Source organism: Copadichromis virginalis, linkage group LG2, assembly GCF_057382275.1.
Source record: "Copadichromis virginalis isolate Kocher_CV1m ecotype Utaka linkage group LG2, C_Virginalis_male_GT1.1, whole genome shotgun sequence".
Lineage (NCBI taxonomy): Eukaryota > Metazoa > Chordata > Actinopteri > Cichliformes > Cichlidae > Copadichromis > Copadichromis virginalis.
The window spans coordinates 16,778,093-16,850,181 of record NC_140619.1 but is presented as its reverse complement, the minus strand read 5'-3'; the positions used below and the strand labels follow the sequence as shown (position 1 = coordinate 16,850,181).

General features: G+C 43.3%; 1 protein-coding gene and 1 pseudogene across 1 annotated transcript; both read left to right on the top strand.

Moving 5' to 3' along the window:
• The first annotated feature begins 58,128 nt into the window (after positions 1–58,128).
• Positions 58,129–59,636, top strand: LOC146717129 (histone-lysine N-methyltransferase Set8-like; annotated as a pseudogene).
• Positions 59,637–60,237: 601 nt separating this feature from the next.
• LOC146717128 (uncharacterized) lies at positions 60,238–68,627 on the top strand. The gene is made up of 8 exons (XM_085472022.1): positions 60,238–60,387; positions 61,210–61,315; positions 61,891–61,961; positions 62,042–64,070; positions 64,156–64,371; positions 64,443–64,490; positions 66,641–66,739; positions 68,032–68,627. Exons 1-8 carry the CDS (start codon positions 60,325–60,327, stop codon positions 68,265–68,267), a joined length of 2,868 nt encoding a protein of 955 aa, XP_085328148.1. The 5' UTR covers positions 60,238–60,324; the 3' UTR covers positions 68,268–68,627.
• Positions 68,628–72,089: the final 3,462 nt, after the last annotated feature.

The following is a 72,089-nucleotide window of genomic DNA, read 5'->3' as shown; positions in this document are numbered from 1 at the left end:
AACACCAGCCATCCCCACCCGAGGAACAGATACGGGTGCAGGGACGAGCTGGGCTCTGGCTGCCTTTACCCTGGGGGCCGGTGTAGGTGCAGGAGCTAGCTGGACCTCTGCTGCTCCCACCCGAGGGACTGAGACGGGTGCAGGAGTCGGCAGGGTCATGGCTGACCTCACCCAGGGAACCGGAACAGGCACAGGCGATGGCTGGATGTCCATCAACCCCACCCGAGGAGCAGGTACTGTCATGGTCTCCGTGCCTGCCCGGTCGGCCCCACAAGGCTACAATTTCTGTTTCTGTTTTCTCCCTCTCTGCCTGGGCGGAGCTCACTGTGGGCTCCCACCCTTGGCCCACACACACACACCTGACAACACTCACCCATCATCACCGGGAGCACTATTTGAGGCTGGAACACAGATCCTCTCGTCGCTGGATGATTGTACCCCTAACGTTAGTGTTCTCACAGCTCTTGTGCTTCATGTTCGTGATTTGTGATTAGTTGGTGACCTGCCTTCTCGTCTGCCTCAGATTTCCCCCCCGGACCTGCGACCTCCCTGCTGCGGGAACGTGTGTGAGTGTGAGCGAAGAAGACGTGAGCGAGTTACCCTGTGATTCCCCCCGGAGTTTTGGATCCCTTCACTGTACATTTATTGCACTGGCACTGTAAATAAACTACACCTTGGAGATACCTTACCGCTCTGTGTTTGAATCTCTGTACCAGATCGTGACAGGTACGGGTGCCGGGATGAATGGAGCCTCTGCCAGGCTGGGGACAGAAGCAGGGACCACCTGGACCTCAGCCACCCTCTCCCGAGGAACTGATACGGGTGCAAGGGAAAGCTGGGCCCGCGCTGCCCTGGGTACAGGAAGTGGAGGTGGAGAGCGAAGCACAGGAACAGTAACAGACACTGGGAAAACCAAGTTAGTGGAGCCAAACACAGTTTTAGCAAACAGAGACTTATGGCTGGCCACGTTTAGCAACTCCGCTGTTCTTAAGCTGTCCATGCTAGAAGTAGCAGTCTTTAAAACAGTCACAGTACAGAAGGATCCCGGCTTAGCAAAGTCAGGGTCCAAAATTCTTGGCTCAGGAGGAGCGGTTGTAGAAATAGAAGCATTCCTATAGGCTGTTTCCAAATACGCTGGTTGGAGAGCAGCATAGTCCAGGAGTGAAGAAACACCATCCACAGTCTTATACTCAGCAGGTATAGGAGTAGGGGAGTTAACACAGGTGGTGTCTGAGGCAACTGGGTGCGAAACTAACCCAGGAATAGTCAACCTGGGCTCCCTTAGCAGTTTACACATGACGGACGATAACTTGTTGCCCTTAACCTTAACAACTGTGATTGAATGCACAGTCTTAGTGTTTTCACAACCTGAGTTAACAGACATCGCATCAGCTATAGTAAACTCGAGAGGAGCGACATTCTTTATCCCTGGAGAAACAGAGTCAGAGCTAACAGACAAGGCAGGAAAAGCTAAATGTGACAGAGGGTCGACAGTAACCTGAGGAATAGAAAGTGCAGCCTTTGAAGGTTGGAAGACACACAGGTCAGTTTCCAGGTGGTCCCCTCTGGTTTCAGCAGGAACAGGAACCACAGGACTGTTTGTTTTAATATTCGGTTCACAAGTATGCCACTCAAAATTAGTCTTTTGCTTCTCTAAGGTGAGATTATCAGTCTGTGTGTTAATTACTGCTGACCTGGGAGGAGCAGTCACTCTCAAACATGGGCGTGAGGGTAGGTAATGCAGGCTCTGGATTAACCGACCCAGAATCACCAGACACAGAGTTAATGGCTTCTGGGGTGACGCCCATGGAGCTTACAGTGCCAGAATCTTTTAATTCAGCGTGAACAGCAGTCTCTAGGGGGGCAATGAACTCAGTCTCGTGCTTAAACAAACAAACAAAGGCTGAAAAAGGAAGTTCCGGTTCAGAGGAAGGTCGCGCGCTGGACGGATCAATCGGTGGCCGCGTTACAGGATGCACTCGATGGGCATGTTCAGAAACAGCTCCGATGATGATGTCAACGTGTTTACGGAAGCGGTTGTGGGATTCATCGGGAAACTAGCGGATGATACCGTGGAGACAAAGACTATCACAACGTTTCCCAACCAGAAGCCGTGGGTGGATAAAACCATCCGCGACGCTCTGAGATCCCGCACCGCTGCCTACAACACGGGACTCATGACGGGGGACATGGACCGCGTCATATAACGTGCGGAGGGCGGTGAAAGAGGCGAAGCAGCGCTACGGGAGGAAACTAGAGTCACAACTCCAACAGAGTGACTCTAGGAGCCTGTGGCGGGGACTAAGGACAATAACGGACTATAAAGCACCAACAACCGGTATGACGAACGCGGCCGTGACTCTGGCAGACGAGCTGAACACTTTCTATGCTCGCTTCGAGGCTGCAGCTAAGGACTCCAACAATGCTAGTGTTAGCGGCACTAACGGCTGCAGACAGGAAGATACTGCCAGCACCGGAAACGTGCTCGTCATCTCCGAGCATGAAGTAAGGAGAGCCTTCAAGAGAGTGAACACCAGGACAGCAGCAGGACCAGACGGCATCCCAGGTCGTATCCTAAGAGACTGCGCATACCAGCTAGCTCCTGTGTTCACTGAGATATTCAACATCTCTCTATCTCAGTCGGTGATCCCCACATGCTTCAAAGAGTCCATCATTGTTCCTGTCCCGAAGAAACCCCACCCTGCTTCTCTCAATGACTATCGCCCTGTAGCCCTCACCTCAGTAGTGATGAAGTGTTTTGAACGCCTGGTCAGAGACTTCATCATTTCTTCACTACCAGACACACTGGACCCACTACAGTTCGCTTACCGTCCAAATCGTTCCACAGACGATGCCATCTCTCATCTCCTCCACACATCACTCACTCACTTGGACACTAGAAGGGGGAATTATGTTAAAATGCTCTTCATAGACTACAGCTCTGCATTTAACACCATAATTCCCTCCACACTCACCACCAAGCTGGAGCATCTGGGACTCAGCTCATCTATGCGTCTGTGGATCTCCAACTTCCTAACTGGCAGACCACAGGCAGTAAGGATGGGCGGACATGTCTCAGCCTCCACCACTCTCAGCACTGGAGCCCCCCAGGGGTGTGTTCTGAGCCCCCTGCTGTACTCTTTGTACACATATGACTGTGTGGCCACTACCAGCTCCACCACCATCATCAAGTTTGCTGACGACACCGTCGTGGTGGGCCTGATCTCTGATAACAACGAGACGGCCTACCTGAAGGAGATTAGGAATCTGGAGAACTGGTGCCAGAGGAACAACCTCCTTCTAAACGTCAGTAAGACAAAGGAGCTGATAGTGGACTTCAGCACTAAGCAGGAGAGGAACTACCAGACCCCTGTCATCAACGAGTGCCCAGTGGAGAGAGTGGACAGCTTCAAATACCTCGGAGTTCACATCACGCAGGACCTGTCATGGTCCTGTCACATCAACACCGTGGTGAAAAGGCCCGTCAGCGTCTCTACCACCTCAGACGCTTGAGAGACTTCCAACTGCCCTCCAAGGTGCTCAGGAACTTTTACTCCTGCACCATAGAGAGCATCCTGACGGGAAACATCTTAACCTGGTTCGGGAACAACACCATGCAGGACAGACGAGCTCTACAGAGGGTTGTGCGGTCAGCTGAGCGCACCATCCGCTCCGAGCTCCCTGACCTGCACTCAATCTACAGCAGGCGGTGCTGGACCAAGGCCAGGAAGATCGTGAAGGACCTCAGCCATCCCAACAACAGACTGTTCTCTCTGTTGAGGTCAGGAAAGCGATTCCGCTCCCTGAAGACCAACACAGAGAGACTGAGGAGGAGCTTCTTCCCGCAGGCGATACGGTCTCTCAATCACACCACCACACAGTACTGACCCACATATATAGTTCTTACACACACTGGACATTCTGGACATTGTTTTCACTTCATTACTTAAATCACGCTGCTGTTATTGTGTATATGCTGCTGTTATTGTGTATATATTTATTTATATTTCTTCATACATTCTTATATAGTTCTATATGGGGCAGGGATAGCTCAGTAGGTAAAGTGGTCGCCCCATGATCGGAAGGTCGGTGGTTCGAATCCACTTAACGGCTACCCTGAGGTACCCCTGAGCAAGGTACCGTCCCTACACACTGCTCCCCGGGCGCCTGCTTAGTGGGCTGCCCACTGCTTCACTGAGTGAATGGGTCAAATGCAGAGAAAAACAAGTAATTTCCCCATGGGGATCAATAAAGTATCTATTATTATTATTATTATATTGTGTATTTTGTTGTACAGTTATTTTATTTTCAACTTTAAATTATATATTTTATCTTATTCTCCCAGTTAAATTTACCCTTCATTCTAATTTGTGTTGTACAGTTATTTCATTTTTAACCTTAATTTATATTTTATTCCTTCCTAGTTAAATTTACCCTTTTTAATTTTTCATATTTATTTCCTATCTTATTCATAGCCTTTTCCTTTTTTGTTTTCTTTAGGTCACGAGCAGTTGTCCAAGCATTTCACTACATATCGTACTGTGTATGACTGTGTACGTGACAAATAAAATTTGAATTTGAATTTAATAGGTGCGGAGGTGAACTTTGAAACATTATGAGGCCTGGAAACACAGTCATATTCAAACTTATTATTCGTTTCTGATGTATTACGGACCTTAAAAACGGCGGGCTCAGGAGCAGGATATTGTCTGAGTCGGTCTGACTTGGAAGTAGCATCGAAGAAACGGTCAGAGTCACTCACCACTGGAGTTTGCTCAGAAACTTTAGGGCGGCGGCGGCATGAGCGCCGTTCTTTCCAGGGAACTGTGCCGTGAGTTCCCGAGGCTATAGGAGCAGGCACCTCGGAGATGTCGGCTGGCTGAGGCGATGACGGACCGGGCCGCATTGAAGTGACAGGGAGCTTGTGCAGCTCCGAGCGTGGAAGTCCCAGGAAGAGCGCAAAGGACTGCAGCAGGGATAGGCTGCTTGTCGGAGACACGGAATCTCTCCTCGGCCGCCGAGTAACCCTCTTCTTTGCGCAGGACGTGGGCGGCGACTGGGGAGGTGAACCGGAGGAGTTGTGGCAGGCGATAGGCTGAATCCTCCAACTCTTATCACCGTGGGACGATGTGGGGAAAAGGCAGCAGCGTTTGCAGTTTGGAGGCTGCGCGGCCCACCTAGAGCCAATCGAGTCCCATAAAAGGCGGACTCGTGCTCCCGGGCATGCCGAGCCTCCTGCCTTCTCCTCTCGTTAGGGAAGGCGGAGTCTGCCCGCTGCCAGTAATGGACCCGGAGTTTGCTGGGTCCATTACTGGTCGCGTTCTTCTGTCATGGATCGCTGTGTGGCAGGCAGGAGGAGGACCCAAATTGCAAAACTCACAGACTCGGGGATGAACTCAGAAATCACAGCTTTAATGCTGGAGAGGCAGAACGTAGGAAATACAAAACTAAACTGGGAAAACTAAATACAAAGCTCGCCAAGGAACAGGGAGGAACACACAACATGAGGGAGAACGCGACACAGAAGTGAGGGAGACGCAGACATAAATACACAGAGGGTTAACGAGGGAAGTGGGAGCACACGGGGAACACAGGTGACACTGATAATCATAACAAGACACGGCAGGAGTGAACACCACACTGACGGGAGACGGGCAAAGTAAAACAGGAAGTACAGAGGTTCAGACAGGAGGAGAGAGAGCACGGGGAAAACACAGACACAACGGGCTGGGGAAAACATAGAATAAAACACAAGGAGAGACGAGGGCTCACAGATACACAGGGGCACACAGGAGGTAACCAAATAAGGAACATCTTAACTAAATAATCCTAGGAACCAAGGCATAACTAGGGAATAAAATACAAAACACACAAAAACTGAGAATACTGGGCCCACATGGCCCAGGACCATGACAAGGTATAACACAGTAAAATGAGCAGTGGTAACGCAAGCCTAAAATAATCCATTTCAACGAAGAGCCAGTGAACATATGGTCCAGCCCCGTACAGTGTAAAAGTTACACTGATCTCTATGTTGAATTTTCAGAGTCAGTTTTACTCTGATTAGAATTAAATTCAGTTATAGAGTAAACTGTCATTAACACTCACAATTGTTACTATATTTTCACTCTAAGAGATGAGTAATTGTCATGGAGAATTGGGTTAAAGGACTCAGGTGCGAGACTCCTTGCAGAGTGACAGTGAATTTATTCACAGTGAAAAGGTGAGCCAACAGTTCGAGTCTGTAATCCAGAAAGGGCAGTGCAGAGACTTCTGACTTCTCCCTGCGGTGACAGTGCAGTGACAATCCAAAACAACTCCTTGTGCCTGCTCCTCCTCCGATCCCTGAATCCTGGAGGCAGATGAGAAAAGCACACGCACAGTAACAAAAACGTTCTCTCCTTCACAAACTGGGTATGCTAGCCGCGACTACGCTACCCGGTTTAGTTCAACATTCCAGCGTTGGTTGTGACTCGACCGCACCGTTAAATAGGTCTGCTTCAGATTAGTTGTAGCCGGCGAAGTGATTACGCACAGGTGCGACGATTCCAGCTCAGGACACTCCCCTCGGGTCAGCTGCCGTTCCGTGCCACGGCTTCCGGAGGTACATGTTCCAGCAGAAAAACACATGCACAGGATGGAGAGGAGAACACGACACAGTACACACAAACACCACCAAAAATTGGCAAGGCGATCGGTGAGGACCGTCTAGCCGTGACAGTACCCCCCCATTAACGGGAGCCTCCCAGCGACCGACCAAACTTGTCAGGGTGCCGGCGGCGGAATTCCTTCACCATAGCATCATCCAGAATCGCAGACCGCGGCACCCAAGCACGCTCTTCCGGACCGTACCCCTCCCAATCCACCAAAAACTGGAAGCCCCTACCGCGACGCCTGGCATCCATAACTTCGCTGTATGGGCCCAGTGTATAACTCTGCTCCGGACCGTTGTGGGGACGAACAGCCGTCCATCAGGGCCCGTCCCTGGGTCTGGTTCCTGTTGCTGGGCCTCTTTGACTATCCTCTCGATCTCCCATGTGATAGCTCCCACGATGCATGTGGCGGGCAGAATGGGTTTCTGCTTCTCTCCGTCGTCCGTGTGTGGTGCAAATTGGCGTGACAGAGCATCGGGTTTTGTGTTGCGTGATCCTTGTCTGTATAACCTGTAAATTGTAAATACTGTAAAACCACTGTCATTTAATGGTCGGGCATTGCATTGCACAGCTACAAGCATTTCACCTCATGTCAAACTGTGTATGGTTGTGTGTGTGACAAATAAAATTTGAATTTGAATTTATGATCTTTGAGTCTGACCTGTAGCCTTTCCTGCATGTCTTCTCCTGCTTTACTGTCAAATAAAGCCAAAAGTCCCCAAAATAAATCTTAAAAAGAAAGAAAGAAATATTTTGGGCTCAGATCTAAACACTCTGAGGACTAAATAAAGAGTGCCAGGACAGAACCATAGTTTTGGCACTGCGCTTTGAGCCATCCTCCAATGCCAATTAAGCATACATTCTGTTTAACATTTCCCTGTCTTATTCCAAATAAATGAACACTCCCAGCAGCAACTATCACACACATAACTATCACACTTATATCAGGTTCAAAACAATAAATGCTTTTCAGCATTAAATTTGTGTAACTTCCGTCCCTTTGGGTGAAGCTCAGAGCCTTTCCACTCCCCGGCAGGTTCACCTGTGCCTCATTGGTGCCATCAGCTGCGGTACAAAGTGTCCAGCTCTGCCAGCCCGTCTCCGCCAGTCTGTTTTTCTAGTGTGATAACCAGGCTGTTTAGTTGCTCTTCATGTTACCATTTCCCCTTTGTGTACTAATGTCATTATTCCTTGCCTCCAGTGTTGATTCCTCCTTTGGCTGTGGGAGTGGTTCTCAGTTTTTACATTTCCTTCCTTCTTCTAGAAGTTCTGATCTTCCTCTTATCAGATGCCAGATTTTGTCCTGTCTTACTCCCCTCATTCTGTTAAGAGCTTTTCCTTCCCACTGTCTCCAAAGCACTTGCTCATCTGACTGTGGGGGTTTTCTCTGTATCATTGTATCATTGTAACACCGCTTTATATTATCCCTTACAATATAAAGCGCCTAGAGGCGTGTAATTAAGCTTTTTATTTCCATCCCCTACTGTTTCTGTTTGGATCATGAACTTGAGTTGTGCTAGGTTAGCCAGTTCATGACATCCAAACCTATTACTAGACTTTGACAGACCCTTTCCATTTTACTCTTTGCTACTTTTCTTGTCTTTCTGGTAAAGTTATTTTAATCTGCACAGCCTTTTCCTTTATCTTTATAATATTCAGTGTATGCTCACAGGAAACACACAGACCAATTGCATGCATTGTAACTCACACGTGACGCTTCTCAGCCAGTCAAATCCTTTATTCATTCAGCGTGTGAAAACGGAAAACTCCAGATGGAGATGGAGACGTAAATCAAAAGGTCTTTATTTCTTTGTCAAAAGGTGTTTCATTTTTTAATACAAACCTTATTTTAGTTAAAATGAGAAAATAACAGCTGGCTTAATTTTTGTTTGTTTTTCAACATAAATATTCATCAGATGTCACAGAATGTAATGTTCATCCATGATAGGAACCCAGGGCATTTATGATTTATGTGAATGTTGGACTGAAGTGTCATTGTGTTTCAGCCATCTGTATTTTTTCCAATTGAAAGCTGGGACAGTGACAGAGAAAAGAGTGGTGGTGGTGTACTGTAACACACATATTTAATACTTTTGGTAAATTATATCCCTTTAAAGTTTTTATGAATGCCTTTGTTTTACACTTGTATGAATAATTTAAACTGAGAAAATTAAAGCATTTATAAATGAAGTTGAATGCTGAGGGAATTGTTGCCCTCAGAAATGTAATGAACCATGATATGGGCTGATTTACTTTACTGGGATTGTTAGAAGCACTTTTTTCATTTTGTAAAATAATGTTTAAACAAAAGCAAATAAGCTGCTAAAACAGCTGAAGAAAATTGGAAAAGAAGGGTAGATAGGAATACACGTGTTGAACTTGATGTGCAATATTTATGAGGGTGGTGATGTGTTTCAAATAAAAATCAATTTAAATCCCAATGTTTCCCAACACAACACAGTGGTCTGATGAGATGATCAATAGGATTCAGCTGCCACCAGGTCCAGTGTTGTGGCACATCCGTGTGTCTTTGTCTTTTGAAACATTTTGACAGGTACTTTTATTACTGAATTAGTCAAGTCAAACTCAAAGTCAGCTTTATTGTCATCCGCAATATGCTTTGTCGGTATAAAGAGTCTGTACCAGGTCCTGTCAGATATTGTTGTTGGTGATGTGTTTGTCTGGCGGCTGGAAAGCTGCAGCCATGTGTGTAAAACAGCAACCAGAAGAATAAAGATGCTGAAAAGCATGCAAACGTCATCAGGTCTGCCGTGGTTCATTTACAAACACAAATGATAAAAAGATAAAAATCTTATATAGAGTACAATACAATTTTATGTACACAACAGTGTCCAACACAGTCCAAATGTTTCGTGTGCAAGTGGAGTGGGGGAATCAGTGAAGGGCAATGGTGGAGGTTAAGAGTTTTGTATGTCTGGGGGGTATAGTCGAGAAGGACAGAGCAGGGAAAGAACTCAGCATCCTGACAGCCTGGTGGACAAAGCTTTCTCTCAGTGTGTTGGTTGTAGCCCGGAGGCTCTTCAGTCTCCTTGCAGATGGCAGCAAAATGAAAAAGCTTGTTGAGTAGATGAGTGGAATCACCAGAGATTCAGAGGGCTTTTCGGGTGAGGCAGGTGAAGTAGATGTCCTGGTGGGAGGAAGAAAAAACACGATCCTCTCCGCTGCTGTCATTGTTAGTTGTAGCTTTTTCCGGCAAGTCACAGTGCAGGATTCATACCACAAGGTGATGCAGCTGGTGAGGATACTCTCAACGGTGTCTCTGTAGAAGGTGCTCATAATGGGAGTCGAGTCTCTTCCTCTCCTCAGTTTGCGGAGGAAGTAGTGTCATTGTTGGGTTTTCCTGACCAGTGATGTCATGTTCTTTAACCAGGAGAGATCTTCTGAGATGTGCACACTTAGAAACTTGGTGCTGCTTACCCTCTCCACAGTAGCACCATAGATGGTTTGTTGAGTGTGCAGAGTGTGATCTCTCCTGAAGTGTATCAGAATCGGAATCAGAATACTTTATTGATCCCTGGGGGAAATTATTTTTTTGTTACAGTGCGCCATTATAAACCAACATAAACCAACATTAAGACAAGACAGACAATACGCTAACTAAGAATAGTACAATATATACATATTGTCATGGTCCTGGGCCATGTTGGCCCAGTGTTCTTAGTTTCCTTGTATGTTTGTATTTTATTCCATGCTTCCCCTGCCCATTATGTCTAAGTTCTCCCCGTGCTCTCTCTTCCCCCTGTGTGCCTTCTATGTATTTATGAGCCCTCGTCCCCTTTCGTGTTTATTCCATGTCTCCCCTGCCTGTTACGTTGGTGTTCTACTCGTGCTCTCTCTCCTCCTGTACTTCCTGTTTCACCTCTCCCGTCAGTGTTCAGTTCACCCCGCCCTGTCTCGTTATGATTATCAGTGTCACCTGTGTTCCCCGTGTGTTCCCACTTCCCTCGTTAACCCTCTGTGTATTTCTGTCTGCGTCTCCCTCTGTTCAGTGTGACGTCGTCCCTCATGTTGTGTGGATCTCCCTGTGTCTCTCTGCGTATGTTAGTTTACTTTTCCCAGTTTAGTTTTGTATTTCCTATGTTCTGCCATTCCAGCATTAAAGCTGTGATTTTGAGTTCATCCCCGTGTCTGTGAGTTTTGCGTTTGGGTCCTCCTCCTGCCTGCCACACAGCCGAGCCTTGACAGTACGACGTCACCAGTAATGGACCCAGCAACTCACAACCCCTCCGCTGAGCTCCGGGAGGATTTGATCTATACGGTGGAGTACCACTGTCAGGAGTGGGAGGCGCTGCCAGGAGACGAACACCGGGAGGTCGTAGCTGCCCGTCTACAGCGGATGGTGTCCGGACTCCCGTGGCTGTTCGGCGCGCTGCACCCCCACATCCGGGACTTCCTTGTTTCCACCGTAGGCGTCCGCCCGGAGCTGCCTCTCCAGTGTGAGGGGTCGGAGGACGTTCAGCCCGGTCCGCTGGAGGATTCGCGGCCCGGCTCATCTCCTCCCCCCTCTCGGCGAAAACGGCGCTCACGCCGCCGCCGCCCTAACGTTTCTGAGCAAACTCCGGTGGTGAGTGACACTAACTGTTTCTTCCATACCACTTCCAAGTCGGACCAACTCGGACAATATTCTGCTCCTGAGTCCGCTGTTTTTCAGGTCCGTAACACATCAGAAACGAATAGCGAGTTTGAATATGACTGTGTTTCCAGGGCTCATAATGTTTCTAAGTTCACCTCCGCACCTTTTAAGCACGAGACTGAGTTCATTACCCCCCCAGAGACTGCTGTTCATGCTGAATTAAAGAATCCTGGCACTGTAAGCTCCATGCGCGTCATCCCAGAGGCCATTAACTCCGTGTCTGGTAATTCTGGGTCGGTTAATCCTGAACCTGCATTGCCTACCCTCACGCCCATGTTTCAGTGTGACTATTTTTCCTGTGCTCCTCCCAGGTCAGCAGCAATTAACACACAGACTGATAATCTCACCTTAGAGAAGCAAAAGACTATTGTTGAGCTGCATACTCATGAACAACACCGTGAAGTTAACAGTTCTGAGGTCCCTGTACCTGCTGAGTATAAGACTGTGAATGGTGTTTCTTCACTCCTGGACTATGCTGCTCTCCAACCTATATATTTAGAAACCGTTTGTGTGAATGCTCCTGTGTCCGCAACGGATCCCTTTGTGCTCGGTATTACTGACTCTGCTAAACCTGGATCTTCCTGTGCTGTGACTGTTTTAGAGACTGCTACTCCTAACATGGACAGCTTAAGGCCTACAGAGTTGCCAGGAGTGACTCGCCATGAATCTCAGTTAGCTGCCCAGCAGCCACTCTCCGCTCAGTCTCCTGTGTCGCCAGTTTTGCTCATTCACTCCATGCAGAGAGGTAACTGGATTTCTACTCAGGGTACTTTCCATGGTTTAGCCGCCGTTGGCACAGTTTGCCACTCCAGGGCTTCCCCAGAGGCTAGGTCTCAGTCACCAGCTGATTCTGGACCCCTGAAGTTTAAGCAGCCCCCTAAGAACTGCACCATGTTCGCATTGCCTGGGCAGAGTCAGTGCTCAGTGCAGCGCCAGTTGTCCTCATGTCGGCCGAAGGACTTCATGCCTGTTGGCGTTGTTTTGGCCTCCGCTGGAGGGTCCGAGGGGCCCGTTCAGCCTCCTGTCTCCGCTGGAGGGTCCGAGGGGCCCGTTCAGCCTCCTGTCTCCGCTGGAGGGTCCGAGGGGCCCGTTCAGCCTCACGCCGCATCGGCTGGAGGGCCCGAGGAGCCTGTCCAGCCGCCATCTGCAACCGCCTCGTCGTCGCCTGGTCCAGCTGCATCCGCGACCGCCTCGTCGTCGCCTGGTCCAGCTGCATCCGCGACCGCCTCGTCGTCATCGCCTGGTCCAGCCGCACCCGAGTCTTCGTCATCGCCTGGTCCAGCCGCACCCGAGTCTTCGTCATCGCCTGGTCCAGCCGCACCCTGTGCTTCTGCTACGCCTGGTCCAGTCTCAGCCTGTGCTTCTGCTACGCCTGGTCCAGTCTCAGCCTGTGCTTCTGGTCCAGCTTTGGCTTCTGCAGCTCCGCCTGGTCCGGCTTCCGAGTCTTCGTCCTCGTCTGGTCCTGCCTCCGAGTCTTCGTACTCGTCTGGCCCGGCCTCCGAGCCTTCGTCCTCGTCTGGCCCGGCCTCCGAGCCTTCGTCCTCGTCTGGCCCGGCCTCCTCAGAGCCTTCGTCTGCTGCAGCCTCCTCAGAGCCTTCGTCTGCTGCAGCCTCAGCCTGTGCTTCGCCTGGTCCAGTGCCCACCGGGCCTCGGCCAGTACGCCTGACACTGGAGAGCCGCCGCCGCTGCCTTCCGCGCGGCCGGCCCCCTGAACTGCACCGTCATCGCCTGAGTGGCCGCCGTCGCCTTCCGCACGGCCGGCCCCCGGATCGCCTTCGCCTGAGTGGCCGCCGTCGCCTTCCGCACGGCCGGCCCCCGGACCCTCTTCTCCTGGGTGGCCGCCGTCGCCTTCCGCACGGTCGGCCCCCGGACCAGTGCTGTCATCTTCGCCGCCGCCTCCCGCGCGGTCGGCCTCCTGAACTGCTCCGTCGTCTCCTTCACCGCCGCCGTTGCCTTGCGCACGGCCGGCCTCCTGGACTGTTTCCACGTCGCCGCCATTGCCTTGCGCACGGCCGGCCTCCTGAACTGTTTCCACGTCGCCGCCGTTGCCTTGCGCACGGCCGGCCTCCTGAACTGTTTCCACGTCTCCGCCGTTGCCTTCCGCATGGTCGGCCCCCTGAACTGCTTTGTGTTTGGGTTGTTTTCTTGGGCTCCGGTGTTTGCTGTGCTCTTCTTTTGTTTTCTGTTCCGAGCCCTCCGTCCTGGGCCCCCGCCGCCCGCCCTGGGTTGTTTTCTGTTTGGTTTTGTTTTTTTGTGTTTGGGCTGTCTGGAGCCAGCCCTTGAGGGGGGGGGGTACTGTCATGGTCCTGGGCCATGTTGGCCCAGTGTTCTTAGTTTCCTTGTATGTTTGTATTTTATTCCATGCTTCCCCTGCCCATTATGTCTAAGTTCTCCCCGTGCTCTCTCTTCCCCCTGTGTGCCTTCTATGTATTTATGAGCCCTCGTCCCCTTTCGTGTTTATTCCATGTCTCCCCTGCCTGTTACGTTGGTGTTCTACTCGTGCTCTCTCTCCTCCTGTACTTCCTGTTTCACCTCTCCCGTCAGTGTTCAGTTCACCCCGCCCTGTCTCGTTATGATTATCAGTGTCACCTGTGTTCCCCGTGTGTTCCCACTTCCCTCGTTAACCCTCTGTGTATTTCTGTCTGCGTCTCCCTCTGTTCAGTGTGACGTCGTCCCTCATGTTGTGTGGATCTCCCTGTGTCTCTCTGCGTATGTTAGTTTACTTTTCCCAGTTTAGTTTTGTATTTCCTATGTTCTGCCATTCCAGCATTAAAGCTGTGATTTTGAGTTCATCCCCGTGTCTGTGAGTTTTGCGTTTGGGTCCTCCTCCTGCCTGCCACACAGCCGAGCCTTGACACATATACAGTGGGGCAAAAAAGTATTTAGTCAGCCACCGATTGTGCAAGTTCCCCCACCTAAAATGATGACAGAGGTCAGTAATTTGCACCAGAGGTACACTTCAACTGTGAGAGACAGAATGTGAAAAAAAAAATCCATGAATCCACATGGTAGGATTTGTAAAAAATTTATTCGTAAATCAGGGTGGAAAATAAGCATTTGGTCAATAACAAAAATACAACTCAATACTTTGTAACATAACCTTTGTTGGCAATAACAGAGGTCAAACTTTCACTATAGGTCTTTACCAGGTTTGCACACACAGTAGCTGGTATTTTGGCCCATTCCTCCATGCAGATCTTCTCGAGAGCAGTGATGTTTTGGGCTGTCGCCGAGCAACACGGACTTTCAACTCCCGCCACAGATTTTCTATGGGGTTGAGGTCTGGAGACTGGCTAGGCCACTCCAGGACTTTCAAATGCTTCTTACGGAGCCACTCCTTTGTTGCCCGGGCGGTGTGTTTTGGATCATTGTCATGTTGGAAGACCCAGCCTCGTTTCATCTTCAAAGTTCTCACTGATGGAAGGAGGTTTTGGCTCAAAATCTCACGATACATGGCCCCATTCATTCTGTCCTTAACACGGATCAGTCGTCCTGTCCCCTTGGCAGAAAAACAGCCCCATAGCATGATGTTTCCACCCCCATGCTTCACAGTAGGTATGGTGTTCTTGGGATGCAACTCAGTATTCTTCTTCCTCCAAACACGACGAGTTGAGTTTATACCAAAAAGTTCTACTTTGGCTTCATCTGACCACATGACATTCTCCCAATCCTCTGCTGTATCATCCATGTGCTCTCTGGCAAACTTCAGACGGGCCTGGACATGCACTGGCTTCAGCAGCGGAACACGTCTGGCACTGCGGGATTTGATTCCCTGCCGTTGTAGTGTGTTACTGATGGTGACCTTTGTTACTTTGGTCCCAGCTCTCTGCAGGTCATTCACCAGGTCCCCCCGTGTGGTTCTGGGATCTTTGCTCACCATTCTCATGATCATTTTGACCCCACGGGATGAGATCTTGCGTGGAGCCCCAGATCGAGGGAGATTATCAGTGGTCTTGTATGTCTTCCATTTTCTGATAATTGCTCCCACAGTTGATTTTTTCACACCAAGCTGCTTGCCTATTGTAGATTCACTCTTCCCAGTCTGGTGCACGTCTACAATACTTTTCCTGGTGTCCTTCGAAAGCTCTTTGGTCTTGGCCATGGCGGAGTTTGGAGTCTGACTGTTTGAGGCTGTGGACAGGTGTCTTTTATACAGATGATGAGTTCAAACAGGTGCCATTCATACAGGTAACGAGTGGGGGACAGAAAAGCTTCTTACAGAAGACGTTACAGGTCTGTGAGAGCCAGAGATTTTCCTTGTTTGAGGTGACCAAATACTTATTTTCCACCCTAATTTACGAATAAATTCTTTACAAATCCTACCATGTGAATTCATGGATTTTTTTTTTTTTCACATTCTGTCTCTCACAGTTGAAGTGTACCTCTGGTGCAAATTACTGACCTCTGTCATCATTTTAAGTGGGGGAACTTGCACAATCGGTGGCTGACTAAATACTTTTTTGCCCCACTGTATATATATACATATACATAAGTCACTCATTAATAAATAGCTGGAAAAGAAACGTGTAGTTGTAGCAGTAACCAGTGTGTTAAGTGGATGCGTTGTACAGGGAGATGGCCACAGGCAGGAAAGATTTCCTGTGTCGTTCAGTGGTGCTTTTCGGTAATCTCAGTCTCTCACTGAACGTGCTCCTGTGACTGACCAGCATGTCATGGAGTGGGTGGGAGGTGTTATCCAACATTGTCTTTATCTTGGACAGCATCCGCCTCTCCGACACCACTTTGAGGGAGTCCAGCTCCATCCCCACAACATTACTGGCCTTACGGATTAGTTTATTAAGTCTGTTGGCATCTGCTACCCTCAGCCTGCTCCCCCAGCATGCAACAGCATAGAGGATCGCACTGGCCACAACAGACTCATAGAAAATCTTGAGCATTTTCTGGCAGATGTTGAAGGACCTCAGTCGCCTCAAAAAATAGAGACGACTCTGGCCCTTCCTGTAAAGTGCTGTGGTGTTTTTAGCCCAGTCCAGTTTATTGTCAATGTGTACTCCAAGGTATTTATAGTCCTCCACAATGTCAACACTGCCCCCCTGGATTGAAACTAGAGATGGCACAATACCACTTTTTTATGTCCGATACCGATACCGATATCATAAATTTGGATATCTGCCGATACCGATATGAATCCGATATAGTGTTTTTTTTAATCAACAAAACTGTTTTTTTTAAATATCTTGCTGCATTTTCTATAAGTTCATACTCAAGTTTAAAACAACAACTACACTAAAGCTATTCTGTTATACCTGTATGCAAAAAAATTTTTTAATAGTTCAGCAATACTGATCAATCTAATAAACTTAAACCTACACCATCCTCCCAATTCTGGTATTTTAAAGAGTACTTAGCGTAAATATTAAGCAACCTAACTAATAGGGTTCCAACTCCCAGCAACAACAAAAATAAATAAATAAAAAATAGGGAACCACCCCTCACGCTCCACCTCATGATGCTTAATCGACGTACTCAACCTTAATTTGATGCAGTGTGAAAAAAAATGCACATAAATCAATTATTTTTCAAGAAATATTAAATAGATTCAACATCTTTCTTCAACAAAATTACAGACTGCACAGATGGTACCTGTCACGGCTGCCGGCGTGAGCCGTGTGGTGTAGGAGGAAAAGGACCCAAAATGCAGGCAGTTGACTGGTGATGAGAATGAAGTTTTATTTGCAGAAGTGGAGCGACTGAACAGGTAGTGAGACAAGACGAATGACTGAAAAAACCTAGACTGGGAAAACTAAATAACAAACCTAAGCATGAAACGGGGAGCGGAGAATGCAGAGAGACGTAGTTACACTGAGAAACACAGACGATCCGACGATGAACAGAAGCCAACACACACTATAAATACACACTAGGTAATGAGGAGATGACATGCAGGGGTGGACACAGCTGATACTAATGGACATGATGAGAGGCAGACCTACAAAGTAAAACCGGAAACACCCAGACTGTTTTGCAACAAAAACACAGGGACTTGAACGGAGCACAGAGGGGAGACACAGGTAGGGATAATAAACACGACAACCAACCCAAAGAATTAATACAGAATAAGAATAAACACCAAACACAAGATGAACCCAAAAAGAAACACAAAACGCTGGGTCAACGACCCAGGATCATGACAGTACCTTCCCAAAGGAAAAAGTACTATAGCTTACTAGGGTATATATATTAGACTTAATAGTTACTATATACAGTAATTGACTTCTATTCATTTTACATCAAATTAAAACTTTGGGTGTAAGATTTGGATAATTATTTATTAAAAGCTAGACATTTTAAATGAGAATAAGAAAGAAAAGTATGTCTTTGTGCCCCCTTTTCCCTGTTAATGCCCTATCGGCCCCCCTGGCTAAACTTTGCTAGTTCCGCCCCTGCACAGTTACCAGCTGTCAGCTAAGTAGAAAAAGATCCTCGAGTAGAAAGTAATATTAAATAAATTCTAACAACAGCTTATCAAGCTTAAACGTGCTGGTGTTGTTCAGCCGCTGGTTTCCTCTTTCTTGGTGCAAAGTGGGCCAAAAACAAACAAGAGAGACGGGCTCGCGACAGAAAAGCCGATCAGCTGATCATTAAGCAGTTTCATGATTGAAGTAGCAGCAAGAAGAGGCAGTCGCTTGTTAAGCTTAACGCAGGAATGCTTTACAAACATTCAGAGATGGACTTACACACTTGCTTTACTTCTCTCGGGATAACTTTGTCGGAGATGAAATGCCGGGTTGCTAGCGAAGCTCCAAATGCTATCCAGACCACCGACAGGTCCCGCATGCCACAGCCGCTCTATCACGTGATGCATACTGCTGCAACGTGCTAACGTTCTGAGGTGAGTTACGGCGTGTTGCAAGTTTTGTGAGGTGCTTTCGTGATATTTAATGGATTGGATTACATTTTTTATTTTTCTCTGATATCCGATCCAGTAATTTAGGTCAGTATCAGACCGATACCGATACGTAATATTGGATCGGTCCATCTCTAATTGAAACAGGGGTCAAGTGTTTCCTGGTCTTCCTGAAGTCCACGATCAGCTCCTTGGTCTTTGCCACGTTGAGCTGCAGATGATTCTGCTCACACCACGTGACAAAGGAGTCGACCACAGCCCGGTACTCTGTCTCATCATCCCTGCTGATGCATCCAACCACCGCAGAGTCATCAGAAAACTTCTGAAGATGGCAGGTCTCTGTGCAGTGGCTGAAGTCTGTGGTGTAGAGGGTGAAGAGGAAGGGGGGGAGGACAGTCCCCTGTGGTGCCTCTGTGTTGCTGATTACCTTGTCAGACACACACTGTGGGAGACGTACATATTGTGGTCTTCCTGTCAGGTAATCAACAATCCAGGACACCAGAGAAGCATCCACCTGCATCGCTGCTAACTTATCACCCAGGAGGGTCGGCCTGATGGTATTGAAAGCACTAGAAAAGTCAAAAAACATGACCCTCACAGTGCTCGCCGGCTGGTCCAGATGGGTGTAGACACGATTGAGCAGTTAGATGATGGCGTCCTCTGAACTGAAGGGGATCCAGATGTGGTTTTACTATGGGTCGCAGCTGGTCCAGGATGAGCCTTTCCAGGGTATTAATGATGTGGAGGTCAGTGCCACGGGCCTGTAATCCTGGGGGCCACTGGGACGTGGCGTCTTTGGTACAAGGACGAGGCATGATGTCTTCCACATCACTCGTACCCTCTGCAGACTCAAACTCAGCATAAACAGTTTATGAAAGACTCCACACAGCTGGGGGGCACAGGCCTTGAGGACGAGGGGACTCACTCCGTCTGGTCCAGCAGACTTGCCTGAGTGAAGTCTCCTCATTTACATCTCAACCTGGTATTGAGTGAAGGTGATGGGTGGGGGAGGGGTGTCAGGAATCTCACAGGAGGCAACAGCGCCATGTGAAGAGAGAGGCTGGCTCAGTGGTGTGGCTCTGGATTCCAGGCTGACTACAGGTGAGGTTGTGGGGGTGGGAGCAGACACTGTGGTGTCGAATCTATTGAAAAACAGATTCAACTCGTTAGCTCTATTCTCACCTCCCTCAGCTCCCCTGCTGTTGGTTGGCCTGAATCCAGTGATGGTCTTCATACCCTTCGACACCTCTCTCATGCTGTTCTGCTGGAGTTTCCACTCCAGCTTCCTCCTGTAATTGTCCTTAGCCTCTCTGAGCTTGTCCTTTAGTAACACCTGGACCTTCCTCACCTCCTCTTTATTGCCCCCTCTGAAAGCCCTCTTCTTGTTGTTGAGGAGGGCTTTGATGTCCTTAGTCACCCATGGCTTGTTATTTGGGTAACAATGAACAGTCTGAGCTGGAACAATGGAGTCGGTGCAGAAAGTTATGTAGTCTGTGATACACTCAGTAAGCCCATTGATGTCCTCGGCGTGAGGCTCACAGAGTGTTTCCCAGTTGGTCACCTCGAAACAGCCCTGTAGTTCTGCTAAGGCCTCCTCTGACCACCTCCTAACAGTCCTGGTGGTCACAGGTTCCCTCCTCACAATTGGCACATAGCGGGGGTGAGGTGAATCAGGTTATGATCTGACCTACTAAGTGGGGGAAGGGAGGAGGAGCTGTATGCATCCTTGACATACAGTAGGTCTATAATTTTTTCTCCCCTGGTCGGACAGTCCACATATTGTCTGAATGTTGGTAGTGTATTGTCCAGTGATACATGGTTGAAGTCACCCGAGATTCCAATAAAGACACTCGGGTGCTGAGTCTGTAACCGGGCTATGGCAGAGTGGATAGTGTCACATGCAGCTGTGGGGTTAGCAGAGGGAGGAACATAAACAGCCACCAAGATGACGTGAGAGAATTCCCTGGGTAAATAATACGGCCTGAGTCCAACAGCACACAGTTCAATGTCTGGGCAACAAATCCTTTCTTTGATTGTTATGTTGGCAGGGTTACACCACTGGTTGTTAACTAAAACAGCAAGCCCACCTCCTTTCCGCTTACCGCTAGCGATGCTGTCCCTGTCCGCCCGAACAGTGTGGAAGCCTTCCACGGAAGCATTCTCATTGGGAATGTCCTGGTGTATCCATGATTCGGTGAAACATAACAGGCTACACTCTCGGTATTCCCTCTGACTCCATACCAGTGCTGAGAGCTCGTCGATATTATTCGCTAACGATCGCACATTTCCCATCACGATAGATGGCAGACACGGTTTATACCTCCTCCTCGCTTTGAGCCTCCGCTGTCTCACCGTCTCCTTCTTTCTTCTCTTCTGTCCTTGACTTCTGCATCCCCGATGTGTTTTCCTCCAAATTTCAGCTGGTACTTCTGAGGGCCTGGCCAGCGAGCCGGCCGGCATCAGGGTGATCAGCTGATCTCTGGAGTAAACAGTCCATGAGTGTAGGAGATGTGGCGCGGTCGAGTTGAATGTCGCTGTCGGGAATGTTATTGTTAAGCCATGTTTCCACAAACTTACTTACCCCTCTTCTATTTTCTGTTGCACCACCTGAGACGTATCCACTGTGGGGGAGATCTTGTAGTGGGGGTCGCATTATGGTAAATGCCTCCAAAGCAGTCCTCAGTTCCTTAGTGTAACTCGTAGCGCTTCCATGTATGAAATGTTTATCAATTTATTCCATGCTGATTTTGAGCAGGAGCTCACAACCGCTGTGTGTCCACGCCACCGTTTTTAAAATTTTTCTGAATTACTGAAATTCTGAATTACTGAAAATTTACAGACCTGTGAAAGGATGTCTAGTATTGTCCAGCATGTTTGAACAGTGATAAAAGCAATGTCTTTTTTTGATACTGATACTGATACTGATATATTAAGACCAGTATTATTAGTGAAAAAAGGGAAATGTTATTGTACTCTTTTCCCCCCTATTGGTGCTCTATTGCAATTCCAGCTCATTTACACACCTTTTATTGCTTCATAGCTTCCACTTGCACATTGCTTCCACTTTTGTGTCACTGCAGCTGGTTCCCTACCTCACTGGGAGAGACACACTTCACACAACAAACACACTAATTTAGGCAGAGTCACAAACACAGGTGCAGTTAGCCATTGTTACCTTGTAAAGAACTTCTTAATTACAATACCAGTTTGTTTTCTGCTCTTCACATCCCTCCTACTTCTCTTTGTTATGGTAGATTGCCACTGTGGTCTGCACCTTGACCTGCAGGTATACCTGCTGTTGAGGATAGCAAGATTGAGTCACTCCAGATTGATAGTTGGTTTAAATTTCAAGATATTTATTTATATAGTATTTGCTTCTATAGCATCCAGTTGTTTTGTTTTTGTTGCTTTTTACAAACTAGTATGAAATATATCACTGACATTAATCTGCACTGGTTTAGCCAACGTAATGCTTTAACCAGCCTTTGCCAAACTTCTGCTTAGACGATCCCTCAAGCTTATTCTGGAAAGAAAATCTATCACATCAACGCAGTAATGTACTGTAATGTTTTTACAGCGCTCAGTTTTGTTGCCCTGAACTTCTCGTAAACTCTGAGAAGGCCACAGGCTGTTACGGGGGAGGGCGTCACTAAAGATCTGTGTGCCTGGTACTCATGAGTGAGGATGACAAACAGATAAAATGTGTGAGAACTAAATCAACAACTAGCAGGTGTATGAGGTATGTAGATCTTTCTAGACATATAATGGGAAGCAGAGTGTTTGAGCTGTGTTACAGAGAAATTATCTATAATATAGTATTAAGATTAAGGATAGGTCACATTCTACTTCATGTCATCATTTCACTCTTTCAGTATTCAACAATCTGTCTACCCTAGATGTGAGCTAAGTTATTAGACTGTCCAAAGTATGATTTTGCTCTGATTATAAGCAACTGGAAGGCAAATCAGCTGTGAGTTTGGGGACTTCAGTTCTGTTTCAAGAAGAATATTTCTATCTGTGTATCTAAAAATACACAGACATGAAAAAAGTGCATCACCAATAATGAGTTGTTACAAAGAAGTGAGTTTACCAGACTGCTGCAGGCTCCATAGCTGCTAATTGCATGACACAATTGGAGATTATGTATCGGAATTTCAGGAGCCGGACCGCACCTCCAAACACGCTCCTTCCGGTTGTCATCTATATAGGTTCCCCCAGTTCTGCAAGCTGTTCATTCTCATTTACATGCCCCACCCTCCCTCCCTCATTGTTTTCAATTCTTTAACTTCTTCACTTCTATTTATGGTAAATGGTAAATGGCCTGTATTTGTATAGCACTTTACTAGTCCCTAAGGACCCCAAAGCTCTTTACACATCCAGTCATCCACCCATCCACACACACATTCACACACTGGTGATGGCAAGCTACATTGTAGCCACAGCCACCCTGGGGCGCACTGACAGAGGCGATTTTTTCTCTCTCATCTCTCATCTCCATCTCTCATCTCTCTCAACCATCTCTCATCTCCTCCACACATCACTCACTCGGACATTAGAAGGGGGAATTATGTTAAAATGCTCTTCATAGACTACAGCTCTGCATTTAACACCATAATTCCCTCCACACTCACCACCAAGCTGGAGCATCTGGGACTCAGCTCATCTATGTGTCAGTGGATCTCCAACTTCCTAACTGGCAGACCACAGGCAGTAAGGATGGGCGGACATGTCTCAGCCTCCACCACTCTCAGCACTGGAGCCCCCCAGGGGTGTGTTCTGAGCCCCCTGCTGTACTCTTTGTACACATATGACTGTGTGGCCACTACCAGCTCCACCACCATCATCAAGTTTGCTGACGACACCGTTGTGGTGGGCCTGATCTCTGATAACAACGAGACGGCCTACCTGAAGGAGATTAGGAATCTGGAGAACTGGTGCCAGAGGAACAACCTCCTTCTAAACGTCAGTAAGACAAAGGAGCTGATAGTGGACTTCAGCACTAAGCAGGAGAGGAACTACCAGACCCCCGTCATCAACGAGTGCCCAGTGGAGAGAGTGGACAGCTTCAAATACCTCGGAGTTCACATCACACAGGACCTGTCATGGTCCTGTCACATCAACACCATGGTGAAAAAGGCCCGTCAGCATCTCTACCACCTCAGATGCTTGAGAGACTTCCAACTGCCCTCCAAGGTGCTCAGGAACTTTTACTCGTGCACCATAGAGAGCATCCTGACGGGAAACATCTTAACCTGGTTCGGGAACAGCACCATGCAGGACAGATGAGCTCTACAGAGGGTTGTGCGATCAGCTGAGCGCACCATCCGCTCCGAGCTCCCTGACCTGCACTCAATCTACAGCAGGCGGTGCTGGACCAAGGCCAGGAAGATCGTGAAGGACCTCAGCCATCCCAACAACAGACTGTTCTCTCTGTTGAGGTCAGGAAAGCGATTCCGCTCCCTGAAGACCAACACAGAGAGACTGAGGAGGAGCTTCTTCCCGCAGGCGATACGGTCTCTCAATCACACCACCACACAATACTGACCCACACATATAGTTCTTACACACACACTGGACATTCTGGACATTGTTTTCACTTCATCACTTAAATCACTTTAAGCATATTTGCACTGCACAAGACATAATGTGGATTGCACAACACTGGACATTATATTCTTCATTTCCAGTTAATACTTGTACAGCTGCTGTTATTGTGTATATATTTATTTATATTTCTTCATACATTCTTATATAGTTCTATATTGTGTATTTTGTTGTACAGTTATTTTATTTTCAACTTTAATTTATATATTTTATCTTATTCTTTCCCAGTTAAATTTACCCTTCATTCTCATTTGTGTTGTACAGTTATTTCATTTTTAACCTTAATTTATATTTTATTCCTTCCTAGTTAAATTTACCCTTTTTAATTTTTCATATTTATTTCCTATCTTATTCATAGCCTTTTCCTTTTTGTTTTCTTTAGGTCACGAGCAGTTGTCCAAGCATTTCACTACATATCGTACTGTGTATGACTGTGTACCTGACAAATAAAATTTGAATTTGAATTTGAATTTGAATTTGAACTGATATTTAGTGCATGGGGATCTGCCAGGCCCGGGAGCCGTCTCCAGTGCCCTTCGAGGCCATCCCCAAACTGCAGCTCAATTCATGTCCAAGCATTCATCTTTCCCTACTAAAACGCTGTCAAACCTAAAATGAGGACGTGGGCCCAGCTAGTGAATTGAGCACTGACTGTCAATAGTGGCAATACACATTGGATAATACTAGCACCAGATTTTTATAAGGAATATCAGTTCGTGGAATTGGAAAAAATAAGGCAAGGGCTCCAATTTGGCAACTTAGCTATGATGATGAAGCCTGTGCCCTGTGAGCCAAATGCTGTTACAGGAGACAATGTTAAATCAGCATATTACTCTTAATTGGCCATGAACTTAATGCCAAAATCCCTGTGTTTTCATGTCCCTGTCACGTCCCTATCAACATCTTTTTATTTAGCTATTGGTTTACAAACACCTTCTCTGTTATATTAGAGTCAAAATAATTATTTTTTTATTTGTGTATTTTCAGTTGGAGAACAAAATACAAAAGTTGAGAACACTTAACCAGAGTCCCGAATTCAGTTATCTACAGTAAAACACAAAAGAAATTGTTTATATCAAAAGCAATTACAAACTACGTAACAACAAAAAAGAACTTCTGTTCTTGTGGATTTGTAAAACATCATCAGTTGCAGCCCAAGTATGGTTCCCATTCAAAGTTTACATCAATAGTTCTTGCTCTGCTCATTCTATCAAAGATGACGAGTTCCTGGTGCAGCCAACAATCCCAGAATGCATTTTGCCTGAAATTCAAAAGTGATAATAGTGGAGGAGAGAATCAAAAGTGGTCAGTAATGTTTGAAATATTAGTTTTTCTGTGACACAAAATAAAGTTTTAAGATGTTTTTAGGCAAGAATATAGATGTGTAAGCTTCAAATGTATGTTCGATTTATCAAGACAATACCTTTTTGCAAAAGTGCTGCGACATTTTTGGAGGCTAACAGCCAGCTCCTCTCACCAGCTGTTAACTGACGGGGCTGTTGAGACTCACGATACCCAGGGAACAAGCCTGATAATTTTCAAAACCCCTGCTGGCCTTGACCACTGAGTGGAGGTATATATAATTCACTTTGAAATTAAATTAAACATTAAACGTTACAAATCATCCAAGTGAATTATATCCATGTTTTATTTGTTCCTGAGTAAATAAGTTTGGCTGAGATAAAATCTCAGTTTCATAACTGGATAGTTTTATTCAACTTTAATGAGGTAAGTGACGGAAGTGATGTTGTAGGTGACATCAGACGCCGGAGATTTTGGCGGAGAAAAAGCAAATGGTAGCATAGAGTTTAACAAAGGTTTTTCCAAGCTTCAGTATTACCAAATATACTAATCAATTGTCATATAACTAACAACATCTGTTTTATCATCTCTAACACCCTGGAGGACAACGGGGAGAGTTTAGACGCTCTCCAAGATTACATCGACCGCTGTTTTCAAGATTTAGTAATGCATAAGGCCCAGAGTGCATCTTCCCCGGCCAAAATCGAGACGCCGTCATCGAAGAGAAGTCGCCAGGCAGACTCCCCCGGTACAACATCGCCTGCCGGCAAAGACATCGCAGAAATCCTGGAGTCAATCGACAAGCGATTGTCCAGTTTCGATGCGAGGCTGTCCCTGGTGGAGATCTTACACCGGGAATTTAAATCTCTGAGAGAATCCCTGGAATTCAGCCAGCGGCAGGTGGAAACGCTTGCCGCTGAAAATGCCACGCTACGGGAGTCGGTTAAATCTCTCACCGATAACGTGACCCAGCTAAACATTGAAAATAAAAAAATAAAAGAGTCCGTTATCGATCTACAAGCCCGTAGCATGAGAGATAATCTTGTGTTTTCTGGTATTCCAGAAACTGCCGGAGAGGACGCAGAGGCAACGGTGAAAAACTTCATTAAAATCCACCTGAAGCTGCCAGAGGACACCGTAAAGAACATCGACTTCGATAGAGTACATCGCTTGGGGGGGCGCGCGGTCGCGGACCGGGAGACCACGTACTATTGTGGCCAAATTCGGTCAATTGAAACAGAAGGAACAGTTGAAGAGTCGCGGCAGAGAGCTGAAAGGAACGGACTTCAGCGTGAACGACCAGTTCCCCAAAGAGATCCTGGAACGACGCAAGGTCCTGTTCCCAGTTCGACGTAGCTTCATCCAGAAAGGCTCCCGTGCTGTCATCGCCGTGGACGGACAGCTGTACCGCGACCCCGGCACCACACCGTGGTTATATTGACTGCACTCCAGATAAGAACCCGCTACACTCTTTTCTTATTCATTCACACTTTCTCCTTTAAAATGGGTTTAACCTAGTAATATCAATATGATGTCATAGCAGATATAACACCGTCACCCTCCGTCATTGCTTTAATTGGAATGTTTCCGTTTCGTTTCCTTTTTTTTGTTGTCGCTCACAGTTCATGTGGTTTCTTTCTTTCTCTTGTCTTTCACTGCTGTGGTCACCTACTTCCCCACTCACCTACAAACAACACCCTCTATTTCTCCATATTTTCACAACACGATCACGCAAACACATCAGCTCAACGGCAGCACATTCACAACAGCCTCACAGCACGCACAGACTTGCAGGACACATAAGCAAGCCACGCTTGTTCATATTAGTGAATATTCACACACATAGTCAGACTTATGGAGTCTCTCACCACACTTCTTTTTCTCTTTCTATTTACAAACAAGGGATGTTTCCATATTCTCTCCACCTGTCTAAACGAAACACCCAGCATACATCATTAAACATACACGCATAATTAAGGGCATGCTGAGGTTTGTCACATGGAATGTAAATGGAGCTGGCACCAGAGGAAAGAGGTTAAAAATATTTAACCAGCTTAAAAAACTACAGGCAGATGTTGTTTTATTACAAGAAACTCACAAACCTGTCACAGGTTTAAATGAACTTAAAACACCTGAGTTTCCTAACGTGTTTGCAGCCGGTTATAATTCTAGACAACGGGGAGTAGCGATTTTAATACATAAAAATGTTAATTTTACAGTACTCGATACAGTTATAGATCCAGAGGGTAGATTTCTAATTATTAAACTATCAATATTGAACAAAAAACTATGTATTGTTAGTATATATGGTCCAAATGTTGATGAACCCTCATTCTTCCACGGTTTTTTTAGTGCACTCTCTGAACACCTTGATTGCACACTCATTCTTGGCGGTGACCTCAACCTTGGACTAAATGAAGAAATGGATAGGCTCAACACAACAGGAACTCAGCGTAATTGGCAGTCCACAAATATAATCAAACAGTATATGAACGACTTTGGTCTTTGCGATGCATGGCGCTCTCTTCACCCCACCAGTAAGGAATATACTTTTTTCTCGCATGTTCATCACTCTTACTCTCGTCTGGATTATTTTTTGGTCAGCAGCTCACTGCTGTGTGACATTTCAGACACTGAGATTCATCCTATAGCTGTCAGCGATCATGCTCCTGTATCTTTAACACTAATGCACAAGAATAATACTACGCCAAGTAAAAACTGGAGATTTAATATATCACTACTTAAAGATGAAGACTTTATTAAATACTTTAAAAAGGAATGGACTTCATATTTAGACTTTAATGACACTCCCGGAATATCTGCTTCTGTTCTATGGGAAGCAGGGAAAGCTGTGATGAGAGGTAAAATAATTTCTTTCTCATCAGACAAAAAGAAAGAAGAAAACAAAAATATTCAGGAATTAGAAAAAAACATCAAATCACTAGAAGAAGCCTACGCGTCCCACCAAGATCAGGAAACATTGAACAAAATATGCAAAACAAAACTAGAATTAAATGAAACTATTAATAAAAAAACACAATTCCTTATACAAAGACTTCGCTTGCAGAATTTTGAACACAGTAACAAATCAGGTCGATTTCTAGCTAACCAGCTAAAAATAAATAAAGAAAAAACAACTATATGTGCTGCTAAAGATTTATCGGGGAACACAATATATGATCCTGGAAGAATAAACAACATTTTTAGGGATTTCTATGAAACTTTATACTCACCACAAATAAACCCATCTAAAAATGAAATTGATCTGTTTCTTGACAAAGTAACTCTTCCAAAATTACTAGACAGTCAAGCAATGGAATTGGATTCGCCACTGACGCCAAGTGAACTCCAGGAAGCCCTGATAAGTATGCCCAATAATAAGGCTCCAGGTCCAGACAGCTTCCCTGCAGAATTCTACAAAGAATTCTGGACAATTTTGGCACCAGTATTCCACAGCATGTTGCAGGAAATTGAGGAAAAGGGCAGACTACCACCAAATATGAATTCTGCCAACATTAGTCTCCTGCTAAAACCAGGCAAAGACCCTTTATTTCCCTCAAGCTATCGTCCAATTTCTCTTTTAAATGTAGACCTTAAAATAATCTGCAAAGCTCTCTCAAAGAGATTAGAGAAAATGACCCCCCTCTTAATTCATCCTGACCAAACTGGTTTCATAAAAGGTCGGCACTCCTCAACAAACACTCGTAGATTACTTAATTTAATAGACTACTCATACGATAAAAACATCGAAGCCATAATATTATCTCTAGATGCAGAAAAAGCATTCGACAGAGTTAATTGGAAATTTTTATTCGCAACTTTACACAAATTTGGTTTTGGAAACTCTTTCATAAACTGGATAAGAATATTATACAATTCCCCAACGGCTCGTATCAGAACAAATGACCAGACATCCTCCAGCTTCTGTCTCCTGAGGGGCACCAGACAGGGATGCCCACTCTCCCCCTCACTTTTTGCAATTTTTATCGAACCTCTAGCAGCAGCATTTAGACAGGCTACAACAATTAAGGGCATAAAATGTAAGAACATAGAACATAAAATCAGTCTCTATGCGGATGATGTGTTGCTTTTTCTGCAAAACACACAAACCAACCTCTCTGAGGTAATTACTTTAATAAACTGGTTTTCAAGAGTTTCAGATTATTCAATTAACTGGCCAAAATCTACAGTTCTCCCCATTAACTGCTCCTTCCATAATTCTTCCTCTGCCCCACTGCAATCCGGAAATATTAAATATTTAGGTATTAATATCTCTCCTAAGCTTTCAGACTTAACTAAACTAAACCACATCCCACTTCTAAAGAAAGTAGAAGGCGATCTGACTAGATGGAAATCTTTACCCATATCACTCATGGGAAGGGTCGCCACTATAAAAATGATGATCTTGCCAAAAATAAATTACTTATTTTTGATGATCCCTAACAAACCATCACAAGATTGGTTCAGATCTCTGGATTCATATATTTCCAAATTCCTTTGGAAAGATAAACCCCCGCGTATTAGCTTAAAAACGCTACAAAGAACCAAGGATAGAGGAGGATTAGATCTGCCTAATTTTCACCAATACTTCTTAGCCAACAGGCTTCAGTTCATCTCAGAATGGTTAAAACATACCTTCTTAGTTGAGCCCTGGCTAGATGTTGAACAGGCACTATGCAAGGATCTAGAGATTTCAGACCTACCATTTATTAGCTCAAACATCAAAAGACATGAATGCTTTAAAAGTATCAACATCAGCTTTTCTCTAACAGCATGGTGGGAGTTTCTAAAAATAACGGAGTCTTCATTAATCCCATGCAAACGTACACCTATCTGGAATAACCCTGACATATTACAAAACAATAATATGATTAATTTCCCAGAATGGAGTTGTAAAGGAATTAAATACTTAGAACATATATTAGAGGGAACAGAATTTATTCCATTTGACAGACTAGTTGAACAATATGGGATCAACAAGACAAGGTTTTTAGAATATCAACAAATTAAATCCATAGTAAAAAAGAAATTTAACCTCAGTCAAGTTGAATTACAAACACCACTAAGTGCGGCACATTTTCTTACTCTTAAATCCCCCAAATTATTATCTAAAATATACAGAACACTTTCTAAATTAGATGAATCAATATCCCTTCCTATTGCAAAGTGGGAAGCAGATTTATCAGTCAACCTAGACCAAAACTTCTGGTCTCAGATTTGCTTAAAAACTTTTAAATTAATTAAAAATCCCAGTCTGCAATTAATACAATACAAAATACTTCATAGAGTGCACTATACAGGTCATCGGATGTTCAAGATGGGCTTTACATCTTCCAACAACTGCTCACACTGTCAAGGCAATACACCAGACAATTACATCCACGCTCTTTGGTTCTGTCCACCAGTGCAAAAGTTTTGGCGCGAGATATGTGAAGACTTATCAAAATGTCTGAAATGTAACATTCCAACCTCCCCCTTAGTGTGTTTGTTGGGCAGCTTAGATAATGTCACTTCAGAAAAGAATATAGCCCATATGATCTTCACTGCCCTATGCATAGCCAAGAAAACTGTCCTCATGAACTGGAAAAATAAAAATAATCTTAATTCTAACCAATATAGAAATTATCTATTAGATTACATTAGTCTTGACACAGCCTCTGCCACCACATTAGATCAATTGCTCTGGGCCCCTTTTATCAGCTCCATCACCTAGTGGGGGTGGGGGGTCATAGTTTGGTCCCGCCTTCACTGTTGTGATTGGTGAGGGGGTAGGGACAGGCTTAGGGCGTCGGGGGGTTCCCCGGAGGCATCTTCCTTGGGGGGCTCAACCCGGGGTAGCGGTCGCGTCCGGTTGAGGGCTCTGTTGGCTCTCAGGTGACTGTTTCCTCGCGGCTGCGTGCAGCGGGGCTAGGGGAGGGTCTGTGCTGACGGACGCGGGTTACTGACCTGGCAACCTGGCTGCCCCTGGGTGGGTCCGGGATGGGCGTGAGGTTCTGGGGGCGCTCCGTCTCTGGGCTGGGGCCCGGGCCGGGCCTCGGGGGCTCGGGTCCTGGTTGGTGTGTTGCCGGGGTTGTGGGCGGGTGGGTGCATGGGGGCCCGGCCCTGGAGCAGGGTGCCGCCGGTGCATCGAGCCGTCTGGGGGGCTCTTCAACTGGTGGGGGGGATGGTCACATCTTGCAGGAGCTTTCTTCTCTCAGGAACTCTCTGCAGGAGGGGGAGATACAGGAGAGGTGGAGGAAGATCTCAGCCTGGGCGTTTACCGTCTTATGTAGTCTGGAAGATGTGTGGTTGGTGGGGTGGGTGCAGTTTTCTCTGTGGTGGGGTTGGGTGGACTGTCCAGGGCTCTGTGGAGCCGGGGGGCGCTACTGCACTGGGCCCCGGTCTGATGGGCCTGGGCCCCCTTTCCCTGGCGGGTCGCGGAGGGTGGGAGTGCCTACTGGGGTCAGCGGGGGAGCTGGCCCCAGGGAGGGGTTACCTGCCCCTCCCTTCCTTCCCTCCCCATCTCCAGCTGCCTCCCTCTTCCCGCTCCTCCACAACCACCCACACATGCAGGGCCTTGGAGTGGGGGTATGTCACCAGGGTGCAGGGGAGGCTACCCCCCCCCCCCCCCCCTGTCCCCTTCTGGCTGCCTCTGCCTCAATTTTATCCCACAACTTAGACATTCACATTATTCACACTCTCATTACACATACATATAGGATCCTGGGGGGCACAATCACGGAGTCCAAATCACCATCAGGGTGTATACCTCACCCCTGACGTCGTTGCCCACCTCTCAATTTTAAATACACTTAGTCATTGAGGGTTAGCAGGAGGGACTATGCGCTTACCTGCTGCTCCTTGGCAGGTAGCTCCATGCCCTCCTGGGTTTTAATTGCACCTTAGAACACATATGCATCAACACTACAATGAGCGGGTGGAGGGAGGTTTGGAGTCTTCTCCCACCCCCATTCTCTGCGGCCTGCTGGAGCGGGAGGGCTAGTAGGAGGAGTTGGCCGTCCGACTGCGGTCTGGGGTGTGGGGCCTCCCTGCTGCTGCGGAGTCGGGGTGGTCTGCCTCTCCCCACCGCAGGGAAAAGGGTAACACCACCTGGGTCTGGGTGCAATTCCCCCCTCCAGGGGCAAGGGTACCTAGACCCGGTTTGTAGAGTACGCTTGGGGAGTGTGATTGTGTGTACAGCGTCTCTTTATGTCTGTCTCCACGTTGGTTGAGTGTGGAGTGAGTGCATATGAGAGCATGAGGGTGGGAATGGATGTTTGTGTCTGTGTGTGCCTGTATGTCTGTGTCTATATGTCAGGTTGGGTATCAGACGCCACCTCTCTGGGGACACCTCAGGCCCTCCAAGGTTTGGAGGCCTATCTCCACCCACCACCACTTCCCCTGCTGGTGGCGGACTCCCTCAGGTGTCGGTGTGTTGGTGGTTCTTTGTGTCTGGGGGTGGGCGTCCGGGTACACACCGGCTCACTCCTTGGCGGCCGCTTGTCGGGGCCTGGGGCTCGCTCGGGCCCCTTTGGAGGTGGGGTGCCCCCGGCCTCTCGGCCTAGGGCTCGGTCACTCAGGCGCAGCTGGGGGCCGGCGGAGCTCACGGGCGCGTCACTGCAACTCCCCCTGACTTCTGCTCCGCGGCTGCTGGGCGAGCCCTCATCTGGGACTCTCCTCAGCTCTTACTGGGACAGTGGCGCGGCTGCCCCTCTGTTGGTCTTCCATGGTCTCTTGTGTTCTGGGGGCCTCTGGATGTCTGGAGTTTTGATCTCCTCCATACCCGCTTCACACCCTGGAGGACGGGGCTGTGGCCCCCCCACACTCCCTAGCAGATCATTACATGGAGAAACCTTTGGAATGCAAGCATGCTGATCCACACAGGTATGCACACATGGGTATTCACAGACGCGGACTAAAGCTTTCTTGGCTGCTGCCTCAAAGCACACTGTGCGCTGTCTATCTTGCGTGCTGCACAATATCGTTTATTACTTAGTAAATACTGATATCTATGACTAGCTAGTTTATTGTGATGGTGCTTTGTTTTCTCTATTATTATGTTGCTCTTTGTTGTTTGCTGTCTCCTCTGTTTGTTTTTGTTTGTTTGTTTGTTTGTTTTTTTTCTCCATACAGGTGACCCAGGAGTTTTTTTTTTTTTTTTTTTTTTTGTCTCTCTTCCCCCCCCTTCTCACCGTCTCTTCTCCCCTTTGGTTTTCTTTCTTTCTCTCCCCCTCTCTCTCTCATTCATTCCCCCTGTCCTATTTATTAAAAAAAAAAAAAAAATGACAAAGGATGAACTGAAGCTCTGCCATCACGTAATGTCGCATACTGCTGTTTCTGATGTCATTTAAAAAAAAAGAAAAAAAAACAAAAAAAAAAAAAACTTTAATGTCTCGCTGAAGAGCTTTCAGTATATCTGGAATTTAATCTTTCACTCATTTTTATTCCCTGATGTAGATATGTACTATACTTGTTTTAACAGCTTATTTTGAATTAAAACCAATTATTAAAATGTTTTAATAAAGGAGTAAAAATGCTAACATTTTCAGTGGCAGCAGAAACATTTCAAGTTTGTTTCAATCATGTAATGATTGTTGGTGCTTAACTGTATGGAGATTATTAAACACTATGAAACACCATATAAATCTTTGGATTTTAGAATACAGCTAATGGTCATAAAGACTAAAGGCAGATAAATGTTCTTGTAAGAGATGTAAAAAAGATTAAAATAATCATAGTCCTAGTCATAGCACCTCTAGATTTATAATACAGTTTTTACGTCACACATATGCACAAAGTCTGTTTATTATTCAGATTTCACTATTGTGGTTATACAGTTCTTTACAACAGGATCACTTCATTGTAAATGAATCAATGAATCAGTCTAGTCCAGGGGTGCTCACACTTTTTCCGCATGTGAGCTACTTATAAAATGACCAAGTCAAAATGATCTACCCACTACAAAAATCCAAAACATATACTTATTTATAAATATATTGAGGATTCTTTATATCTACAATGTATACATGCATAACCGCAATATCCAATATTTCACAACACAATTAACTATGTAAATTTTTTGTCATTACCTGAGTTTACTCTGATGACTTGCACTGAATTGAATCAGCCAGGGATGCATAGTCCGGACAGTAGCTGCTGACGGCCAGGTTTAAGAGAAAAAACCGAGAGCTAAAAATTGGAGTTAACTCGCTGACTAGCTTGTCAGTTTTACTACACTTCGCGCCGCTGTTTGCGCATGCGCAGCGACCTAAGCGTCAGAAAAAATCTGATGTCATCTGACTGGCTTCCCTGTATCAATCAAGTGACGGGATGGATGATAGGCTGGCATCTATTTTTTTAATGCCATGCGATCTACCAATACTACCTTTGCGATCGACTGGTCGATCGCGATCGACGTATTGAGCACCCCTGGTCTAGTCTTTACAGCAATCTTTCTAAATGATTTCAAATTGACTGATTAACAAGCATGTTGTGAAAGTGTCAAAAACAGTTTAATAAATATATAGTCTTAAAGAAATTATTTAAAAAATAATAAAGAAATAAAAATTTGGCAGATCATGGGCAATTTCCACTGTAAATATTATTCAGTGAAATTGAAAGGGGATGGCAGGAGCTGAGTTGTACAAACTTGCGTACTTGAAAGCTTACTTGAAAAGCTGAAAAAGAAAAAATAAAGGGAGCAAAACGAACTAAAATGAACCCAAACCAACCTAATTACAGGGATACTTAAGAGTGGTTGAGCATTTCCAGAAATTTCCTGTTGGTAAGCACTTTTTTAATGTTAGTTTATAACTAGTTGCTGCTTAGCTAGCTCAGAGATGAGAGCAATCTAGAACATTTTAATAAAACTTTGTTGGGGTACAGAGAGCTGAAAATGTCGAAATTCCATTAAAACAACAACAACAACAACAACAAAAAAAACAACAACAACAACAACCACTTGCTAACAACTCATAACTCACAACCTTTATCACTGAGAGAACCCTGGATGATCTCTTTCTGATGCTTAGAATGACCAAAAACATATAAAGTAGGCAATGTTATACTCAGTGTGTCCTGGGTATATTTGAAGGCTTTAAAGAAGATATTAAAATCATGCAGAATGTTAATTGTTTTGGACACACAGCATTGCAGCCACTGCTGTTTTTAATGCTACCTACCAACAACCATGAGGAACACACGAATCCCAGTGTCTTGCTCGAAGATAATTGAGTATGCAGATTGGAGACTGGACCAGCCAGGGATGAAACCACCAACCTTTTGACTAGTAGATGATCTGCTGTAGCCCTCATTTGTGTGTGTAAGCCTCTAATATGGCTAGCTCCTACAAAGCGAACCACTGAGAAACTGTAATGGTATGTTTTTGACAGTTTACAAATGTTTTCTGTGGTGCCTCCAACAATCTCAAAAACGACTTGGAGTTTCAGGCAGTGGAATCCCATGCATATCAGTTTGTCTACATCTCTCCCAGAGATCTTGGCAGCACATGAAAGCCCAGCAGTGCAGCGACAGTGACCTCCTTAGAGATATTTCAGTTTTTGCCAACAAGTTCTATGAATTATAATTTCTAATACTGAAATTAAAGCTGATGCTATAGTGAAAACATTTCTCATATTACTATTGTTATCTCTAGATAACATTTATTCTGACCTGGGCCACTCCACACAAGCAGTGCTGTAGGTCTTGTCTTGATAAGTAGGCCTGCAGGGTTTCAGTCAAGCAAATTATGCTACACACATCTTCCCAGCCTCCTAAATAACTGCCCACAGCACACTGAGATTCAAGAATAAGCATCATCCCTCATAAGCCTAATAATCTCTGTAGAGAATCAAAAGGACTGAAACATAGAATTTTGTAACATGTATCTCATCAGGCATTAGGAAGTCTCTGCTGTAGCCTGTAAAGCCTGATTAGGTGTAAGCATTGCTGTCAGAAAAAAATACATTTACATTTTATGGATATATATTAATGAACCAAGCAAAACACTAATGACTAGAAAATAGGTAGTTCTTGAGATATAGAGTTCAAAGAATGAGTGTTGTGTGCTTTAGTGGGATGCCCGTTTGATTATTTAACCTGTGAATAATGATGCAATCACCCCCATTGCACTCTCTTTTCGGTTTGGGGAATCCATTTCAAGGTATGCTGCAAAAAAACAGCATATAAAATCTAAGATAAAATAACTCTTTATTGTCATTGCACAGTCACATGTCAGCACTAAGCCCAACTAAACACAACAAAAAAAGCACACACAGTAAACTTTAAAGAGGACAAAAAGTGCAAAAAGGTATGAATAATAAATTAAAGAATAAATGCTCATTGCACATTATTGCCCCACCAAAAATGTTCAAGGAAGTACCTAATCAGCTGTTAGCATTGATTAGGGCTATTGCCCTGTTGTAAAAGCTCTCCCAGTGTCCTGGATGTGAACAGTCCAGTATGATGCAGTGTGCCCTCTTGAGACAGTGAGTGCTGTACAGGTCCTTCAGGGAGAGAAGAAGATGTCCAGTGTTTTGTTGTAAGATAACCCTTTGAAGTGCTTTTTTGTGTGCCATGGTGCAGCTGGAGAACCACAAAGAGATGCCATATGTCAGCACACTTTGATGAAGCAACAGTAGAAGACGATCAGCAGCTCCCTCTTTTGGTCCATTTTTCTGACGATTCTCAGAAAATGGAGACACTGTTGGGCCTTCTCTACAACCTCTGACGTGTTTGAAATCCACTGGAGGTCTTTGTCTATGTGTACATGCCATAATTCAAAGCTGGACGGAATTTCCACACACTTCGCGTTGATGCTGTTAGATTATAATATTATTTTATGCCATGTTATACCCCTAATTAAAGATTGTGAATTATTATGTAGTTTTAGTTTGCATTATTCTCCTGAATTAGAAGAAGCTGATAACTATTACATTAGTTAAACTGATTTGCATTACATTAAACTGCTGACTTGTTGTGAATGAATGATATTGTTTTATGATGCATTATACTGCTGAGTTATAAGAAATCTAATTTGTCTGAGTAGAAGAGAACAGAGTGTGCTGGAGTTTTCTGCCCCATTTCAGCAGGAGCAGATAAACAGGGAGCCAAGGTCGTAGCTTAGGCGCTGTGTGAGAGAAAGCATGTGAATGTTTAGGCTTTGTATGATAAGGTGGAGGCACCAGAGGCTATAAAAGTTTGAGCAATGCTCCACCATTTTGAGATTTTGAGGCTGTCTGCATCAGTGTCCATCTCCCACGCGTGTGTTCATTAAAATCATCGTTTGACTCAACCCGGCCGGACCAGTGTTGTTATTGTGGTTTTTTCTCTTGTCTCCATCCCCAATATTTTGAACCTTAACAATGCTTATAGGCTGCAGCTCAGACTTCCTCTTTCTGAAGTCGTCTACCAGCTCTTTCGTCTTGGTGTTATCAAGGTCCAAATTGTTGACCGCACACCAATCCGACAGCCTCTGAACCCGCAATGACGGGATGCAGGACTGAGACAGTGAATCGTTGAAGATCTTATTGAAGACCCCAGCCAGCTGATCTACAGATTATTTTAGGGCCCTCTCGTCACCCCATCTGGACCACAGGCCTTCCTGGGGTTCAGTTCCCTCACCTCATATTCCTGCACCATAAGGCTTGGGCTGCTGCTGCTGTCAGATGTTTTAGCCGCCGCTGCCTCTGGTCCGTTCACCTCAAACATGCAAAGAAGTGGTTCAACTCCTCCGCAAACCCCGTGCTGCCCTCGGTCATTGTGGTATTGCCAGGCTTGTAGTTGGTTAAGTGCTGGACTCCCTGTCATACCTGTCTTGAATTGTTGTTGCTGAAGTGGTTTTCAGTCTTGGCCTCTCTGATACCTCTTTTCAGATCAGATCTGGATGCACTGTACTGCATACTGTCACCAGATCGGAAAGCAGCATCACGTTGCTTTAGCAGGACCTTGTCATCCAAGGTTTCTGGTTGGAATACAGATGTTTGTCCACATGACACTATTGACACAGAAGTTTGTATAGGGGAGCACAGATGTAGCATGCTCGTCCTGGCCCTGGTGTTCAAACATACTCCAGTCCATCCATCCATCCATCCATCCATCTTCATCCGCTTTGTCCGGGGCCGGGTCGCGGGGGCAGCAGCCTAAGCAAAGAGGCCCAGACCTCCCTCTCCCCAGCCACCTCCTCCAGCTTATCCAGTCTGTGTTTTTAAAACAGTTCTACAGCTGATGTTCTGACCAGGTTTTCACAGTCTTTGTGGCTGGGGGAGGCTCCTCCTGATGGGAGTGTATGCAGGGATCAGCAGCATGGACATGTGGTCTGTCAAACCTAGATGTGGTTGAGGGGTTGCTCTGTAGCCTTGTTGGATGTTGTAATGAAACAGAATTACAATTTTATTTCATTTCAAATTTCAAATTAATTATATTTACCTGCAAATACTTAAAGGTAGGGACACTAGAATAAGGAAATTAAGTCAGTAATAAGTACTGTGAGTAAATTTAAGCACTGTATAAACAGCTGACTAAAGGAATAAAAGTGTGCTAGACAATAAGCATGTAGTCTGAGAGCAAACTCTGTTAGTATGACGCAGTACAATGAGGTCTTAGTTTGGAAAGATCAGCGGAAGAGTAAGATTCTAAACAAATATCAGCAGTTATTTATTTTGCTTTACTTAACAACAGTCACAAGGACAATAAATCAAAATATGGATCTGCCATGTGGTTGGTTGTCACTACCATATGAGTGTGAGGTGTCTCTCAGTTTCACAATCACATTAACTTGTCTATTGTTCAGGTCCAGTTTAAATAATAATGGAGCACTTTGTTTTCAGACTACAGGCTTACTTATGGTTCCTGGAGTTTCTGAAAACCACTATCTTTTTGCACTTTGGTTCTAGATCTTAGTTGGCCTTTTGGCTTGATTTACTTCCTATGGAATTGTGTCAGTGTATGGACTGAATTTATATCTGGCGGAGATTCAACCACCACTGTGATAGACGATGCTGTCTGTCTACTTTGTGTTTCATAAATGTAGGTAGATTTATCTGTATTCATGCTAATAGGATATCCATGTTTGCTGTTATTCCTTGCAGTGTCCCAAAATACTGGAATCAGATAAAACTAATTTGGTTAAACCACTTTGTGTGATTTTAAAAATAGACTTTTGAATAGCAACAGTGCCTACAAAGAAACGTCCTTCAATCTTCCTCAAGTTTTAGAAATCAGAACTTAAACTAGCATTCTGTGTCCACATTCACTTTTAGCACACATATGACATACAGTATGGGAATATAAAGGGCATTTCTTATCTGGTGCCTTATATATATTTTCTTCAGAGACCTCAGAGGCAGGAAAGAATTATTCCAGTCATATATGTGTCAACCTGAATATTCTATCCTATATTTAAAAAGAAAAAAAATCCTGGTTGGGTTTAAAAGTAGAACATATAGGTGAATAGGTGATATAACTGGCTTTAATTTTAGTTGTTGGACAGCTGTGAGAGCAAGCTCTCTGTTTACAAATGAGAAATTTTCAGTTGAAGACGGCACATTTCCAAACTAGAATGAAGCAGGAGAGCTTGAGATTCTCAATTAGATTGGGCTCCATGACTTGTCCCCTATTCTGTGAGTATTAAGGTAAAAAAAAAAAAAAAAAAAAAAAAAAAAAAATATATATATATATATATATATATATATATATATATATATATATTAGCTCGTCATTCTCCACCACCCTTGGGGGCATCTCCCATTTTGACCTCGGGACTTCCAGATTATACTCGGCACAGATGTTCCTGTACACTATGCCGGCCACTTGGTTATGGCGTTCCATGTATGCCTTGCCTGCTAGCATCTTGCACCCCGCTGTTATGTGCTGGATTGTCTCTGGGGCATCTTTACACAGCCTGCACCTGGGGTCTTGCCTGCTGTGATAGACCCCAGCCTCTATGGATCTTGTGCTCAGAGCTTGTTCTTGTGCTGCCATGATTAGTGCCTCTGTGCTGTCTTTCAGTCCAGCTTTGTCCAGCCACTGGTAGGATTTCTGGATATCAGCCACCTCCTCTATCTGCCGGTGGTACATACCGTGCAGGGGCCTGTCCTTCCATGATGGTTCCTCGTCTCCCTCCTCTTTCTTGGGTTTCTGCTGCCTGAGGTATTCACTGAGCACTCGGTCAGTTGGGGCCATCTTCCCAATGTGTCTCATCCTGGACTGTGGTGCTGACACTGACCAGTCCCCGGCCCCCTTCCTTCCGCTTAGCGTACAGCCTCAGGGTGCTGGACTTGGGGTGAAACCCTCCATGCATGGTAAGGAGCTTTCTTGTCTTTATGTCAGTGGCTTCTATCTCCTCCTTTGGCCAGCCTATTATTCCAGCAGGGTACCTGATCACGGGCAGGGCGTACGTGTTGATGGCCCGGATCTGTGGGACTTCCAGATACAGACGGACAAAATGGTGGTGGCTAACCAACCGGACATAGTGGTGGTAGACAAACAGAAGAAGACGGCCGTAGTGATCGATGTAGCGGTTCCGAATGACAGCAATATCAGGAAAAAGGAACACTAGAAGCTGGAGAAATACCAAGGGCTCAGAGAAGAGCTCGAGAGGATGTGGAGGGTGAAGGTAACGGTGGTCCCCGTGGTAATCGGAGCACTAGGTGCGGTGACTCCCAAGCTAGGCGAGTGGCTCCAGCAGATCCCGGAAATAACATCGGAGATCTCTGTCCAGAAGAGCGCAGTCCTGGGAACAGCTAAGATACTGCGCAGGACCCTCAAGCTCCCAGGCCTTTGGTAGAGGACCCGAGCTTGAAGGATAAACCGCCCGCAGGGGCGTGCTGGGTGTTTATATATATATAAATAAATGGACTTGCCACTCTAGAAAAATCTCAGGTGGAGTACTAAGTAAGATGAAAAACTAATTTAACTGGGTGTGTGCTAGTAAATTTTCACGATATGCAAATTAGCAAGGCAACCACTAACTGGAAATCAGCTATCAGCTGTGCTTTTACTTAGTGCTATGAAAAGCTGTTCCAGCTGTTAGAAAAATACCTCAGTGCTACATGAAAGTGCCACAGAAGTGCTGTTGCCATGATACTTGTAATTTCTGCCTTTCTGTAAGGACCACATTATATAATGCCAGTCCACAGCAGTAATGTTTCCTTCAAAACTACCTTTCCAATAAGTTGGTAATTCTTTTGAGAAGAAGATAGAAACTTGAAAGAAAAGGAGCGAGACCCTTACTAAATAATTGTTTCTTCTACCTCAGTATTTATTTGAAGAAACGTGGCATGCTGAAGTGATTTTAAATTGACCATCTGGATGTTGGCCTGTGATTTACATGTAGCTGGCTAAAGTACAGTTTTTGTGTCAAGGGCTGGTTGAAATCACATTGTTTCTTCCACAAATAACCTTCTCTTCTGAAAGCTGTTGGTATAGAAAAAAAGTGTCTACCATCTTTCTTCTGCCAAGGTATATGCATTTTGTTTTTCCTCACAAAAACAAAAGAATTTAAGTGTTTTCCAAATGAAAATTCAAGCTGATGGTTTTGAAATAGGTTCCTGTGTTATACTGTCAGCGATTTAATTTCTTGCATGTCCAAAGTGTCCTGGAACAAGAAGCAGACAATCAAGCCACACAAAATCTGCATAGACTACCTGAAATTAATATGCAAAAAACAAAAACAAAAAAAACATAGCTGTCTTTGTCACATAACTGAAGAAGAGAGAAAATTGATGGGTTTTTTTTTTTTTTTAGAAATAATACGGCACTTTCACACTCTTTTCAGACCTAACTGGTGGACATCAGGCCTCAAGGCCACTCTTATGAACTCAGTTTTTCAGTGAGAGACATTCACACCACTGTTCTGCTGAAGGTCATTTTGTAGGACTTTGGTATTATTTAGTGATATTTCCATACTTTTACGGTTAGGGTGTCGCACCTTATACAGCCCTGTCAGAAAACAAGAGAAGGAGAAAAAATGTAAGTGGCCTCCACCATTAAAATCATTTATTTTTTTTAAAGAGAGAGAGATTGCACTTTCACTGTCGGGCCATTTTGCAATTCAAACTACTGGGAAGTTCTTGTCTCAGGAACACTTTTCAGGAAGCTGAGGTTACTTCATTGTTGCCACTCTAGTGCACCTGATGTTAATTTTATTAACAACAAAGCAGTTGAAATTGATTAACAGCTCCCTCTGCTACTGAACTGGCTACATCAATATCCCAGAAGTTTATCTGACTTCATCTGATTAAAAAGTGTTCCTTTAATTTTTTGAATAGAGTATATGTTTTATCAGGGGCCATTCTTTTGCCTGCGATGCATACTAAAGTGAGTGACACAGTGGTGCAGTTATTAGCTCACAGCTAGACTTTCATGGGTTCAAAATCCACTAGCCAGTGGGGACCTTTCTATGTTCTCTCTGCACCTGTGTGGGTTCTGTTTGGGTACTCTGGCATCCTCCCAGGGTCCAAAGACGGTGAAAATGTCTCAGTGGGGGACATTAATGTTTGTTTGGTTTCACATGATGCTTCATTAAATTTTAACCTTCTTATATACATCCATATTTTGTTTTCTTATGTTGTTTTGTTCTGTGGTATTTGTGCATATATACCGGCTTTCTACCAAGGGTGTAGATTTGGTTTTGGCATTGGTGGGGACTGATGATTCAACCACCGAACCCTGCCCTGTTTCTTTTTCCCCCCTTTTTGTCTTTGCTTGTTGATAAAAAAAGGAGAAATATACTTGCCTACATATGCTATTCTACATAAATTACTATTAAACAAATGACTGACTACGTATTTTAGAGTTTAGTTTACTTCAGCCATATTTCAAGATGAGTAGTTTTATGGACAAAACCCACCAGGTCATTCAGTGTTCCCTTAGTGATAATGTATAAGAGATGTTGGTGTACTATAACTGAAGTAATGTTGTTAAGTCCTTAAAGTCATATTCTTTTATTGTCATGACTGTATTTGAAGCTATTTTTATGTTTGTATGATACCTGATTTATACACAGCAAAATCTCCAGTGTTAAATTAACACTAGAGAGTGTCTATATGGGTCCACACCTCTGAGTGTTAAATACAACACTGTTGAGTGTTAAATTAACACTTTTGACAATGTTATATGTTTAAAAGTAACCTAGTCAGTTTTGAAGATTAACAATGGCTAACACTGAGCAGTGGTGATTTTCTAACACTGGAAAATAACTCAAAATGTTAGAAATATTCCAGTGTTAGAAAATCAGCACCGCTCAGTGTTAGCCATTGTTAATCTTCAAAACTGACTAGGTTACTTTTAAACATATAACACTGTCAAAAGTGTTAATTTAACACTCAACAGTGTTGTATTTAACACTCAGAGACACTCTCTAGTGTTAATTTAACACTGGAGATTTTGCTGTATAGTTGGCACTGGCTTTGACTTACTTGGTGGATTCCATGCAGGCTTGTTTGTGTTGTAGTGCTCTAAAACCAAACCTTAACCTTCCCCAAAAACTCTGGAAAGAATTTTGTCTGATGTAAAAATGAAATGTCAGAATGAGTTGGCTTTTACCCTACTGGTACAAAGTGACTTTGTATGCTGTTTGTCCAAAGTGACTGTAATGGCCAACCCCATCCGAGAATATGCTATGTATTTATCCAGAGAGTTTTCATCTTAATATGCTATTTAATAAATTGTCTAAGTGGGCACCCCCTTTCATTTAGATCATCTCAGCCAGCCTTCCATCTCTTATCTGGCCTCAAGACATTGGGGCAGCAGTCTAAGCAGATGTGGTCAAACTTCTTTTTGCATGGTGAATTCTTCCAGCTTTTCTAGGGGGGCGCTGCGATGTTTCCAAGCTAGCCAATAGACATAATATCTGGAGTGTGACTATGGCCTGCCCTGGTGTCCCTTCCCAGTTGGACACTCCTGAAACAACCCAACTAGGAGGTTGTCAGGGGCCATCCTGGTCAGATGCCCATACAACTTCAGCTGATGCCTTGAAAAAGTCATTTTTGCATCATTTGTAAGCAACACGTTCTCACTCCCAAAGGGTAACATTTTACGCTAGGTGACAAATCGTCAACATATTATGTTTTCGGCTACCCACCATGTCCCTAAATGACGACCTCGGAAAAATGAGGGGAAATGAGAACCGTATGGACTCAATCTACACATGTTCGCTCTTTTTCTGCAAACAACAACTCTAAACATATTGCCGAAGCTGATGGGAACTGTCCTCAAACACAAGAAGGACAATGAGTTCCGTAACAGATGCTATGCCTCATCTCAGCAACATGTAGTCAGTCTTGGATTACGCAATACAAAAGCATATAAGACAACTCAAACCCACAGACCAACAGCGGTGGGTTTTCTTGAAACAAACTACTTGCTACCCAAAAAACTGTGTCCAACTGGTGGAAGTAAATAAAAAAATGTTAGGAATGAGGAAGAAAAGGCAAAAGAGAAAGAGAGTGAAAAAAACGTTGATTTCGTACTGAATCAGCGAGACTACAATGACTAAAACTAACATTGGTAAATGCAACAATGCTTGCACTTTACAAAACGTGACAAAACGTTGGCATGTTACGCCTCGGGAATGAGAACGCCCTGTTGTAAGCTAAGTGATCTTTTATAAGCAATATGAAGATTAGAGGAAATGCAATAATCAAAGCGAGGACTGTGACTTGCCCATGGGTTTTGTTTTATTTGAGATAAACTATAAATGCATCCAGTGAAGTGCGTGTTTGGATTATGAGGAGCCATTGTTGAATTCCTTTGAGAATCTTTTTTTTTAAAATAAGAGCAGAAAATCCCCAAAGGGTTCGACAATCTTAATTAAATGAGTCTGGCAGTTACAGAGATATCCCCATATCCTGAATCTAAAACTATACAGACTAATATGTGTTCAACTTCTTCAAGACTGAAAGCAACATTTTCTAATTTAATGTTATTGATTAATTTGATTTGTTAATGACAACACTATAATTGGTTTAGCCATTTTTTTGTCAAATGCAAATGGCATTGGGTAGAACACCGGACTGAAGGATTTCTGAAAGAAATTTGAAAGAATCTTGATATTAACATTAACTATACTTCCCTTTCCACTTTCTGTTGTCCTTCTGTCACACATCACCCCTCCATCCATCCATTTATTCCACCTTGCCTGCCAGCACTTCTTCACCACTCTTGGGCATTGTCCATTGTTTTGGATGAGCCCAGGCCACCTCACTACTTTCTTGCTGTCCTCAAAGTTGTCCTGAACCACCCCTCACAAATCATGCCATTGACACATAGGAAAACAAATACAGAGACCAAAGAGGTTTGACACAGGACCTAAGATATGCATCTGACCCATGCATCTACTGTTTTCTGAATCCTCATCAGAAATGGTCTCAGTGAAAAGGTGGCATTCTTAAGGAAGGGAAACTGGGACAAAACGCTAAGGTACACCATTTTATAAAAGCAGTTCAATCCCAGTTCAGACCAGTCTCAGGAGAGATGATCTGGTTAAAATCATCATCAGTATCTGCGCAGGAATTAGATCCTAACAAAGTCAGAAAAATACTATCAGATTTAGATGCATCTATATATTATGTTACGACCCGTCTAGGGCTAGGGAATAACATGAGTGAGGCACTCGCTTCCCCCCCAAGACCCAAGCAGCCACAGGAAACAAACCCGTTAGTTACAATGTGATTTATTTACAATGTGAAAAAAAGGGATAACAAAATGGGAGTGTCAACACTTCAGGGTGAGCCAAGGCCAAAACAATAAACAAAACAAATCTACACAAATCCCGCACCCCTGACCTTATCAAAACAAAGTCAAAAATAAAGACAGAGTCTGATCTCCTTAACTAAGTCAAAACAGGAGAAAACGGGTGATCAAAAGACACGGCAGCTCACCCCTACCCACTCCACTTCCACAACTTTTAAGCCGCACTGCAGCCAGCGGCTGCCACAGGTACACTGCTGGGTCATGAGGAGAAACGGACCTCTCCCACCGTAGCACTCCAGCCTCCTTTTAATGGGCGGGTCCTCCAGCTGGAACCAGTCACATCGGGGCGGTGTATCCACGCACCAATCGGAGCAGGGCCCTGGCACAACTAAATTAACATAAAAAGATATAACAGCTGCACAAAACAAACACATGAACATGCAAGTTCGTAACACCCCCTTCCATAAGAATTCAACAACCCTCCTGTTGTTTAATTCCCAAACTATGAGATTGCTCTCAACAGGGCATCAGCGATGACATTTTCCGTCCCTTTCTTATGTTTGATTTGCAGGTTAAAATCTTGCAAAAGAAGGGACCAACGCTTAAGTCTCTGATTTGAGTTTTGCATCTGGGAGAGAAACACCAATGGGTTGTGGTCAGTGAATACTTGAACGGGGATAGAGCTGGATCCAATATACACCTCGAAATGCTGCAGGGCTAACAACAAGGCAAGGGCGTCCTTTTCAATAGTGCTGTAGTTCATCTGATGTTTGTTGAACTTTTTGGAAAAATAACAAATTGGGCGATCCACACCGCGATGGTCTTCCTGCATAAGGACAGCTCCTGCACCAGACGCACTAGCGCCAACCTCGAGCTTGAAAGGGGACATGAAATTAGGTGCTGTAAGAACAGGGGAACTGCACAGTAATGCTTTCGCAGACTCAAAAGCAGTCTGACAACCAGGCGTCCACACAAAAGGCTTCACCGGACTGATCAAATCGGTGAGAGGAACGACAGTGGCGAAGTTCTTACAAAAACCTCTGTAATAACCACACATTCCTAAAAATCGGCGCAGCGCCCTTCTCATTTGTGGGACTGGAAACTCGACGATCGCTTGTATTTTCGCAGTCACCGACCGTACCTGTCCCTGACCCACCTGTTTTCCCAGGTATGTGATGGTGGCTCTGCCAAATTCACATTTGGCTAAGTTTAGTGTAAGCGAGGCTTTCTGAAAACGGCTGAAAACGAGAGAGAGTGTTTGTAAGTCGTCAGACCAGGTGGATGAGTAAATGACAACATCATCCAAGTAGGCATCGCAGTTATTCACGCCTGCCAGTACTTTGGCCATAAGGCGCTGGAAAGTAGCGAGTGCATTACGCAACCCAAACGGCATAACCGTGTACTGGAGAAAATGATCTGGCATGACAAAAGCAGATATTTTAGATGCTCTGGGAGTTAAAGGTACTTGCCAGTAACCTTTTAACAGATCGAGTTTGGTTACAAAAGATGCCGATCCCACTCTATCAATACAATCCTCCATTCTAGGAAGAGGAAATGAATCAGGTTTGGTAACAGCGTTAACTTTCCTGTAATCATTACAAAACCGAGGAGTGTTGTCAGATTTTGGTACCAGCACACATGCGCTGGCGCTCGGAATGGCTAAACCGTGTTCTAAGAGATAGTCAACTTCCTTCTGCATTATCGCTATACAATTATATAGAACAAAAAAAGTGTTTGACTGATACTCACTACAGTGGATGGGTGCCCTTTGGGACTATTCATCCTGTACTGGTGGGGTTTACCCCATTGTCCAGGTTGTGCTGGCTGGTGTCCTTCCTGGGCTTTGTGTCTGTGAGCTTCTTTTTAAGCTGTTAAAGATAACACTGATAAACAATGGAGGATTTGGGGCTAGTGCTCTCGACAACATCATCAAAGCACTGAATGCAGTTTTATCTTCAAGAAGGGAGACTTGAGACAATCAGTGCCAAGGTGCGGTACAGTGAACATTGTTGTCCAACACCTTACTAAGATATTTATGTGTTTTTTCTTATTTGTCTGTGTGTATGTGTGTATAAGGCTTTTTACTGTGGTATGTAACTGATATATATAACAATATAGACCTGTATTTTTGTCCTCATTTGTAACCTTCAATTAATCAATACTTTGAGAACTCATTATACAAAACATGCTGGTTTATGCTACATGTATTTTGCAGTAGCTAATAGTGGCTGCAAAAGTAGGCTTTGAACACATGCCTGTTTTTTTTCCTCAGTGCTCAAAAAAGGTTTTGGAAAAGTCAGAGCCCTTCTAGAGAGCAACTGTTGTAGTATAGAGGTCAGTGGTCATATTTTTTATTTTGCTTGAACTGAAAATGCCTCCTTGGCTCAGGGTTTTTATTCTGTTGTGCAGTCAGACATCACCTTACCAGTCACTTTCCTGTCAAAACAATAAAGAATCACATTTTCCCAGCAGAATTCTGTCTAGGCCTTTATTTGTAATGCAGGTTTTCTTGATATTCACTTCTGGGAATCTTTTGTTGTTGTACCTGGTTCTTTCCAGCTTAGTTATGTCTGCTCTCTCATAAATTATAACCCCGCACCCCCACCCAAGTTCAAGTTTCATGCTGATATGGTTTCTGTTTAAATCAAATGTGAAATAATGACATCAAATATATTTCTAAGTGACATAGTCAATAATAAAAATCACCTAGCTGTTCTCTATTCCTGGAAAGGTGAATTTTGCTCTCCTGGGAGTGAAATGTTATGCTGGCTCCTCATTCTGAAATAGTACAAAATCCTCTTCAGCCTCCATTCTTTCCACTAGACTAACACTCAAAAAAAGAAAAAAAAATCAATCCACATCAATAAATAAACATCATAAATGGCAACTGAGTGTGGTGTTAAAGTAGAAAACCCTGTTAGTGTTTGCCCTCAGCCTGGCAAGGCTTTTCCCTTGGTGCAATGCCTGTCTCCATCCACAACGCCCTTAAACCCACCAGGAAGCCCTAGGTGATACTATTGCTTGTCCTTACTTTGAGTCATGCTGGATGGGAAAGTCACCTAAGTTGCCAGCAGTAGGTATATACTCGGGTTATGCACAAGCACCTGCACAATTATGCCTCGAAAACTAAAGCAGAACACGTTCACTTAGATGCTGCAAAAACTGTTAAAAATAACAACTAAAAATCATACACTGTAGACTATTTGGGGAAAATTTTGGTCGTCAAAGTGATTCTGGAAAACTGTTAGACAACTTCTCCACAATGTTTATGGTGATAGGACCCTGCTGGCCTCAACTAATGACATAGTTGGTCGGTGGAAGGAAAACTTGAAGGATCTCTATGTTGTTGTGTTTTTCTTTTCTTTTCTTTTTGTTTTTTCATTCAACTGAACCTGTGCATTACATACTCCATCTTTGTACAGTGAAATATAAAAAATTCAAATTTTATTTGTCACACACACACAACCATACACAGTATGACATGGGGGTGAAATGCTTGTAGCTGTAGAATGCCCAACCATTAAATGACAGAAGAAAAGTTTTACTATATTTACTATATTTACAATTTACTACAAACATTTACAAATTAACTTGGGAATTTACAGTAAAGAATGTGCAAATAGCAGAAGAGATTATAAAGATAAGGATTATAAATTATAGGAATTATAGGATTATAGGAAATGTGTGGTGGTGCGTGTGGTGACGTGTGTGAGAGTCCAGTCTTATAGTGACGTGTGTGAGAGAGTCCAGTCCTACACCTGGTTCAGGCCCCGAATAGCCTGGGGGAAGAAGCTCCTCCTCATTCTCTCTGTTTTGGCCTTAAGGGAGCAGAAGCGCTTCCCAGACCTCAACAGTGAGAAGAGTCCATTGTTGGGATGGGAGAGATCCATCATAATCTTCCTAGCTTTGGACTTGCACCGCTTGGTGTAGATGGACAGCAGGTCAGGGAGCTCTGATTGAATGATGCGTTCTGCCGAGCGCACCACCCTTTGCAGATCTCGTCTGTCCTGCTTGTCTGTCCTGTTCCCAAACCAGGTGCAGATGTTTGCCGTCAGAACGCTCTCGATGGTGCAGGAGTAGAAGTTCTTGAGCACCTTCAGTGGCAGATGGAAGTCTCTAAGTCTTCTGAGGAAGAAGAGACGCTGACGGGTTTTCTTAACCAGGGTGTTGATGTGACAGGACCATGACAGGTCCTGAGTGATGTGGACACCCAGGTATCGGAAACTGTCCACTCTCTCCGCCAGTGGAGAGAGTGGATACTGTCATATTTGTTACTACCTTGACAATGCTGTCTCTGGTGGCATGCACACAAAGCTCTCCAGTGATGCGATATGTTTTTGGCAGCAAAGGGTAAACACTGGTTTGGCCAGTTGTCAGCCAATAGTGTCAATTTATCAACTTCACCCCACAGATGTCATTGTGAATATAGTAAAGAGAGTGCTGCTACAATCCTAACCTTAAATATGTCCTGTTATCTGGTGGATAACTGTGGGATGTCTGTGGGCTTCCTTAAGCTATGAGTAATATTCTTGCCTAAAGAATGTAAGCTTGATTACTACTTTTAAGTCATGTATTAAGGATACATAGACAAAGGTACTGAGCCACCTCCACATTATACCTACACACGCTGATTTGCCATAGAAACCATGTTATGAAGCTTGGAGGAGAGGAGGCTTGGAACTTTGCAGTTAATGTGTTGGTGCAATGTTTTGGTGATTTTTGAACTCGATGCATCTCAGCAGTCAACGACCAACCTCATGAGTTGCTGTGGTTCCTAAACACTTCCACTTTACAATAATACCACTTACAGGAAGGAAGAATTCTCACAAACTGACTTGCTGAAATGGTGGCTTCCTATTACAGCATTATGCTCAAATCTACTGAGCATTTTAGAATCACCCAATCTTTCACAGCCATGTGTAAAACCAGACTGGATGGCGAGGTGCTTGATTTATACAACCATTACAGTTGCAACAACTGTCACCTCAAGGCGCTTAATATTGCAGGACATATATACAATATTAAAGATAAAACCCTTGGTTCTCTGGGGCTCTTGCCCTCTGGCACTAAGGACTCCATCTGGAGCCAACTACTTCCTTCTGCTGTGGTGGAGTTGTAGTTTTTATCAGGATGTGTGGCCTCGGGTCTTCAGTACTCCTGGGGATCTGCAAGCGACCTTGGGTCTCCTGGGCTTTTTTCTGTCTGCCTCTGGCTCCCAGAGGCCGTTGTTGTGGCCTCTCACCATCAGTATCATGTACATTTCATAACAAATGTACACACACAGACACCACATGACTGGTTGGGGAAGAGGGGAAAGAGAAGCGATCAGAGAGATGTAGAAATTCCCACTGTCGCCAAAGTGCTTGCTCATAGGGAGTCATATGATTGCTGGGTTTTCTCTGTACGTATTATTGTAGGGTCTACCTTACAATATTGCCTTAGGGCGACTGCTGTTGTGATTTGGCGCTGTGTAAATAAAAATGAATTGAACTGAATCACTTAAGTTAGGTGTCTTTTTTATGTTCAGAAAGATTGGATAATGATTGCTCAAGATCAGTTTAAAAAAATTACAAAAACGTCAGGCTCCATGGAAGTAACATAGAGTTTAGCAAGTGGTGCTCACAGGACAGCTACTACAAACAGACAGTTTTATAGAATATGATCCATTGCTGTTTATTAAACAGCATTTGCAGCAGTAATATTAATCCATATAACTCTGAGTGGAAACATTTTACTTTTACTTTTTGTACTTCATGTGCAGTTGGCCAGTAGTATAGCTTTATGTGGAATGTAGTATTTCCATAATGCATGACACTGATACTGTTACAGTAGTACAGGAATGTGTCTAAAATATACCTCCAGCATTTGTCATTGTCATCTAATGGAATATAGACGTAATAATATTTTATAGTTCTTCAGCCAGGAAGGAGTGCAGAAAGGTGAATGCAGAGTGCAGCAAGATGCATGAGGCTGTCAGAGAATAAAAGACAGCACAAAATCAAGAAATGTTCTTTTTTCTGATGTGTGTCACAGCAATGATTTACATAATGTGTTAAAGGAAATCTCACTTTGTCACATTCCTGTGCACCATACAATACAAAAGTTCTTGCTTTATTATTTTGCGCCTCCTTCTGAATGAGAATACTACACACACATTTAGAAATTTTAAAATCTAAATACAACTTACATGATCGCAACAATACTTATTTAAAGATTTTAAGTTGAGCACTAACCCTGCTGTCATGGTCCGGGTGAGTACAGGTGTTTTGCCTTGGAAGCCCTGTGTCCACCTTGGGGTGGAGTCACCGCACACTGACATGGCAATTGAGCTGTCAGCATTTCAGGACCAGCACACACCTTTACTCCTTGCCAAGTGCTCTGCTAACCCCAGTTAATATCGGCTTTCGTAGTTCTTGTTAAGTGATAACCTCACAGAAAGAAACTCACCATGTGTTTTTGCTATAGCCGTTCGGCCAACTTCCACTCTTCACTCTTCTTCCACTCACCCTCCATCTTCCCCTGGTTCTTGTCTGGTTGCTCTGTCTTCTCAATTCTTGTCAGCTACCCTCACCTGCCTGCGCTCCTGCCTTAAACAGTGTCCACGTTGGATTGCTGACTGAAAACCTGTCTAACCGGACCACTTACCTTCCCTCTGCCAGTCCTCCACCCGCAAAAAGTAAGACAAGAACCTGTTGTTGTTCCAAGATTCCCCTGGATCCCCTAGACTTAATCATCTCTTTGCAGCATTCTGAGACTCCTGGTTGCGTTTTGTGCAGCTTCTGTCCTCCCTCTATGCCCAAGAGTTAAAGCATTACTCATGAAGATTTAGTTTTCGCTAAGTTGATATCTTGTGTTCTATTCAAGTCATAGTTTCATGTTAATTTCACAGATCTAGGAAACCTTATTTCATTGTTTAATTGTTATTTCATTCTATGCTTGGAAAATAAAGTCTTGTTTTTGCTCATTTACTTGTGCCTCCCTATGAGTTCCGCTTTTGAGTCCTTCAGCTTGCTCGGCCTCGGCCTCAGCCTCAACACCTCCTATGAGTCTTTGTGCTTTTTATTGCAGAAATAAAACACACATATCAAGTTTAAAAAACTAATTGATAAGAATTGAAGTTTAGCGCACCAATTTTAAGAATCCATCATTTCACCACACAGACAGCTGTTGTCTTCAGCAGAGTGCAGTGAGCTGTCTCCCTTCTTTCTTCTGCACCTGCAGTTTAAAGGGACTGCACTGATGGCACCTTTAATGGATAGTTAATGAGCTAATGAGCGTTACAATGTGAGCCAGTCATCTCGCCCCTTTTTGTCCACTAATGGCCATTCTTAATGGGGATTTGATGTGCTCAAGATGTGTTAGATGTGGGTCTGTCTTTTCCCCCCAGCATCTTTCTTTGTGTCTAAAATGTCTTATGTCTCTTTAGAAGTTAGAGCTTTGTATAAAAGGCTGTTTCTGTGTTATTGCAAATGTTATTCACTTTTGAATTGCACTTTGCATAATTTCACAGTTGATACTTCTGATTGTTCCCATGTGTGACACAATCTGAGTCAAAGCCTAAATCACACCATTCACTCTGATGAAATTCATGATGAAATGTTTCTAACGTTGCATAATGACAGCTTTTAACTTCCCCCTATTTATTAGAAGTTATTAGAATACAGCCTCCTGGCTGTGTATCTCAATGTGTGTGTGTGTGTGTGTGTGTGTGTGTGTGTGTGTGTGTGTGTGTGTGTGTGTGCGTTGGTAAACATGTATTAGCTGGACATTTCGTCTGAATACACACCACACTAGAAGGACATTTTGAATTAACAGGACAGAGGCGGTGTCCTGCTAATTTTGACTGAAATCTAACAACGTAGAGTGGTTTCTATTGGTCCACTAACCCTAAAAAAACAAAAAAATCAAGATGTCGGTTTAATACATATAAACTTGATTTTGTGTTAAATCTGTGTATCACCAAGAGTGTCCCTGGTGGTAGCGTGTGTAATAGCAGGACCTCATGAATATTCACACATGTGTGAATAATAATGAGGCTTGTGTGTAGTTGTCCCGCCAATTCTTACACAGTCCTTCCAATTCACATGTGGGTTAGATAACTGGTAAATGTTCCAAAATGACCACACCAAATGAACCACTGTATGTTGAACTTAATTGTAATAAAAGCCTGCTTTACCTTGTTGGAAAGAAGACATATGAAGCTTTGCTTTTATATGAAACACTAAGGTTTTGTGTAATTATTCACAGTTATACTAAGTAAATACAGTTACGTACTTACAAAGTGGTATGAAAAAGTATTTGACTGATAAGTTATTTATTTTTTGGTTTGTTCTCTCATTTATCTGTTATCAGATTAGATGAAGAGAACCTGAGTGAATACAAATATAGGTTGTTTTCTATTATCTTATTTTTCAAGGGGAAATGCTTTCCTGGCCCTGTGTAAAGAGGATATTGCAATTCTAAAACAAATGTAAAAAAGAGTGACCTTTATTGGGTACACCTCGAACTGCTCGTTAACTACTCACTAATTGGGCAATCACATAGTGGCAACTCAATGCATTTAGGTGTCATGGTCCTGGGTCTCTCGACCCAGCATTTTGAGTTTGTGGTTATTTTTTATTCACTGTTTTAGGTCCTCTTGCCTTCACGTTTATCTGTGTTCCCTGGGTCTTGTGTTCACCCTTTCCCTTCACTGTGTGTTTTGTATTTATTGCTGTCTGTGTTTTGGTTTTTTGCTGCTCCATGCTTTGTTGTTCTGCTTTCTTAGTGTACAGTTTTGATTATTATTTTCCCATGTTTCGGTTATCATGGTTTGGTGTTCTGTCTCTGTGGCTGTATCCCAATTCAGGGTCTGCAGCCTTAAAATACGCAGCCTTAGCAGTCCACAAGGGCCGCGTACTCAAAGACCGCTAAGGTCGGAAGTGAGAGGCTTGTGAAATGGGACGGTCTAGGCTCCGTCGCACTGCTCAGGTTGCCTAGCAACCATGATACTCACCGCTGGAAACGTTTCTGTTGGATTGTGTGTCCACAGGTGTTTGTACTTTGCGTCACAATAAAATGACGGTAAAATGACTCTACATTCCATCGTTCCCACAGGACATTTTGTCAGTAAAAGCAGCTACTAGTAACGGAGCCACTGTGGTTTTCAAACACGGGGACAGTTTTCTTAAACATGTTGATGGAACAAAATTCCCTATATATGAACACGAGAGACTGTTCTTTATAAACACTGTGCAAGAGTTTGAAGATAAATGTAATGGATGTTTTGATATGCAAACGTGGCATGAAATCCTAGGACACTGTAATTATGAGGATGTTCAAAATCTGCAAAATGTCGTTGATGGAATGGAAATTAAGGGTAAAATCAACAAAAATATGCAATGTGAAGCCTGTATACAAGGGAAGTTTATTCAAACTAGGAACCGAGAACCGGATGAAAAGGCCAGGGCAGCATTAGAGTTGGTACATACGGATTTGGCTGGTCCGATTACGCCAAACTCTAAAGAAGGGTTTAAGTTTGTTTTGTCGTTTGTTGATGATTATTCAGGTGCAACATTTGTATATAATCTGAAACACAAAAGTGATACAACTCAAGCAACTGAAAGATTTATTGCAGATGTGGCGTCATATGGGAAAATCAAGTGCATTCGTTCTGATAATGGAACTGAATTTACAAGCAGTCAGTTCAGAGATTTATTAAGTAGACACGGCATTAGGCAGGAAACTTCGGCGCCATATTCGCCTCATCAAAACCGAACAGCAGAGAGGAACTGGCATACACTTTTTGACATGGCGAGATGCATGTTAGTTGAGAGCGAATTGCCAAAGTCTTTATGGCCATATGCAGTACAAACCGCGGGAGTGATTAGGAACCGATGTTTTAACAAACGCACAGGTCAGACAGCGTATAAGATGTTAACTGGAAAAAGACCTGATCTTTCTAGAATGAAAAAATTCGGATCATTGTGCTATGCTTATAAACAAAATAGGGGAAAGCTGGATCCAAGATGCGACAAAGGTGTTTTCTTGGGATATGACAAAAATAGTCCAGCATATTTGATCTATTTCCCAAAAACCGGGAAGGTTGAAAAGCACAGATTGATAAAAATACTAAATCCCGCGACAATGGATCAACAAACACAGAGTGATCAGATGTATGAAGATGAGGTTTATGAATCCAGAAAAGATGGTGAACCCAAACAGACGAAGGATGAGGACATTCCAGATGGTAGTGAAAGCAGTCAAACTGAGTCCGAGGTTAAAACTGAGGATAAAGTAGATGCTGGAGCTACACGTTATCCATCCAGAATCAGAAAGAGACCTGATTATTTGAGTGATTATATCACGGATGTGAAAGAGTGTGAAAATGAACAGATGCAAACTAGTGTTGATTATTGCTACAGATTGTTGTGTGAAATACCCACATCATTTAGTGAAGCTATTGTGTCAAGTGAGTCAAAAGAATGGGAAAAAGCGATGAATGAAGAAATTCAATCCCTTAAGGAGAATGACACATTTACTTTAACCACTTTACCAGAGGGTAAGAAAGCAGTGGGGGGTAAATGGGTTTATGCCGTTAAAAAGAACTCAGACGGATCAGACAGATATAAAGCTCGATTTGTGGCTAAAGGTTTTAGTCAAACAAAAGGAGTTGATTATGAGGAGACTTTTTCACCGACTGCTAATTTATCGAGTGTGAGAGTTTTGATGCAGAAAGTGGTTCAGGACGTAAATGATAAATCCTCTTCAACCTCTATGGTTACTTGTGGCGTACACCACAGGGTTCTGTACTTGGACTGATCCTTTTTACTATATATATGTTCCCTATTGGTAAAATCATTAGACAGCATGGGATAAATTTCCATAGCTATGCACACCTAAATCCTGATGAACCTAATCAGTTATAAAGATTACGGGCATGCTTGGAAGACATAAAAACCTGGATGTCTTCAAACTTCCTCCTTTTGAATTCCGACAAGACAGAAGTTGTCTTTGGACCAGAAGCTCAGAAAAACAAATTACTTGGTCAGTCCCTTCATCTGGATGGCATTAAATTAGCCTCCAGTAATAAAGCAAAGAACCTCTGTGTTATTTTTTGACAAAGACATGTCATTTAGATCTGACATGAAAGAGGTTTCTAGGGTCTCCTCCTTCCACCTTCGTAATATTGCTAAAATTAGAAACATCCCATCCAGGAGTGATGCTGAAAAACTAGTTGATGCCTTTGTTACTTCAAGGCTGCATTACTATAACTCTTAACTATCAGGAAGTCCACATAATGCAACTAAAAGTCTTCAGCTGATCCAAAATGCTGCAGCCAGGGTTCTGATGAATATCAAAAGAACAGATGACATCTCCTCCCGTGTTTTAAATGCACTTTAGAACAGCACGCAGCAACACTACATATGAGCGAGCGGAGGGAGGCATGGGGTCTTCACAGAGCCCCACTCTCTGCCAGCCGTCAGGGCGGGGGGGCCTGAAGGTGGAATTGGCCATCTGATCGAGGCCTGGGTTGCAGCGGCCCCCTGCCACTGCGGAGCCGGGGACGGTCTGCTTGATTTCCACCTCAGGGAGGAGGGCAACATCTGGGTCTGGGTATGAGTTCCCCCTCCGGGGCAAGAATACCTGGACCTGGGATGTAGAGAATGTTTGGGGAGTGTGATTGTGTGTACAGTGTCCATTTATGTCTGTGTCCACGTTGGGTGAGGGCCGAGTGTTTGTGGTTGTGTGTATGAGGGTGGGAAGGTATGTTTGTGTCTGCCGTACACATCACCACAAACAACACCACAAGCAGAGCACAAGTTTTAAGCCAGCGTGGTGTGATTATAGATGCCGTGCAGGTGGGTCCATCTCACATGCAGCGGCATCGCAGAACACGCCCCGCCACATACCCTCTTCCCCCGACTAAGACCGAGGAAGATCAGGTGAGAACCATACAAATTCCCTTACACATGATGTTTATATAAATATATTCATCCAATAAAGCAAAGTAATATAGGTTATTATATTACGTTCGGATACACCAAAGCATCTAATTTTTGACAGTTTAGCTAGCCAGCATGCTAGTAGCAAAAGTTTGACATTCTGTTGCTGTTGGTTTGATTAATTTTGGTTTTAGCATCACAAAACTTGTGGTTTTAAAACTAGTGAGATCTGTTTTCAGAAAATATTTTACAAATGAAACAAAAACTGTAGGACAAATATGCTTATTGTTCAACCATACTAAATCATTATTTTAATTTATAACTTTAAGAAATATAAAAGGTTAAGGAAATGTGGATATGAAAATTAACTCATTAAGATTTGCAGTAACCTTAGACCAAATAAAATATACGAAACAGAACTTCCACAGGTAGGGCATGCAGATATTTGGAACCTTTAGGGGAGCTCTCCCCAACATAAATAGATTTTTCGATCTGTTTATTTCTATGTCTACATACATTTTGTAGTATAATGTGTTATTTCTAAAGTCATTAATACCTGATCTTTGCAGGGGATGGCGGCAACAAGGCCACGGAGAGCTAAAATAAATCCCATACAAGATGCTAGGTATTACTGCTCCTTAGGTGAAGACAAGGCAGGATTTGATGTGAGGTATATTGATTCATTTAAAGGTGAGTTGATTCCAAAGAATGCAGTCAGCTTCTCAAAATAGAAATTTTTATGTTTTTTGTAGTTTTTTTGTAGCATACCATGCATGAGAAAATTAATAATCACGAATATAATTATACTTGTTTTATTATTATTATTATTATATTTCTATTTTTTCCTTGTCTTTCCCCAAGGAATTATGAACATGTTACATGTTCCAAAATAAATAATACAATATAATCAAATAAAAAACATATTTAAAAACAAGAAGGATTTTAATTAAATGGTTTATAGTTTATTGCCCAATTTGTTTTTGATGTGTGTCTTTAGGTCGCGGTGTGTTCAGCTGTCGGTCATTTCAAAAGGGAGATTTTCTTTTTGAGTACAGAGGACAAATCATAACTAAAGAGGAACAAGAAAACCGAATGAAACTTTACCATGATGCACTCAAGGTTTTCATATTTGATTTCAAGTTCAATGGAAAACAGTTATGGTATGTAACTGCTTTGATAAAGGATAAAATACATGAGGTTTACAAATTATAATATTCAAATAATATTTTGAATTGAATATTAAAATGTTATTCAGACGTTCTACAACCTAATATACTTAATGACTTTCTTTACAGAGTGTAATTGTTATTGTATACTTTTTGTTTTAGTGTTGATGCTACCAGAGAGGACGGCTCACTTGGCAGACTTGTAAATGACGATAATGTGAATCCAAACAGTAAAATGACAGTTACCAGAGTGGATGGAAGGCCCCATCTCTGTTTGTTTGCAATCAAAGATATTGGTCCAGGAGAAGAAATCACCTATAACTATGGTGATTCCAACTGGCCATGGAGAAGCAAGGTATAATGTAAATAGTACAGTATAAGTATAAATAGTATTAAATGAATAAAGGCTATACTGAAAAGTATGCATACACACACGGGTCCTGTGTAATACTCAACTGGACAGGTCCAGACATTAGGAGGACTGTATTCATCTTGGCTAGACCCAAAGACTGCCATTCATTATTCACGCTTCTTCCTTAGAAATCCAACATGGTGGCATCTCAGGCTGTGGATGAGATTGCAGCCAGTTCCTCTCCTAACGACGCAACAAAGGTAAATTGGAGTTTCAGTGTCAGATTGTTTTAGTTGTAGACTGAGGTGCTAGTTATTAGGCAGTATTGAGGTATGTGGGTCCTTGGTTATCTTGACCAAGTAAGATGCACGCATTAGGAGGACTGAGATTTGAAACAGGAAGTATAAACAACTGAGTTCTACCTACAAGTGCGCCCACACACACGGGTCCTGTGTATTACTCAACTGGACAGGTCCAGACATTAGGAGGACTGAGTTTAGAAATGAATTCAGATCAATGAGAGTTACTCTGGCAATTGTGCATACACACACGGGTCCTGTGTATTACTCAACTGGACAGGTCCAGACATTAGGAGGACTGTATTCATCTTGGCTAGACCCAAAGACTGCCATTCATTATTCACGCTTCTTCCTTAGAAATCCAACATGGTGGCATCTCAGGCTGTGGATGAGAATGCAGCCAGTTCCTCTCCTAACGATGCAACAAAGGTAAATTGGAGTTTCAGTGTCAGATTGTTTTAGTTGTAGACTGAGGTGCTAGTTATTAGGCAGTATTGAGGTATGTGGGTCCTTGGTTATCTTGACCAAGTAAGATGCACGCATTAGGAGGACTGAGATTTGAAACAGGAAGTATAAACAACTGAGTTCTACCTACAAGTGCGCCCACACACGGGTCCTGTGTATTACTCAACTGGACAGGTCCAGACATTAGGAGGACTGAGTTTAGAAATGAATTCAGATCAATGAGAGTTACTCTGGCAATTGTGCATACACACACGGGTCCTGTGTAATACTCAACTGGACAGGTCCAGACATTAGGAGGACTGTATTCATCTTGGCTAGACCCAAAGACTGCCATTCATTATTCACGCTTCTTCTTTAGAAATCCAACATGGTGGCATCTCAGGCTGTGGATGAGAATGCAGCCAGTTCCTCTCCTAACGACGCAACAAAGGTAAATTGGAGTTTCAGTGTCAGATTGTTTTAGTTGTAGACTGAGGTGCTAGTTATTAGGCAGTATTGAGGTATGTGGGTCCTTGGTTATCTTGACCAAGTAAGATGCACGCATTAGGAGGACTGAGATTTGAAACAAGAAGTATGAAACCCCAACCCTAAATCTGGTTTGCATAAAGACGTAGTTCTCGGCTTGGTTGAAATGAACTCTGATGTAGTTAGATCGCATATTTGAATTTCAGCTGATCAAGGAGCAAGAATGAAGCTTACTATAGGAAGGAGCATGTAAATACAACCGAAACAATCGCTAAACTCTTTCCTGTTAATGCTAAGCACATTTATGTAACATTGTTGTGTAAAGGCCATCCGTTATGTCTTGATGGATTCATGACTTCATGATTTAATTATACTTTTTTACACTCCCAGTCAAAACTTTGGACACATCTTCTCATTTCAGAAAGAACAAATTGTAAGTCTAATCTTTTTTGGGTGTTGTGGGTCCACAATGAATTTTCTTTTCATTGTGGTTTTGTAATATATACCATAATATAAAACCTAGAAGAACAAATTGTTTTGAAAATTGATCTATATACAGCAGGTATTTTTCCCTTTAAATTTTGCATTGCAAAAGTTACAAAAATTGATTTAATAGTTTTAGTAACACTTGAACCTGTTTTTTTTTTTTTTTTTTTTTTCTTCCGTCCTTAACTCCTTTTTAAAGAGGAACCAAAACAACTATTTGGTTGTGATATTTTACATCACAAAAGTATGAATTTTGTTTTTGATTATACTGTTTTTTTTTTTGTTTTTTTTTACCAAACAGGACTGCGATCATGATCTAGTCCCTGACGAAATGTCAAGTTTAGAAAAATGTTTTGCATGTGGAGGACCTTTTTCGCCTCTGAAATGGAGTGGTGTGAGATGTGAAGGTAATTATTTAATTATGGAAGGTTGGGTACATTAGAATATCTTAAATATGATCCATAAGGAACACTATAAAAACTAATCCATAAGTAAATATGATATATGTTCATAATGAACCTTTTACATCTGCACTTTTTACATATTTACTTACCATGTCATTATTAAAGCTGCTATACCCAATTTGCAAAAACAAGTTAGCTTAACATATTTTTTTTTCATGTTCATAACAACATTTTAACAAAGCATAGCTATAAATGTTGTTTGGAGATTAAAGAAAAAAAAATGAAGTGGTTCTGTTGCATTTGTCTAAAACCATCAGCCAATAACATGGCTCAGTCCAGAAAAACGATAGAACAGTCTTTCCTGACTCCTTAAATTCTACATTAACATGGCTCCACCACACTATGCACTGGCCTGTTTAGCAGCAAAGCACACCAGGGGGTGTGGCCTATGGATAATATCCAATGGGAGGGGGGAGCCTTCTTGACTGTGTTTATGCTTCCATCTAGCCTGTTTTTTTAAATTGGGGAAAGCGGCTTTAACTACCTTTCTTTTATTAACTTAATTTTTCTCTGTCTAGTTTGCTACCAGTCCTGGCACAAAAGATGTTATGTTAGCCACAAGGTGAACCTCACTGAACCTCTTCCAGAGGTAAGTGTTTTTGCAGAATTCTTCTCAGTAAAATATGTAAGGTAAACAAAGTCTTACTTTGTGTTTTTGATTGTTATTAGGTCTTTAGTGAAGATAGTTCAAGTGAGGGGGCTTCATCAGAAGAGGAATATGTGCCAGATTCTATAGCTGACTCAGACAGCTCATGGGACAACAAATCAGAGCCTTTAAATATAAGTTGCAAACAAGTACAGAACTCTGAGATCTCCAGCAGTCAATCTGCTTGCAAAACGAAAAGACCTCGCCTAGAAAGTTTTTTAGAGAGAGTAGGACAAAGAATTTCAGAAGATGCCGAATCAATATCTGAAGATGGAATTGGCACAAGACAGCTCGACGTATCAGGGGTTATTGCCACAGCAGAAAAGTCTGATGCTGAAGGCATTGTTGATGACTCTAATACTACGGCTGAAGATTCCTTAAAAACATCCTCCTCACTAAGAAACAAAACATACTGCTACATTTGTGGAAAACTACAGACAAAGTTTACACGTCATTTAAAAACTCATGAGAAATCACATGCAGATGTTGCTCGAGTTTTAAGTCTTCCCAAGAAGTCCAAAGACCGTTTGAAAATGCTTTCTAAGCTGCGAAACAAAGGAAACCACAGACATAACTCGGAGGTCATCGCAAGTGGGATTGGATCATTAAAAACCAGACGCACATCAAAAAAACCCTACAAAGGAAAAGACTATATTCACTGCATTTATTGCGAGGCATTATATCTTAAAAGAGATCTTTGGAGACATGTTCGTAAATGTTCTTCAAAACCAGTGGAGGCCAATTCAGAGGGGGGACGAAAAAAGGTCTTGTCCCTGGCCTGTATGAGTGAGTCAGCTCTGTGTCAGCAAGTTTCCCCCGGTGTTTGGAAGATATTAGCTGTCATGAAAGATGATGAAATAACTTCTACTGTGCGAAGTGACTTCTCTATTCTTCAGCTTGCTCAATCATTCTTTAACAAACATGGGAAAGATCCCACCAAATTTGACTACATTCGCCAGACACTCCGAGAATGTGGAAGACTTCTGCTCACACTTCGGAAAGAATGCTCAATACACACTTTTGAGGATGCTGTAAGACCTGCAAATTTCAATGTGGTTATCAAAGCTGTTAAGAAGGTGTGTGGGTATGATGAAGAAAAGAACTGCTACTCGACTCCAAGCCTTGCTTTAAAGTTGGGACACTCACTGCAGAAAGTCTGTGATATTATACATTGCAGAGCACTGATGGCAGAAGACAGTGCACTGATAAAGTCAACCCAGAGTTTCAAAACCCTTTATGCTACAAAGTGGTCAGAACTCATCTCCCATACTGCATTAACCACACTAAACGAGCGGCACTTCAACAAGCCTTCCACACTTCCTTTCACAGAAGATGTTCAGCGTCTTCATAGACATCTGGAGAAGACTACAGAACAAGCACTGAAGGACTTGGAAGAGCATAGTTCACCAAAATCATACAGTGAACTTTGTAAAGCTACCATGGCAAATGTAATACTATTTAACAGGAGAAGAGGGGGAGAAATTTCAAAGATGACACTGAATGGCTTCCAGGAGAGAGACACTAGTACCCTGCACAAGGATGTTGCAATTGGACTGACAAAATTTGAACTTTACCTTTGTCAACACTTCAGTCGTGTAGAATTGAGGGGTAAACGAGGACGCAAGGTTGCAGTGCTACTTTCACCAGACATGGTGAATGCCATAACACGGCTGACAGAGAAAAGACAAGACTGTGGTGTTCTGGCAGAAAACATATTCCTGTTTGCCAGACCTCATTGTCTGACTCCCTACAGAGGACAGGACTGTTTGAGGATTTATGCGACTGAATGTGGGGCTGAAAACCCTGAACACCTACGTTCAACGCAGTTGCGCAAACATGTCGCAACTTTGTCTCAGATCTTAAACCTCAAGAATCACGAGTTAGACCAAGTTGCCAACTTCCTAGGTCATGATATTCGTGTTCATCGCGAATATTATAGACTTCCAGAGGCTACTACCCAGCTTGCCAAAATATCCAAACTACTGATTGCCATGGAGAAAGGGTCTCTCAAAAGCCTTCAAGGCAAAACACTTGAAGAGATTGAAATCGAAGGTAAAGTGGTGTTAAGGTTAAGAATTATACACGTTTCCTGCACTATAACCTTATAATTCATTAAGACAATATTTTATTTTGTTAGATAACCTACAGTTGACAGATTCAAGTGAAGAAAGTGAGGTCGGAGCGGAGCGTGAGGAGGTCGGAGCGGAGCGTGAGGAGGTCGGAGCGGAGCGTGAGGAGGTCGGAGCGGAGCGTGAGGAGGTCGGAGCGGAGCGTGAGGAGGTCGGAGCGGAGCGTGAGGAGGTCGGAGCGGAGCGTGAGGTCAATGAAGGAAATCTTGTATATCCACAGATTGGTAAGTACAATGTGATTAGTCTCAACTTTGTTCAATTTATGAAATCACATGACTAATAGACTTTATTACAGATTCTATAGATACTAGAATGATGAAGAAAGTTGTCAAGGAACCTCCAGGTATGTGTTTGTCATCATTTATTGAAGCTTTTACCTTTGTAACTACTTCCTAGACACTTTTGCTATCTTTGCTATCTTTATGTAAAAAAAAAAAAGATAATTCATTACTATCATTTTTCCAGTGATTGTTACCTTTGTCCAAATGGTAATTTAAAGAAAGTCAAGGATCTTTCTAAAGACCAGCTCAACAGAATAGAAAGGTCAGTTTTGGAGGATGGTCAGGTAGGAAATGCTAGTTTGAACAGGTGATTTTGAGCTGTGATTTAAAGTTCTAGAGAGAATCTAATGAGCAGAGGAAGTTCCAGAGGGTGCAATTAGCAGTGGCAAAGGATTGTACCCTCAGATTTATGATTTTGATGATGGGGGTAAGGAGGTTAGTGTTAGCAGTGTTGTGGGAGAGTGACAGTAAAGACAATCCCTCAGGGTGGCGGGGGCGAGGTTGTTGAAGGCTTAAAAGTTGATTAGGAGTTTGCACTCAATACTATAGTCAGTGTGCAGCCAGTAATGTTCTTTTTAGGATGTGGTGATATAGTCTCTAGAGTGAGTGCAGTAGAGTAAGGGGGCAGCAGAGTTCTTAATAGATTGCAGTTCTTGGAGGTGAGTTTGGGGAAAGCAAAGATGCTGGGATTCTTTTTGAGGGTGGAGAGAATGGATAGGATTAGGAAGAACAATATCATTGGGACTGCACATGTTGGAAAAAATGTCTACATTGTTCTACATTGGCCAGGTTGAGGTTGTGTTGGGCATGTGCAAACAAGGGACAGTGAGGAAGGTTTGTTGAAGGATGTTAGAAAGGAAGCTGCCCTGCAGGAGACAGAAGGAGATGAGATTAATCAAGAGAGATGAAAATAGTTGGTGTGTGGAGGGCTGATCTACTACTCTTTATTTACCTGGTTTGCGCTTCTGAAGTATTCCCTCTACGCTCTCATCCTCTTTCTACAGTAAATCAGTGGTGAGTGGAAAGTTGACCAGTCACCGGAGTAGTGATGGGTCGTTCGCGAACGAAATGGCTCTTAGAGCTGGTTCTTTGAAGTGAACGATGCGAGCCGGCTCCTTATTGGGAGCCGTGGATTTTTTTTTTTTTTTACTTTCTCTTGCCCTCTCTCTCACTTTTTTTCGCTGCACGTCAGCCTTGTGTTTGCGCTGAGTAGAGACGGGAGGGGCGCAAACAGAGCCTTGCGTTTGCACCCCTCCCGCCTCTGAGCAGAGGGAGGAGCTAGGGGCGGTAGTTACACTCGCAACAGCAGTAGCACACGAAAACAGCAGCAGGGAGAGAGAGAGAAAGAGAGCCGGGAGCAACAACAAGAGACAATGTCGTCACATTAGAAAGGTGGAGTAAAGAAAATGAGTGACACCAAGAAAAGAAGCAAAATCTAGAACCATTTAAATTTTACTGACAATACATAGGCAGAGTGTAGAGTCTGCAAGAAAAGGATATCATATAGAGCCGGTGCACGGGCACCTGAAAACTGTCCACTCATCAGTGCGATGGGAAGATAAAACACAGTGAATTAAGTGTGATATAAGTGAAGCTGCCAGTGTGTCTACCCACTGAGCTGAGCACTGGGCACTTGGTATTTTTAAATTTAAAGTTTAAATTTTAAAAGTTAAATTGTAAATGGTAGGTTTTTGTATTTTATAATTTATTTTTTAAATTTTATGTGGAGTGAATAAATAAAAGCAGATTTATATAATGAACATATATACATAGAAAACACGTTTTTAAACATTAGTAATTCATTTTGTGCATAATTTTATATTGTTGTTAATAATAAATGAATGAAAGCAACAAAATAACCTGAAGAGCCGGTTCGGGAGCCGAAAGAGCCGGCTCTTTTTAGTGAGCCGAGCCGAGAGAGCCGGATCTCTAAAAAGAGCCGGAAATCCCATCACTACACCGGAGTCTTGTTTGGAGAAAAATTCAGCCTTGTATCTTTTAATATCAGCTGTAATAGCTCTAGCCATATTCCACATTCACATGTGTCACCTTAAACTAAAAGTCATAGTTGCGACTCTGGATTTATCTTAGAAACCATATTCAAGATTTCAAGGTCCATTAGTTGCTTGACCACATTCAGGAGCATTTGACATTACATTATAAGAGATTTAATACAACAAATATATGCTTACTGTTTTGTTTTGTTTTTCAGCGCAAAGTAAAAATGGAGCGGGTAAGGTCATTGAACCCAACAGAATACTAAACAAGGAGATGAAGCCAAGCAGTAAGAAGAAAACAAATAAACAATCTGGTAAATGGTGACATGCATACAAAAGTCACTTAAGCACAAATGTAAACTTCATGCATTTTTGAACCCAGTTATCCACACCACCCAAGCCAGTATGGTGACTATGCTCATCTTTCTGCCAGGGACCGTACCATAATTCTACAACTTGGTTAGACAATTATATTAACCTACTTGGTAAGGTAAAACATAAATCACATTCAATGTGGAACAATACCTTGTATTAAGTAATGGGATAAATGTTTAAATTACTTTCCCTATGCCTGTTTTAATCTGTAATACATTTAAATACTTATCATTTTCAAAACAGCAATGCACCAAAACAATTAATAAACAAAGCAATGAGAACATATTATGATTTGGGTTTTTAATTTTGAGGATTCCTCAACCATTGGGCTTCTACATTATCTCCATACTCTGAACATCATCTTATTCCCATAGGCAGAATCTGGATAATATTGGAAAATTTGGGCTGGTTTGGCTAATTGTGGGCTGTAACCTGAACGTCTTGAAGAAAATTATGTTCACTGAAAAAACCTGAAGGCCCACCTCATGGTCAGGCAGGGTCCACCCTTGTTTTTAAATAAACATTTGAGTCAGACAGTTATATATGAAATGTTTGAGTATATGTTATACATTTCAAATTATTACAATATCATGCTATACATGTTTTTTGTTGTATAACGGTGTGTGGAATAAAATGCTCTCCATCCATAGTGATTTGCCATAGCTATTTATTGGAATTCTGACTTAATGTGGGCTACCTTTCAGAATTTTACATTTAAATAAATGTATTCATCCATTGTAATAAGTATTTAAACAGTCAGCATTACAGGATTTATACCAAAGAAACACTGTTACAACAAATTCACCTTAAAGGGGACATATTATGCAAAACCCACTTTTTTTTGTTGCTTTTGTATGTATATTTGGTTATGAATTGCCTCCCGACTCCTTAAGTGTAGGTTTTCAACAACTAAAAAAGGAGCTCTTTTAGGTCCCAGGTAGTGTATTTTGCACAATCCAGCATAATCACAGCCTCAGCACCTGTCCTCGTGGACAATGCAAAGGCCGTCTTTGGGCTGTGTAGACTAAACACTAACTGTTCTTAGCAGGGCTGTAAAACTAGTGTGTGCAGAACTCAATTCTTCGGCTTATTTGAAGGAAGCCGATTATCGCCATTATATTTTTGCATCCTACAACCATGTCAACTCACACAATTGAGCATAATACGTCCCCTTTAATTTAAAAATTGTTTAAAAAGTAGTTTGTTTACATTTATTTTTTTCTGCTTCTAGCTTCTCTGGAAAATGCAAGGAGGGTCAAAAAGCATCCTTGGTCTCCCACGGAGGTTGCTGCGATAATGAAGTATTTTGGCGAACATATCAAAAAAGGAAAACTGGCCACTATTATCGAATGCCAGCAATGCAAAACTGCAGAAGATCCTGCTCTGGCTGGTCGTTCTATTCAAAACATCAGAGATTTTGTGAGGAATCGGGGCGTGTCGTTGAAGAAAAAAGAAAATCCTATGTAGAGGAGTCTACATAACTCCAAAGTACTTCTTGGAGGAGTTACAAAAGATATTTTGTATGTTTTGGTTTCTCATTTATTTATTTTAGAATTTTACTATTAGAAGATTGGTAAATTCATTTTGTTGACACTGTTTTAGTGCATCTGATCTAAGAGGACATATAATTTTATATTGCCAGTTATTTTCATTTCTGTTAACAAAACAATCCTGTTTTTGTAAAATGCACTCAATTTGTTCCTTTTATTCACCTGTTGCCCTTTTAATACACACAAAATACATGTTTGTGTATGTGTATGGCCTTTGTCCTGTTAATAAAGTTAGCCCTGACAATTACTGTTCATGTCAGGGGGAGGAGCCAAGTTACCTAATTAGTGTTGTCCTCTTATTACACCATGTTGTCAGGTTCTTATATTTTGAGTTCTGGTGTGTTTTTCACAATTTTGAAGTGAGATTTGTGTTGTACAACTCAAATGGGATTTTTAAAGATGCACTTCATCTATCTAGCACAAGTGGAAAGGGGGGTCCGTTTAGTGTTGCAAAAATCTTGTTTGAAAAAATTGTCCTTCCAATTCACCTTTACCAGTATGTGTGTGTGTGTGTGTGTGTGCGTGCGTGTGTGTGTGTGTGTGTGTGTATTTGTTTGGTTCCCTCGGGCTGGGACATTTGCAGAATTGCTACAGAGATTGGGCATACTCATCAGAGTAATAAGGCGAGTTTGACACCATAGTTTTCCGCTCAACCAGTGTAAATATGTAGTAGAAAGCTAGCTGATGCCATTAAAGCTAAATTAGCAATTAATTGTCTTTCCATCTACTGTATGTACACTGTAAACATCTAACACTGCATTCCTGTGATTTTAAGACAAACTTACCAAGTTACAAAAATCTATATTTAGACATTAACTCAAATGATCATGGTGGACTTTAAATTAGAGTCCTCATCCTCACTGTCACTTTTGATTTATTTCTTGCCACATTATGTCATTTTGTGTCATAGATATTCACACACAAATAAATTAATGAATAAATAAACATAGAATAATAAAATCATCCACTGTCCATGAAGGTTCTCAGTCATCCAGGTAACCGTAGTCCAAGGAGCTTGGAAAGAAAAGCGTCTGGACTTCTTTAAATTCTGAAGAGGTCTGGGAAGCTTCTTCAGTTCCAAGGTCAGTGGTGGCGAGTCCTAGATTTTAAGCCCTACGGGAGTGTCCCCACGAGGGTCATGGACCCCCTATTGATCCACTACCTAATCACACAAGCCAAGGTGTGAAGACGTGTGGGTCATAATCAGCCATTTTGAAACCTAGTCCCACCCTATCATGTGATTTACTGAGCTCAAATGGCCCAGGATGTGAGTAGGTGTTAGGTCCCAGGTGTTCTGGGAAGGGATTTTAAAACTGGATTATAGATGGCAGACAGTTGGGGTCATAAACCACCGCCTCTGTTCAAAGATGGTCTTTCAAGAGGAGCTTCTATCCCCAAGCCATCCAGGCCTTAAACACACACACCGCCCTCTCACATCGTCTATAATTGACTGAGACAGGATTCTTCCAAACACTCTAAACCAAGGCACAATGTACATTCCAAATTCCTTTAATTTTAAATATGTTTATATTGTCTATTCTGTAAAATAGTCAGATGTCTATTCATATTAATGTACAGATGGCATCTTTCATTGTGTCTGAAGAGCCACTGGCGTACCACTGATGATCAGGGGCTCATAATTCATCACCTGCTTTGTAGTGAAGTCCACAATCAGCTCCTTAGTCTTGCTGACGTTTAGGAGGAGGTTGTTTTCCTGGGACCAGTTCTCCAGGTTCCTAATCTTGGTGTAGGTCAGCAAGCTCTGATCAAATGATGCGTTCGGTCGAGCACACCATTCTTCACAGATCTCGTCCGTCCTGCTTGGTGCTGTTCCCAAACGAGGTGCAGATGTTTCCAGTCAGAACGCAGGAGTAGAAGTTCTTAAGTACCCTCAGTGGCAGATGGAAGTCTCTAGGTCTTCTGAGGAAGAAGAGACGCTGGCAGGCTTTCTTAACCAGGGTGCAATTGTGACACGACCATGACAGGTCGTGAGTGATGTGGACACCCAGGTACCGGAAACTGTCCACTCTCTCCACTGGCGTACCACTGATGATCAGGGGCTCATAATTCATCACCTGCTTTGTAGTGAAGTCCACAATCAGCTCCTTAGTCTTGCTGACGTTTAGGAGGAGGTTGTTTTCCTGGGACCAGTTTTCCAGGTTCCTAATCTCCTCCAGGTAGGCCTTCTCGATGTTGTCAGAGATCAGGCTGTCAGAGTGTCGTCAGCAAATGGTAAATGGTAAATGGCCTGTATTTATATAGCGCTTTTCTAGTCCCTAAGGACCCCAAAGCGCTTTACATATCCAGTCATCCACCCATTCACACACACATTCACACACTGGTGATGGTAAGCTACATTGTAGCCACAGCCACCCTGGGGCGCACTGACAGAGGCGAGGCTGCCGGACACTGGCGCCACCAGGCCCTCTGACCACCACCAGTAGGCAACAGGTGAAGTGTCTTGCCCAAGGACACAACGACCGAGACTGTCCAAGCTGGGGCTCGAACCGGCAACCTTCCGATTACAAGGCGAACTTAACAATGGAGGTGGTATCCAATGTGGCTACACAGTCATAAGTGTACAGTGAGTACAGCAGGGGGCTTATGTTCATGCTCATACTCGTGTTGGGATTACTTCACAGTTACGTTTTCGCATGTTCCCGTTGAGTTTCATGATCTTGTCTTTTGTCATCATTTTCATGGGAAAACTAAAACAGTTTAGTTCCACTTTTATTACCTTGCCTCATTTTTCTTTTGTGTATCAGCCATAATAAAGGATTGCTTTTTTTTTAACGTCAGATCGTTTCTCTTCTGTCTGCTTTTGAGCCTGATCCATAAACACACCCATCCCCGCCGTGATAGTTTTATGTTTGTAGGGGTTTTCTGACATTCTTTGTCATGTCAGTGAAGAGTTCTGTTTTTGGTATGCGGTGCATTTTCTTGCACTAAAGCCGGTTTTGGCTTACTTCTATTAAGATGTTAAAGGGTAGAATCTTTCCTTTTATTAAAGTTTAGTTTATACAGCACCAAATCACAACAACAATCACCTAAAGGTGCTTTATTTTGTAAGGCAGACCCTAGGATAATACATACAGAGATAACCCCAACAGTCATATGACTCCCCTATGAGCAAGCACTTTGATAACCGTGGGAAGGAAAAACTCCCTTTTAACAGGAAGAAACCTCTGGCAGAACCAGGCTCTAGGAACAACAAGTAAGCCTGCAGTGCGAGAGTGAAGTGCTCTAATAGGGTGATATTGTACTCAGAATCAGAATCAGAATCAGAATACTTTATTGATCCCTGGGGGAAATTATTTTTTGTTTTTTGTTACAGTGCTCCATTTTAAACCAACATTAAGACAAGACAGACAATACGCTAACTAAGAATAGTACAATATATACATATATATACATACATACATACATACATAAGTCACTTATAAATTAATAGTTGGAAAAGAAACATGTGTAGCTGTAGCAGCAAACAGTGTGTTAAGTGGATGCGTTGTACAGGGAGATGGCCACAGGCAGGAATGATTTCCTGTGTCGTTCAGTGGTGCTTTTCGGTAATCTCAGTCTCTCACTGAACGAGCTCCTGTGACTGACCAGCATGTCATGGAGTGGGTGGGAGGTGTTATCCAACATTGTCTTTATCTTGGACAGCATCCGCCTCTCCGACACCACCTTGAGGGAGTCCAGCTCCATCCCCACAACATTGCTGGCCTTACGGATCAGTTTA

Excerpts from the sequence above, each read along its gene's own strand:
- LOC146717128 (XM_085472022.1), top strand. The coding sequence starts at position 60,325 with ATGGTGGCATCTCAGGCTGTGGATGAGAATGCAGCCAGTTCCTCTCCT. Across the intron at positions 61,316-61,890 it reads GAGTGGTGTGAGATGTGAAG|TTTGCTACCAGTCCTGGCAC; the intron begins GTAATTATTTAA and ends TTCTCTGTCTAG. Across the intron at positions 64,071-64,155 it reads TGAAGAGATTGAAATCGAAG|ATAACCTACAGTTGACAGAT; the intron begins GTAAAGTGGTGT and ends TTATTTTGTTAG.